The sequence below is a fragment of the Humulus lupulus genome, chromosome 2 (genome assembly GCF_963169125.1).
Source record: "Humulus lupulus chromosome 2, drHumLupu1.1, whole genome shotgun sequence".
NCBI classification, from domain to species: Eukaryota; Viridiplantae; Streptophyta; class Magnoliopsida; order Rosales; family Cannabaceae; genus Humulus; species Humulus lupulus.
The window spans coordinates 91,867,012-91,939,100 of record NC_084794.1 but is presented as its reverse complement, the minus strand read 5'-3'; the positions used below and the strand labels follow the sequence as shown (position 1 = coordinate 91,939,100).

The window sequence follows — 72,089 nt, the reverse complement described above, 5'->3', positions numbered from 1 at the left end:
GTCTTATCCTGATCTTCTAGGGCAATTTCAATTTGGTAATACCATGAGTAACCATCAAGAAATCTATAGAAAAGATGACCCACCACATGTTCCAATATTTGATTGATGAATGGAAGTGGAAAATGGTCTTTGTGGGTGGCTGCATTTAATTTTCTATAATCAATGTGCATGCACCACCTAGTTGTGACCTTGGTAGGCATGAGTGCCCCCTTATCATTTTGCAGCACAGTTATCTCCGATTTCTTGGGAACAACCCGAGTTGGGCTAACCCACTTATTGTCAACAACAGGATAGATCATCCCAGAATCAAGAAGTTTAAAGACTCCGGTCTTTAACACTTCCTTCATTGTTGGGTTAAATCTTCTTTGAGGGTCATGATATGGTATAGCCACATCTTCCATTTGAATGTGATGGGCCAAATCAAAGGACTGATGCCTTTGATGTCACCTATCATCCATCCTAATGCATCTCTTTGTTCTTGCAACACATTGATTAACTGTTGCTCTTCTTTTGCATTTATCTTGGAAGATATTATGACTGGAAAAATGTTATCGGCTCCGAGGAAGACATGTTTTAGGCCTTAGGAATTTTAGCCAACTTTGGTTGATGAGCTTTTTCAATGGAATGTATTGGTTTTTCTCTATCGTGAGGAAGTTCCTCACAGAGTGGGCTCCAAAAATTTGTTACTTTAGCTTGTGAGTGTTTGATGATTTCAGGGTTGATTTTTGACTCATCATGCTCAAAATTTTCAGAAATTTGGAAGAGGTGATTGAGATTTTTGGAATTATATTGTGATTCAACATCTTCTGAAACAAGTGTATCGATTAGAAAGGGTTGGAAACACTCATCGTTATCAGGTGGTTGTTTCCCAATGTGGAAAACATTCACTTCTAGAGTCATGTTCCCAAAAGTGATTTTCATGAGACCACTCCTATAGTTAATGAGAGCATTTGTTGTTTCAAGAAAGGGTTTACCTAGAATCATGGGAATTTTGGATTCCATACTTACATCAGATGGAGTGTATAAGATGAGAAAACCAACGATGTAATAGAATTTTCAATTTGAATCAAGATATCTTTGACTATTCCCCAAGGTTTCTTAACTGATCGATCAGCCAATTGTTGCACCATTGATGTGGGATTGAGTTCTCCTAGACCTAATTGCAAGTATATTGAATATGGCATGAGATTTACACTTGCTCCCAAGTCTAGAAGGGCTTGGCTAAATTCCTGTTTCCTAATTTGGCAAGAAATGGTGGGACAACCAGGATCTTTGTACTTAGGCGGTTTCTTGCAATCAATTACTGCACTAGCCTATTATGTCAAGAATGCAGTTTTCTTGACATGGTGCTTTCTTTTAACAGTGCACAGATCCTTGATAACGTTAGCATAAGCCGATACTTGTTTGATCACATGCAACATAGGCAAGTTGATCTTTACTTGTGTCGAAAGGTTTTTTTTCAAAACAAGTAACCCAACAACAATTTTTTACATTGTTTTCAGAAAACAAATTTTAAAAACAAAGTTACAAAAACATAAAATGTTGAGAACAACAAAAAGTTTTCTATTGTTCTCAAAAAAAAATTGTCTATTTTTTTCTCACATCACTTTTTTAATTATTATTATCTGTAATCATTTATTGTCACATCATTTTTTCTCCCATTAGTTTTTCTCACATTACTTTCTCTTATTAGTTTCTCTCTCCTCACTTTCTCTTATATCAATTTCTCTCTCCTCACTTTCTATCTCCTTATTTTATATCTCTTTATTTTTTTTCTCATCACTTTCTCTCTCGCCATTTTTTCTCTTCTCGTTTTTTATCTCCTCATTTTCTCTCTAATTACTTTTTCTCTCCTCACTTCTCTCTCTTTAGTTTTTTTCTCATCACTTTCTCTCTCATTTTTTCTTGCATCAATTTTTCTCTTCTCAATTTCTCTTTCATCACTTTCTTTTTCCTCCAATTTTCTCTCATTATTTTCTCACTCCTTATTTTTCATCACTTTTTCTTTCACATTATTTTATCTAATCATTTATTACAAACTTTTAAAAGATTTTTCTCTTTGTAAATGTATTTATTAATTTTTTATTTAAGATATTCTTTTAAAAAAAACTAAAACATTGTTTTTGGAAAAATATTAACCAAACAACTCTTCTTTTTATAAAACTACAAAAATTATTTTCTTTTCTCATTTATGAAAACATAACTTTGAGAACAAAAAACATAAAACAATGTCACATAGGCCCAAGACTGCTAACACTGATCTGGAGCTGTCATTGTCATCTCCGAGTTCAGTGATACATGCTCACCTTTGTCACCCTAATATCCTGGCCCCCCAACAACAACATTTTCTAACATTTTTTTTTTAATTTGGGGGGAACATTTCTAACGTTAACTTGTTTGATTTGCTTCATCTTCTATGAGTCAACTTTATAAATCAACAACTTCTAATTTAATTAGTCGAAGTGGTAGTGCTCAAAATATGATCGTTTTTCTATTGAAATATTAAAATTGATTTATTATGGTTAGTTTCTAGAATTTTTATGAATTTAGAGTTTCCATGTGTTTACTAGAGTTTCTAGTGTCTTCATGTGTTTACTAGAGTTTCTAGAATGTTCATGTTTTTACTAGAGGTTTTTGAGTCTTTAGCATTCTAGAACTCTCATTTCTTAGTTAGTAGATGAGAATTATCTAGAATAATCTACTAGCTAATAATTTAATTATGTTTCTAGAAAAGTCCATATCCTATAAATAGAGATGTAGTCCCACCATTTTGTATCAAGCCAAAAACACAAGTTGAGTTCTATAAAAAAAGTCTATTCCATCATAATATTATCTCCCATATTAACATCAGTTTTCGACAAAGTCTTCAAGTTCTCTCCCAAATTCATCTTGATTTTCAACAAAGTGGTACCAGAGCAAGGTTCTTGAAGAAAAATGGCAAGTGGAGGAATGATCCCCTTCGAAGTTCCAATGCTCACCAAGAGCAACTATGACAATTGGAGTATCAAGATGAAGGTGCTACTAGCTAGGAGCTCAAGATGTTTGGGAGATTTTTGAGAAAGTCCATAAGGAGCAAGAAGATGTTGCTCTTTCTCAAGCTCAACAGGAAGCCTTGAGGGATTCAAGAAAGAGAGACAAGAAAGCTCTCTACCTCATCTATCAAGCGATGGATGAAGATGCATTCGAGAAGACCTCAAATGCAACTACGACCAAAGAAGTGTGGGAGAAGCTTTAAACTTGCAACAAAGGACTGGAGCAAGTTAAAAAGATCCGTCTTCAAACTCTTAGAGGTGAGTTTGAACTTTTGTTCATGCACTACAAGAAAAAAGGCTTTTCATAACACCAAAAATGTGTTATCAAAACATACCATAACACTTTTTGATGTGTTAAGACCGACTATGTTATCGTAGGTCAGGGTACATTACATAACACTTTATCATTGTTATACAGATGTGTTATTATACTGTCAATGATAACACACTTTCTGTGTTATTTTAATAAATAGATAAGTGTTTAATTATATTATTTATAGTCGATTATATAACACATTTCAATACTTATAAATTTGTGTTATACTACACTTTAGTATAACACATTATTTGTGTTATATAATGAAGTTTGCATAACAAAATTCTTTACATAAAAAGTATTATTGTAATAGATATTATAACACAATTTTCGTATTATTTTAATATTTAGATAAGTTTAAATTCTCATTATATATTCATTTATATAACACTAATTTATTCTATTCTATTTTAATTTTTTTTATATAATTAAAATTAGCTTTCTAATATATACTAGCATCATCAAATGAACTTGATTTTCAAATAACAACAAGTAAAAACATTCAACATTGTATTAACAATCCACAAATTAGTTTAAAACATTCAACACTGTCATCAACAACAAAATGTTCTTTAAGTATTCAAGTAGTCTTAAATATTCAACATATTGAAAAGTTACTACTTTCAGCACAAAATATTCTACAGCTGCCCAACACAAAGCCTTCAAAATTAAGTATCCTTTTCTCCTCCAATTGATGGAGAAAGAGACATTTTTCTCCTGCAATAACAGATAAAAGGTAAGGTATATGTTTAAAAAAAATCAAATAATAAAACTGTATACAATATAAGACCTAAGCAAGCAATACCAAATGAACATACTTCAAAATTCAAAATATTGCTATCACACAGTGAATAGATACATATTACAGTAAACAAACATTAACATTTTCAGGTTAAAGAGGCCTCAATTTCACCTAAAGACATCTCTGGTTCAGGTGCTTAAATTACTGAGACAACATGTTAAAAGTTTGGGAGATTTGAGTTACAAAAGCATTTAGAATGATACTATTATTTCTAGGGTAGATCCATCGAATCTCATATCTCATTTAAAGGAGAGGTGTAATAGAATATGGAGCTCAAACAGGTACTAAACTCTAGACCTTAAGTTATTTGGACACTAACAAGTAATTACAAAACAGTGATACATATTCGCAGTCAATTACGCTGATATAGTACAGTGTAGTGTTTACAAACGTACAGAAATTACTGTAGAATCCTCAACCCAATGCAAAGAAATATGAAAAGACTTTCAGTTACTACAAACTATGAGTTTCATTCGTATTAAAAGCCATGATTGATACCAAAAAAATAGATACACACTAAAGATATGCCAAGGTCCAATATAAATGTTTTCTGTGGAAGAAATCACTTCATTGTGTCTCTTTGGGTTTCATCAACCAAAGAATTTAGGGACTGCCCCTTCTTTTTGTATCTACCATTACTAGATAGTGTGCTTCAATATATATTGCCTTCCTTTAGCTAGGCGGAGGAAGCCTAGTTCTATTTTCTTCCTCTTAAATAAATAATCTTAGCTTATTTATTAATATATACATATACACATATACAATTTACATGCACAATCCACAAAATGTTGGTGATGAACGAATGTGTGAGTCTAAACTGAGAAAATTAGAAGACCAAAAAGGAAATAGAACACCAACAAAGTAAAAGAATCTTTAAGTGTTGTTGTTGAATGCATAATAGGCAGAGAAGTTCCTCAAATAAGAGGAAACAACAAAATATGAAAAAGGTTTTCAGTTCAAGCATTGAGAGAATCCTTACAGGATTGCAAAAATAAGATAATAAGGAGACAACAGCAAAGAATTGCATTAATTTTTTTATATTTTTTTTAAAGAAACGAAATTTTGTATTACTTGTTGAAATAAAATATAAAGTAGAAGAAAAATGTTATCATTAGTTGGATATGAAATAGAAATATTATGAAATCAAAACCAAAGAGATCGCTAGAAAAAGCTAATAAAGAAACTTACACACATTCTGCTGGCCAAGTTCCTTCAGATAGGGATGATAAGAGGCGAATAAATTCCACAGTCCTGAAGGGAAATTCACCTTCTAGACTACAAAGAAGACAGTGAATAGGACCATCAACAAAACTTTCTCTGTCCCAAAAATGACTGCAAAGTGATTCCTGAAAAATTTAAAGCAATAAATCCAATAAAAAAACTACGAAGGAAAAGTAAAATGTCAACTTTAATAGAACCACCAATGAAAAATCAACAAAATAATCAATAAATAACCCTGAAAGACAATCATTATGCAGCCAAACCTCTCCCCAATAAACTTTGCAAAGAATATCCAATATCAAATTAAGGGTACTGTCTTCCAGCTGCAACATAGACAAAACAGAAAATATTAATATAAATAAAATAAACAACTTAAGGTCATTCAAGATACTTAATCTAATTACCTAAATATTGATCTCATAAGATGCAATAAATGTATAAATAAAAGTTCTCAATACACTTCGATAACCAGCAACAGGACCCTAAGGAAACAAACAAGTTGAAAAAAGATCACGGACTTGAAACTAATATTAAACTAATAAAGTGAGGGAAAAAAAGAATTTGCATATTTGGTAACTAACATAGTTCAACTTTGTTGACCCAGAATTTGGTCAACTGACACGGAGTCAGAATATGCTTGATATGAATGAATGTGTTGAGAAGAACGTAATGACAAAAAGTAATAAGAACACGATATTTTTATAGTGGTTCGGCCCCAGGATCTGGTAATAACCTACGTCCACTTAGACTGTTATTGATATAGGAATCAAAGGAGTGATCAAAGAACAATGGTTCAATGAGTTTCACTAACCTCTCAAGAACAATACAATATTCCAAGGAGAATTACTCTAATCTCAAATAATTCGAAAGCCAAAAGTCCCTTCCTTGAGCTATCTTTTCCTATTTATAGGCTCAAGGGGGATTACATGATTGAGTTGCCAATATTCTCTCCTAAATAATCGGATATTCAGGAGATTGTGTGAGTTAAATTCGGGATCTACAAAGATCTTTACAGTAATATGACATTGCATGCGGAACTATCGACCAGACTGGTCGTAGGTAAGACTGGGCTGCTTACTGCTTCTAGTACGTCCTCTGGTCGATACCCTAGCAGAGCTCTTCCAGGTGTTAGCCACGTGTCCAGGGATCACTTGCCACATCATCAATGCTAATTTTTTGGATAACATTTTCCCCCCAAGTTTATTTATCATGAGCAATAAATAAACTTTTGAGCGAACGATTCTTCGGTAACCCCGCCTTACGTGTCAAAACCCTTCGTGTGTTCTTGGAAAAAGTAACCTACTTCTGTCTAATCATGACTTTTCGGTTCCCCAGTAATAATTCGACGGCCATTCCGCTTCCCCATACTTCAAAAAAGGGAAACTGATGATATCACCTTTTTAATGCCACAGACAAACTTATATAATACCTTCGAAATCTTCCTTTTCTTTTTACGCACGCCATTGTCTTCTCAAGAAACCCTAAAAACCAGAGTTTTAACCTTCTCCAGAGACCATTCTTCTGCATTTTCAAGACTCAATCCGAGAGTTCCCTGACCTCCGAAGACCCTTTTTCCATCTCCACGATCATTTTCTTGGTAAGTTTTCGAATTCTTATGCTTCAAATTTTCATGATGCATGCTCCTGTATGTTGACTGTTTGAGTTCATCTGCTTCTGGTTTAAGACGCTTGTGAGTAGAATGTTTTACGAGTTAGTTTGTTAGTTAGGATCGTACTTTTAGGACGTAAAATCAAAGTAAAATTTTGATCTTTAGGCTAGTTGGAAAATAGGTTTTTCGCGCCCTAAGGGGAGTTGAAAAAGCTTTCTTGAAAAACTTTTTACTTTCACCCTTTAATCCGTCTTTCAAACTGTTCGTGCGGAAAATTTAGCTTTTTGTTAGAATGTTGTTGTATAAAAGCTTGGCTTTTATACTCGACTATCGTTATTCTAAAAAGCCTTTAAAAATTCTTTATCCTCGCCTCCCCATTCTTCTGTTTGCAGACATTGATGCCAGATTTGTGGGGAGGTGAGCGGCCCATTGACGACGATCTTCTCGCCCAGCTGCTCGAAGGCGAAGAACAACCGGCCGCCCGAATCCACGAGATTCCCTTTTCTCGATCCTCATCCAGACCTCGTCCTTCTCCTCCTCTAATGGCCCGTTCCAAATCTGTAGGCAAGAAAAGACCTGAATCTGCCGATAGTCCAAACCTTCCTGCCCAGCCTGATTCGCAGGCTAGGGCTTCCTCGACCAACGGTCGAGACAATCCTGTCCCTGACCCTAACATCCAAGTTAGAGCCCGCCCTCGACATCAGAATATTCCTGATGTCGAGTGGTATATTTCCCCGACCAGCGTAGTGGCCCTTCGGATGGTTGCTAACTATTTCAGGAAGTATCCCCTCACTAGGGTTACTATCAAAATTCCTGCCGCAGATCAAAGGGCTAACGTCCCCGGAGGTATATACAATGCCTGGTCTCGGTATCACATAGAGGCGGGGGCTTTCCTCCCTCTACATCCTTTTTATCAAGGGGTGGCGAATTATTTCGACGTCGTCCCCTTCCAAATTACTCCAAACGGATATAGAATGCTGGCCGCACTCTATATCTTGTACAAACTTAAAAAATGGCCAGAACCTACTCCCCACGAGGTCAATTATCTTTTTTACCTTAAATCCAACCCGCAACAATATGGAACGGGTTTCTTCCACTTCTGTCACCAGGAGACAAACCGGACATTCTTGAGTGACACTACGCACATATCGAACGTGGGGCAGTACAGTAAGGAGTATTTCCTTACACCGGACATAACCAGCAACAACTTGGCCTTCGCTCGAGGAGGTAAGTGCTGTCTTTGACTGGTCGATAATTTTTAATCAAAGAGTCTCCTTTCATTTTTCTCAAACTGTGCTTTTTCTTTCAGGCCCATGGTTACGCCCGACCCCAACACCAGACATGGTGTTGAGGTCCAACACATTGGCCAGGATGACAGACGCAGCAAAAAGCGTCAAGTCCCTGGTTACCGATGAAAACTTGAGGCTGTCTGGCCTCCTGGCTCCTCGCCATGAAACAAGAGGGTCCGTGGTAGACGATGCCACTGCCGAGGGGGTTCCCGAGCAGCAACCTCCCATGTCTCCTCCTCGAAGGAGGCCAACGGGGGTTACAATCAGGGAGCCCACGGGCAATCCTTCCGCAGAAAGGCCTTCTGCTCCCCAAGGCAAGGGGAAACAAAAGGCCAAAGAGCCAGTTGTGGATCTGGGGGAATCCTCTGATGAGAACGGTAAAATTATTTTGCTTTTAAATAGTTTGCCAATTCCCTGTTATTTGTTTGACGGGGAGGGCAACTTTACATATACTCCAAATCTAGGTCCAGACTTCTTCATGCCAGATAGTGAGTGTGTGACTAATAGAGTCAATAGTATAGCGACCAGTAGTTGTAGCTCGGGTACTAACTTTGTGACCTTCTTTTTTGTTTTGATAAAGAGTCTTCATCTGCTTTTATCTTTACCCTTTGCATGTTTTTACTTATGTCCAGATATGGCCACTCCCAACATCTTCGACTTATACCAGGCTGAGGAGGAAGAGGAAGTTCCTTAGCTTCGGAGAAAGTCGTCACAGAGACATACTGGCGAGACGAGCCAGGGACCTGCAAAAAAGAGTCGAATAGAAGACCCTCCTAGGGACGTGCCTACTGGGAAAACTTCTACTCATCCTTCGACCCCTGTTGAGAAGGAGACTCCCCCTGCTCCAATGAACCCTCCTCTGGCCGCACCCAGAAGGGAGCAAGACAAGCGGGAAGAAACTCTTGGGGCCAAACTCTCGAGCCGTGCCGTACGAGCAGCCAAAGACCGTATTGCGCACATCGGAAAAAATGACCGTGTCAAGGATGCAATGGTTGAGGTAGAGAGTATGACGGTCGACCTGATTCTGAACAGGACCCTGAACGAAATAGCCAGCGTAAGTACTTCTTTATCTTTTTGGCTTCAGTCTTTTAGTCTTTGCCATAGGTTCCAACTTCTATCCTCTGTCCTCAAGCATTGCTGTCTGCCACCACTGCTCGTACCCGCACCCAAGCCAGCATCGAACAGGCTAGGGAAAAGGCTATCGAGAGGCACCAGGTGAAGGCAACTGAGGAACTTTCGGCTGCAGAGGCCAGGCACGCAAAGGAGTTGGAGGCGATGGCTCAGCAGAGGGATGCCGCGGTGACAAAACTATCAGAGGCTGAAGCTACAAAGGCAGCTATAATAAAGCAGAGGCAGGATTATCAAGATGCCAGCCGAACCCATCTTCGCGAAGTCAAGAGATTGGAAGAGGTGCTTAAGTCCAAGGACGATGCCGTCGCTACTCTTGAGGGCAAGGTGGAGCAGCTGAAGCTCGACAACTCCAAAAATCTGGACAGGTATAAGAAGACAACGCTTCGGTGTTTTTACAACTTCTGGAAACACAATCAGGCTGCCGACTTCAGCTATCTTTCAGAGGATGTCCGGACTGCTGAGCTGGCTCGCTGCACTACTCAACTGGCTGAAGAGGAGGCAAGAGCGAGGATCCCTGCTTCCCCAAGCTTGGCTGGTGCTGAAGAAGAAGGGGTCGTTGAGGACGCAAGCAATCAGAATGCTGATAAAGACCCTCCTGCTCCCAGTGCCTCTTGAGCTTTTTTATTATTTTCTCTATCTTTTGATTACACGACCCACGGGTCGTGATGCAAAGACAATATTTTTATTTTAAACTTTGCTGCACGGGCAGTAAACTTTTTCTTTTATTTGAACAGTTACATCCAAGCAGTGATGCTTGCGGTGTAAAAGATTGCATGATGCTATAACATTTTCATTTATTATAACATTTGCCCATATGACCGAACTTAGCATAGTACTTTGGCATGATTTAACAAAATATAAATTTTGAAAAATACTCTAAGTACCTTAGCATGCTTTCACTCATTTTGTTCATGTGTTTACATACCTCATGGTATGCTTTGCTATCGATGTGCCTTATATGCCCCCCAAGTGATCGAGGAGCTTTAGGTCCTTGGTCACTTGCCTTGACCATGACCTGTTCAAACATTCCTGTTCGTGTTAAAAAATAATACTTGTGATACAGCAAAACAACACACGTAATGAACAAATACTTGTAAATATAAATTCACAAAGGTTGGCAAGAATGACTGGCTGCGCACAGTCCCTTATAATCTCGTATTAAAAATGGACTAAACATGTCTTTACGAGCGATTCTGAAATAGAATCTTACATATACGAGCGATTAGCCATACAGCGTGGCTAACCCTCTTTGCTAAACTTGTAAAAAGAAAAACTAATACAAGCCAGTCCTTTAAAAAGAACTGTTCACTGATAATACTTGCGTAGGTGTTATCCATTCCAATAACGTGGAACGAGATCTCTGTTTAAGCGTGCAAGTTTGTAGGTGCCCGGATGAAGGACTTCTTCAATCTGATAAGGTCCTTCCAAGTTAGGTCCGAGTACTCCAGCAGTAGGATCGCGGGTATTTAAGAAAACTCGTCGTAGCACCAAGTCTCCGATGTTGAATTTTCTTTCTTTAACTTTGGAGTTAAAGTACCGGGAGAATTTTTGTTGGTATGCAACAACTCGGAGTTGGGCCTTTTCCCGTATCTCGTCAATCGAGTCTAGGGATTCCATCATCAGTTGGCTATTCTGGTCCTGGTCGTATGTTAAGCGTCGATGTGAGGGGGGATCCAATTCGACAGGCAACTTTGCCTCATACCCATAGGCTAAGGAAAATGGGGTATGTCCTGTCGCTGTTCGGTGAGACGTTCTATACGACCAGAGGACTTCAGGCAGTTGCTCTGGCCACGCTCCCTTAGCTTCTTCAAGCCTCTTCTTCAGGGTGTCTTTAAGAGTTTTATTCACGGCTTCGACCTGCCCATTCGCTTGGGGGTGTGCAACTGAAGAAAAGCTTTTAATGACTCCATGTCTTTCGCAGAAATCGGTGAATAAATCGTTGTCAAATTGGGTCTCGTTGTCTGAAACTATCTTTCTAGGCAAACCATATCGACAGACAATGTTCTTGATAACAAAGTCAAGGATTTTCTTGGTCGTGATGGTAGCGAGCGGTTCAGCTTCGACCCATTTGGTGAAGTAATCGACTGCTACGACTGCGTACTTTACTTCGCCTTTCCCTGTAGGTAGGGATCCAATCAAATCTATCCCCCATACTGCAAAAGGCCACGAACTTTGCATCTGTTTTAATTCGTTTGGAGCCGCTCGTGGAATCTTGGAGAATCTTTGACATTTATCGCATCTTCGTACAAACTCCATCGAATCCTCGTTCATAGTTGGCCAGAAGTAGCCTTGCCTTAGAATCTTCTTTGCCAAACTCTGCCCCCCAGCATGATCCCCACAGAAGCCTTCATGCACCTCTTTCATGAGTTCCTTAGCTTTTTCTGGTGTAACGCATCTAAGTAGTGGCAAGGAATATCCTCTTCGGTACATAACGCCATCGACTAGTATGTACCTAGCAGCTCGCCTTTGTAGGGTTCTAGCTTTGTTTTTATCCGCTGGTAGCGCACCTTTTGTCAGATACTCCAAAAAAGGTGTCATCCATGTATCTTCCATTCGAATCTCCATACTGGATTTGACCGCTTGTATGCTTGGCTTACTCAGTCTTTCTACTGGCACAATGTTCAAAGTGTCAGCATCCTTCGCGCTCGCGAGTTTGGCTAAGGCATCTGCATTTGAATTATGATCTCGCGGTATTTGCTGGAGGGTGTACTTAGTGAACTGGGCTAGTAGGTCTTTTGTTTTGTTTAAGTAGGTCACCATTTTTAAGCCTCGTGCTTGATATTCTCCTAGAACTTGATTCACCACCAGCTGTGAATCACTGTAGATATCAAGCGTCTTTATGCTCATATCTTTCGCCATTCTCAACCCAGCGAGGAGTGCTTCGTATTCCGCTTCATTAGTTGACGCGGTGAAGTCGAATCTGATGGCACAATGAAATCGATGCCCTTCCGGCGTTATCAATATCATTCCGGCTCCAGCACGGGATTCGTTGGATGACCCATTCGTGAATAACTTCCATGAAGGATCTTTGTCTTGAGGCTCAGGCGCTTTAGGCTATTCGCACTGTTCGCTGTCTAGGAGTTCGGTGAACTCTGCAATAAGGTCGGCCAAGACTTGTCCCTTGACTGTTGCTCGCGGTGAATAAGTTATATCGAACTGTCCTAATTCGACTGCCCATTTTAATAATCGGCCAGCCGCCTCTGGTTCTTGGAGGACTTGCCGAAGGGGCTGGCTAGTTAGAACTGTAATAGGATGGGCTTGAAAGTAGGGGCGTAACTTTCTAGAGGCCAGGATTAAGCAATATGCTAACCTCTCGATTGGTGGATATCTCAATTCTGCCCCGATCAGTCTCTTGCTAACATAGTAGACTGCTTTTTGTACACCTTCTTCCTCTCGCACTAGTACCGCGCTAGTAGCAAGTTCAGTAATCGCCAGGTAAATAAACAAAGTTTCTCCTTCGATTGACTTTGATAAGATGGGAGGTTGTGCCAGATGGGCTTTCAAGGCTTGGAACGCTTGCTCGCAGTCTTCTGTCCATTCAAACTTCTTATTTCCCCTAAGTAGATTGAAAAAAGGGACACACTTGTCAGTTGATTTCGAAATAAATCTACTTAGGGCTGCAATCCTCCCAGTTAAGCTTTGTACATCTTTGATCCTTTCTGGCGACTTCATGTCGATCAGGGCTTTTATCTTGTCGGGGTTGGCCTCGATTCCTCTTGAATTTACAATAAACCCCAAAAACTTCCCTGATCCAACTCCGAAGGAACATTTGAGGGGATTTAACTTCATTTGGTATTTGTTCAACACATCAAAGCACTTTTGTAAATCCCTCACATGACCTTCTGCCTTCTTAGACTTTACCAGCATGTCATCCACGTATACCTCCATGTTTACTCCGATCAGCTCCTTAAACATGTGGTTGACTAGTTGTTGGTAAGTCGCACCTGCATTTTTCAGTCCGAAGGGCATTACTCTGTAACAGTATAAGCCCGTATCGGTCCGAAAGCTGGTGTGATCCTCGTCGGGGGGATGCGTGCTAATCTGGTTGTAGCCCGAATATGCATCCATGAACGAGAGGATCTTGTGCCCTGCAGTTGCGTCGACCAGCTGGTCGATCCTTGAGAGTGGGAAGCAGTCTTTTGGGCAGGCTTTATTGAGGTCTGTAAAATCCACGCAGGTCCGCCACTTGCCATTATGCTTGGGAACCAGCACTAGATTCGAGACCCATGATGGATAAAATGCCACCCTGATGAACCCATTCTCCTTTAGTCTTTCAACTTCTTCTTTTAAGGCTCTCGATCTATCTTTATCGAGCAGCCTTCTTTTTTGTTGCACGGATGGAAAGGCCTTGTCTATATTCAGGATATGGCTGATAACTGCAGGATCTATCCCAGCCATGTCTTTATGCGACCAAGCGAAAACCTCCTCGTTCTTTCGCAAAAATTCCACCAGTACGTGCTTTGTGGTAGGCTCTAAGTTTTTCCCAACCTTTACGACTCTGGTCGGGTCGTCTTTGTCGATTTGGACCTCCTCCAGGTCCTCGACGAGTCCAACGTTTTCTTCAAAATCCCCAAAGCGAGGATCTAAGTCTCTATCCTCCCTTTGGGAAACACCCTATTTGGTGACTTCATCACCGAATTGGGCTTGCGTATCAACTGCCATTTGCAACCTATCTGAGGTAGTGCTCTTCGACGCTCCATTCTTCGCCTTTGTGATTGAGGCGTTGTAGCACTCCCTGGCTTCCCTCTGGTTTCCCAACACGCAACCTACCCCCGCGTCTGTTGGGAACTTCATGGCCAAGTTCCATATAGAGATGACGGCCCGTAGATCAACCAGTATAGGCCTTCCAATAACGACATTGTACGCCGAGGGAAAATCGACCACTACAAAAGTGGCGAGTAATGTCCTTGTTGCAGGCGCTGTACCCGTCATTACTGGCAGTTTGATCAATCCGGCTGGGGCGAGTCCTTCTCCAGAGAAGCCGTATATCGTTTGGTTGCAGGGCTCCAAGTCCTTAACGGACAATTTCATGCGTTCAAGTGTTGATTTATACAGAATATTCACTGAACTTCCTGTATCGACCAATACTCTCTTCACCATCATGTTAGCCATCTGGATGTCCACGACCAGCGGATCGAAATGTGGGAACCGGACGTGTTGGGCATCGCCATCAGAGAAGGTTATCTCACCTTCCTCTGACCGAGCCTTTTTTGGTGCAGGGTCCTCCACAGTCATCATCTCGATGTCCTGGTCGTGGCGCAGAGTCTGAGCATATTGTTCCCTGGCCTTTCTACTATTTCCCACGAGGTGCGGGCCTCCACAGATGGTTAAGAGTGTGCCAGTCACGGGGGCAGGCTGTAAGGGTGGCGAGCGTTGGCGCGTGGGTGCCTGCTTGTTGCTACCTGGAGCTTCTCGTTGGGAATTTCCCAAGGCCCGTACATATCTTCTCAAGTGTCCTTGTCTAATAAGGAACTCGATTTCTTCTTTTAACTGGTTTCATTCATTAGTGTCATGTCCGTAGTCGTTATGGTAACGACAGAACTTGGTAGTGTCTCTTTTCGAAATATCCTTTCGGATGGGGCCAGGTTTTTTATAAGGCACACTAGAACTTGTGGCCTGATAAACCTCTCCCCAAGACTCAATGAGGGCAGTGTAGTTAGTGAACTGAGGTTCATAACGATTACTCTTGGCTCGTTTATTGTCGGAGGTGGAAGGCTCGTTGTACGGCTGTTTCCCACCATTCTTGCCATTGCCGTTGCCGTTGCTTTTGCCGTTGCCATTAGGTTTGGAACCATTGGCGGCTTTGGCGGGTTCGGAAGCCTTCTTATCCTTGCTTGAGGGCTTTCCATCGTTAGCAATGGCTTCTTCGAGCTTGATGTAGTGATCAGCCCGGTCTAAAAATTCTTGGGTAGTTCTCACTCCTTCCTTTCGGAGACTTTTCCAGAGGGGAGAACGACGTTTAACCCCTGCGGTTATGGCCATCATTTTGCCTTCGTCCCCCACTGTTTTCGCTCCAGCTGCCGCTCGCATAAAGCGTTGGATGTAGTCCTTCACTGATTCTCCATCCTGCTGGCGAATTTCAACCAGCTGGTTTGCTTCGGTCAGATGCACACGCCCTGCATAGAACTGTCCGTAAAACTCCCTTACGAACATTTCCTAGGAAACTATGCTTGCGGGAGGGAACTTAAAAAACCATTCCTGCGCGGCTTCAGAAAGTGTTGCAGGGAAGATTCTGCACCGAGCGTCTTCGGACACTTTCTGAATGTCCATTTGTATTTCAAACTTATTGACATGAGATACTGGGTCTACATACCCGTCAAAGTTTGGAAGTGTAGGCATTTTGAACTTGCTTGTAGTTTCGGCATTAGCTATCCTTTGTACGAAAGGAGTGCCTTTCCTCCTATCGTGGTCGATATAAGATGTCCTTCACCCGACCAGCTGCTGCACTGCTTGGTTGAGGGCATCTATTTGGGCCTGTACAGCGGCAGGAATCGATGTGGCATCTGTTGCTCGGGGGACGTTCTCGCCATGCCGCTCCCAACGATCATTGAGTACATCTCTTAAATCTTCGTCTCTTCTCCGCTGCTCGCTACCCCCGAGCCGGTTGAAGACATTATTTTGCCTGGGCTTCCCCCCAGCATATCGTCTATCAGGTTGGTCATCTTGAGGTACCTGGCTCCTGCCATTACCTCTTTCTTCATTCCTTCAGCCAGCGTTTCCCTTGCCTGAGTCGGCCTCATTATATCCATGGCCATCTCTGAACCTTGATTGGCTATGGTGGGATTGACTGTTCCCTCGATTTCCGTCCCTGGCTGAAACGTTCCGAACGTTAGAGGGCGGCCTGCGCTGGTCGTGGTGTCCCCGTGCATTATCATGCCGTGGGGGACCCCGGATTGCAGAGCCTAACTCTGAGTCCCTCCTGTTACAAGGGGGAATACTAACCTCTGTTCGGTAGGTTTGGCTCATCGCCCCTACGGCGTCTAGGACTACGAGGCTGACGCTCGGCCCTATTCTGCCTTTACGGCGGTGGCTGCGCCTCAGGGTCCAGTGGGACATCGTCATGGGGCACCTGAGGCTGCTCGGGCCTTTGCGGACTCGAAGGATGGATTGGTGGGCTGGGATTAGGACCCCTCTGGGGTGGCCCATTGACAGGTTGGTCAGGATGCGAAACAGGTGCGGCCTGATTCCTTGCCAGTTGTAAGGCCGCCTGAAGGGCTGCCATGGCTTCGCTCTGGTGGCGGTCCATCTTCGCCTGCCTTTCGCTTAATTCCGCGTGCTGCCGTTCAATCTCCTGCTGCTGCCGCGCCACAACTTCGGCAGCAGTCTCTTGACTGGCTTTCAGACTAGCTAGCTCCTCCTGCAACGCCCCCAGGGTACTCTTCAGCGTTGCATCATCCATTTCTTCCTCTTCAAAGTCCAGATGTGACTCATCCTCCGCCACGCTTGCAGGGGGAGGAGGAGGTGGATTTAATGGCGCAGCAGCAGCCGCCTGTCCAGCTTTCCTTCCAGTTTTCGCCATTAGTTTTCTCAGCAATGATAAATCAAGCTCTCAATGAAAGCACCAGAATGTTGACCCAGAATTTGGTCAAATGACACGGAGTCAAAATATGCTTGATATGAATGAATGTGTTGAGAAGAACGTAATGTCAAAAAGTAATAAGAACACAATATTTTTATAGTGGTTCGGCCCCAGGATCTGGTAATGACCTACGTCCACTTAGACTGTTATTGATATGGAATCAAAGGAGTGATCAAAGAACAAGGGTTCAATGAGTTTCACTAACCTCTCAAGAACAATACAATATTCCAAGGAGAATTAATCTAATCTCAAATAATTCGAAAGCCAAAAGTCCCTTCCTTGAGCTATCTTTTCCTATTATAAGGCTCAAGGGGGATTACATGATTTAGTTGCCAATATTCTCTCCTAAATAATCGGATATTCAGGAGATTGTGTGAGTTAAATTCGGGATCTACAAAGATCTTTACAGTAATATGACATTGCATGCGGAACTATCGACCAGACTGGTCGCAGGTAAGACTGGGCTGCTTACTGCTTCTAGTACGTCCTCTGGTCGATACCCTAGCAGAGCTCTTCTAGGTGTCAGCCACGTGTCCAGGGATCACTTGCCACGTCTTCAATGCTAATTTTTTGGATAACAAACTTATTACATAGGAACCTAGATAAACTAAAATAACTTACATCTGACTCATTTAATAAGTCACTCTCGAGGATCTCAAGAAAAAATCTCAAAGATGCAGCTTCAAAATCTTGATGAACATAGCTAATATGACTAGACCCTAGCTCCTAAGATGGATTTGGCACAGTTGTTTTGTATTAAAAATCAGTCTTTTTGACCCTATATAGGATAGACCAGACCCTGGCTCCTTAAAATTTGTTCTAATCAAGTTTACAAATTTATAAGTGATGATCTCCAATGAAGAACATCTCATTTAGTCAAAGACATGCCTAAGATACAAGTTTGAACCTTGTCTTTTTAAAGTATAGGAGATAAATGAAGCTAGAATAGTTTTATTCTCTAATACCATATTATGAAAGAAAATGAAATTGTATTGAATTGAATGAATACAGAATACAAGGGGCACCAATATATACATGCCACAAAGAAGAATCAAGAAAAGTAAGAAACAGCTCTATACTTAAATAAACTATCTATTTCAACTAATTTAGGCATATAAGGTCCAGTACTAAGCTAAAAATTACTCTCAATAACTTAACTAAACTAACTGATTTAACTAAATTATATACATATATATATATATATAAGGTCTAGTGCTAAGATTAAAGCATGTGCTATACTTACTAATGGTGACTTTGTACTGTACATGCATTACAGTCTTAGACCACAAATGAAACTCTAAAAGCTCCAAGCCAAGGTATAAACAATCAACTAGAAAAAATTGAAGAAAGACATTTTCCCAAGTTAACAGTTAGAAAAAGAATATTATTATATACCAACCAGTTATCCATGAAGCAAATGGTGACCATTTTGGGCCAGCAAGCTTGGTACTCCAATAGTAGAGACCCCCAGAAGTAAGGTAAGAAGAACAAATCTCAGCCAAGGACAAAGCAACCAACATGGAGAAAGAAAGCACACCAGAAAGCATTGATATGATAGAGAATGAAAATGCAAAGGAAAGACAATATTTGAGTGGGTCTATTAATAGTTTCTGAAATCCCTTAGCATCTGGGTTAATGATTCCAGCAACTGATGGTGTCTCCCTCAGCATCTGAGTTTCTGAAATCCCAACTCTTTTATGTTTTCACCATGGTTTTTTAAGATGTCTACGTTCGAGAAATATAGCTTGAAATCATAGTCAGTGTACCTAGTATAAGAGTATGATATTGAAAGTGATTGAACCCTTTCATAACCTGCCAAGAACACCAACAAAACGAACTAGAAAAAAGAACAAACACAAACAAGAAATAATGCCAGAAACAGAAACAAATCCCAAACTTTAATGAATGATAGAAACAGTAGTCAAAAGAACACCACAATATACATGGTTCAGTGGAATTGGCCTATGTGAGTTTTCACTATGATCAATCTAGAATAATTACAAGGCTTCCGTACAAAGAGAGAAGTTCTCAGTTTTAGCTTTCTTTACCAAAAAAGAGTTTCTGAAATCCCTCAGCATCTGGGTTAATGATTCCAGCAACTGATGGTGTCTCCCTCCCTACGTATACAAGAATATAAAAAATATATATTACTACTAGAGCTAAAACATAATTAATTCTAAGAAAACAAACTAGCACAATTATCGTGTACATGTTATTTTCAAAACTGGGTTGTCAATTTTCATGGCTAGCAAAGCAAGTTCTATTCGCTAAAAATCTCGCTAACAAATACAAACCCTATTAAAAAATTTGTTAAAGTAACAAATAATACACAATAATAATAGAATCCAAAACAAAAATAACAATCTTTATTCATTTTTATCAAAAGTGTGCAAATCCAATAAATATTAAAAACTAAATGAGTGATCCTTTGGTCAGAAATTACCATAAACCAATTTTAGTTTTCTAGATCCATTAATAATTGTATAAGTGGCTTAGTATTGATCACCAAAGGAATGCCTTCCAATGCATGTTGGTTTGTTCTGCAACCAATTCAACAAACCCAAATTTGAGACTAAGTGGCATGGAAGAGAAGATGTAGAAAGATCATGTAAAATCTTGCTATAGAACCAGTGAAGTTCTTTTATTTTCTGAGTTCAATATAAGGCAAGCATTTATAATCAATTAATAAAACTAAACACAATAAATGAGGGAAAATATTGCCTAATATAAGACAAGCACTTTCAACTTACAAGCATCTTAAATCTAGGCTTCCTTGGCAATATTTTTATCATATAAAGTGTAGACGCTCAAATTTCACCTAAGGTCTGGCCTGGCCTTGAGTGGGTACCGCCTAAGCCTCAAGGGTCTCATGACGCGCAGCCATCAGTGACCCGCATCCAAGTGCCCACGTGAGGCTCCACCTCGCGCCCTTATGCGCGCACCCATCTGCCCACGTAAGGCCCCACCTCGCGTCCTTATGCGCGCACCCGAGTGCCCCCGTGAGCCCTCGCCTCGCCATAGGCCAAAGTGACCAAGTGGCCTCGCCTCGCCATAGGCCGAAGTGACCAAGTGGCCCCGCCTCGCCATAGGCCCAGGTGGCCTCGCCTCGTAGGCCGAAATGGCCTCGCCTTGCCATAGGCCGAAGTGATCAAGTGGCCTCCCTGGAACCTCTCGGCGTCGCGCCCATGGCCTCGCCCAAGTAATATGGCCTCGCGTAGCCTCGCCAAGTAGGGCCTCGCATGGCCTCGCCATGTAGGGCCTCGCCTGGCCTCGCCGAGTATGGCCTCGCACGGCCTCTCCACGCATGGCCTCGCCAAGTAGGGCCTCACATGGCCTCGTCACGCATGGCCTCGCCAAGTAGGGCCTCGCGTAGCCTCGCCCAGTATGGCCTCGCATGGCCTCGCCAAGTATGGCCGAGCACGACCTCGCCACGCATGGCCTCGCCAAGTAGGGCCTCGCGTAGCCTCCCCAAGTATGGCCTCGCACGGCCTCGCCACGCATGGCCTCGCCAAGTAGCGCCTCGCCTGGCCTCGCCGAGTATGGCCTCGCACGGCCTCACCAAGTAGGGCCTTGCATGGCCTCGCCAAGTAGGGCCTCGCATGGCCTCGCCAAGTAGGGCCTCGGGTAGCCTCGCCCAGTATGGCCTCGCAAGGCCTCGCCAAGTATGGCCCCGCACGACCTCGCCAAGTAGGGCCTCGCATGGCCTCGCCAAGTAGAGCCTCGCATGGCCTCGTCACGCATGGCCTCGTCCAAGCATGGCCTCGCGTGGCCTCATAAGAGGAGAAGGGCCTCGTGAGCAGCTAGGGAGCCGAGTCACCAAGGAGGTCGCAAGGAGGGCGTCTCGTCACGCATCCTTAGACGTCCGCCAAGGCCACATGCCTATCAACCGGACTCATGAGTGACCTCGGGAGGCTTCAGGCATCTCGTGCCAAGGATCCAAGATCTCCACCTCACGCCGGGACCATAACACATACCCAAGGCCCCATTCCTTACACCTTGAGACCCCTATGCTTAGAGGCTCCAGTACGAGTCGAATGGGACACATTTGTATGACCTAGTACTGAGTACGGATACCAGTGCCAGTGAGACTGCTGGGGTAAGAGTCATGGTCCGTACGTCTACGGCCATAGGTCAGAGCCGACACCACTACCTCCTGCGCCACTACGCCTGCCACCACTCATCAGACATGGGTACAGACAAGTAGTGGAGGCATTCTCCTGACACCTGCTCCTATGCTGGATGTACGACCACAACCTCTGAAGCCACTCCCCTGACATAGTACTTATGTACCCTATGGTCTCCTGGACCACTATGTACCTAAGACCATTAGAGCCTACTATAAAATGGACTATAAGACCACCTGAAAAAGGGTTGGAAATTTTACTGTAGCAGAGGCTTGAGTGTGAATGAAAGACTGAATTCTTCATTATTGTTCTATCATTGTTCTTGAATAATTGTTCAAGTTTTTACAGCTTTCCGATTAGTGATCTAGATTTGATAATTTTTCCAACTCAACTTAGTTGACGAGTTCTCATCGTCAACAGTTTGGCGCCGTCTGTGGGAACGTTAGTTTCAAGCTACTGTTCCACCATTGTTTCTGGCAAGAAGAAGATGCCAAGACGCTCAAAGCGACTGAGGGAGCCACAGGAGGTAGAGGTTCACCTGAACGGAGTCCAGCTGAAGGCCTCCATGAAGGACGCTCCTCCACCCAAAGACGTGGAGCCCCCGAAAGACCTTGAGGTTCACGGAGGTGATAGGGTGGTCTCGTCACCAGCCGCTCCACCTGGAGGAAGTCCTCCAAGAGCACCACCGGTAAACGCTGACGAGTTCCCTCCTCCAAAACCACCGCAGGCACCGAACTCTGGCCGGCAAGACCCGGGCCCTTCTGCCCGTAGGCATGATAAGCACCCCCGGGTCCACTCTGTGAGCTCGAGTTCGAAATCCCGGTTTTACGAAGAGGAAATACGTGAGCTCCACCGTAAGAACCAAAGGTTGGAAACCACCTTGGAAAACATGCAAGAGGTCCTGAACGGCCTGCTGCAGGGTAAGTCAAGCGTAACCTTGCCTAAGAGGAAAGAGAAGAGCAAGGATGGGGTGGAGACCACTGTACCAGTAGATGATGGGAGAACCCGACATTCAACCAGTAACACCCCCTGAATGAAGCAACGTGATCACCCCGAACCGCCTAAGCAGGCCCAGAAGCCAGCGCCGAGGACCAACGCTGCCCCTCGCAATGAGGACGAGGTCACCTCTAAAAGAGCACCCTCAGACTTGCGGGAGGAGCTCAATAAGAAGAGGGCGAGCAAAGGGACCGCGCCCCCTGTGGCGCCTCAAGGAGGCAAGGGAAAGGCGGATCTTAGCCCATCCGCTTTGAGGGACACTCTCAGCAAGAGGAGGCAGGACCTAGACACGGAGATGAGGAGCCTGCGGAGCAAGATCGTCACCGCGTCAGGCGACCAGGCCTTTGAGGAGGACTTCGAACATGAGTCGCCCTTTGTGAGAGAAATTCAGGCAATCCGACTCCCTGCCAATTTTAAGGAGCCCAATATGACCCCTTACGAAGGGAACACGGATTTGAAATACCACCTGGATGCATTTAATGATCTGATGAAACTGAGGGGGATCGGAAGTGGTGCCGGGTGCCATTTCTTCGCTGTTACTCTGAAAGGAACCGCTTACAAATGGTTCAAAAGACTAAGGCTGGGGTCCATCAGGTCCTGGCAACAGTTTTCTGACGAATTCCTCCAACAACACCATCCGTGCGGGACTACACGATGCCAGGTACCAGCCTGGCCAACGTGAAGCAAGGGGAGAATGAGAGCCTGAAGAGCTACATTCACCAATTCAATATAGAGGCCACAAAAGTGGGGAGCCTAACGCGCCGAGAGTTAAAAATGGCCATTACCGCTGGAGTGCTCCCAGGAAGCAAGTTATGGGACAACATGTTGAAGAGGGAAGTCACCGACTTAGATGACTTCTATGAGAGAGCGCAGAAGTACATCCATGTGGAGGATGGCCACGCAAACCTAAAGGCGGGGAAGGAGGAGCCCCACGCGAAGCCCCCAACTAACGACGGATCGAATGTAGCGAAGAAGAAAAGGACGTACGATGGGTCAAGAGATGACCAGCAAAGAAAAAACAAACGAGGGGGTGATCATAGGCAAGCGGCTTATACTTACTATACGAACCTCACAGATACCAGGGAGCATATTTACATCACCAACGAAGATCGAGTGCCCTTCAAAAAGCCCCCACCAATGAGAAAGGATCGGTCCAAAAGGGACCCCAGTAGATACTGCCAATACCACAAGGACATCGGACACACCACGGCAGAGTGTATCCATCTGAAGGAGGAAATTGAGGAGCTCATCCGCCGGGGACACCTGGGCCGCTATGTCAGGAGAGATAGGCAAAGGCCAGAGGACGATCCCGTGGCACCCCAGGCACAAGAGCGAGCCCCAGAAATATAGGGGGAGGTCCGAACCATTTTTGGAGGCCCAGGATTTGGGGGAGACTCTAGGAAGGGGCGAGATAGATATGCAAGAGAGGCTCGGCGAAGTCCGCCTCCCTGCATCAGTTTCAAGGGTGAAAACGAATCGATAACGTTCACTGAGGAGGACGCACAGGGGGTACACTTTCCCTACAATGATCTGCTGGTGCTGACAGTTCAATTGGCAAATATGCGTGTGCATCGAGTCCTAGTGGACAACGGGAGCTCGGTAGACATCCTATATCGCCCTGCTTTGGAAAAGATGGGACTGAGCATTCGTCATCAGAAGCCCTGCCAGTCGTCCCTATACGGATTCACAGGGGACTCAGTGCAACCCCTTGGAATGATCGAATTGACACTTACCATGGGGGAGCAACCCCGACAGACCACGGTTATGTCTAACTTTGTTGTAGTAGATTGTGCATCAGCTTTCAACGCGGTATTGGGGAGACCCTCCCTAAGAGAATTGGAAGCCATAACTTCAATATATCACTTGGTTGTCAAGTTCCCTACTCCAGGAGAGGTCGCTACTATGAAGGGGGAACAGAAGGAGGCGAGGGAGTGCTACAACACCTCACTCCGCGCGCCTGCGAAACCGCGGGAGCCAATGGCCATGGTGATACATGAGGCGCTATGTATGCCCACCGGGGGTCCGCAGGAGCTGGACCCTCGAGTCGTGGATGAGTCAAGAGCAGAACCAGTAGAAGAAGTAGAGGAGGTTACGGTGACGGAGGAACCCCTAAAGAAATTGAAGATAGGGAGAAGCCTGCAAGGTGACGTGAAGGAGGAGTTGATGAAATTTTTGAAAGATAATCTAGACGTGTTTGCATGGAGTCATGAGGACATGGTGGGCATAGACCCCAGTGTGATATGCGACCACCTGAATATCTCCCCAAAAGCAAGGCCCGTCAGGCAAAAGAGGCGGGCGCTAGACCCAACAAGATACGCAACATTAAAGGAGGAGGTTGACAAGCTGAAGGCCAACGGGTTCATCCGTGAGTCTTTCTACCCTGTGTGGGTATCGAACCCAGTACTCGTGCCGAAGCCGAATGGGAAATGGAGAACTTGCGTTGATTTCACGAACTTGAATAAAGCTTGTCCTAAGGACAGCTTCCCACTTCCCAGGATAGATCAGCTAGTAGATGCGACGGCAAGACATGAGTTACTGAGTTTCATGGATGCCTACTCAGGATACAACCAAATCCCAATGAACCTGGCAGATGAAGAGCACACGTCATTCATCACAGAAAAAGGGCTCTACTGTTACAAGGTGATGCCCTTCGGGCTCAAAAACGCGGGAGCCACCTATCAGAGGTTGGTGAATAAAATGTTCGCCAACTAGATAGGAAGGAATATGGAGGTGTATGTGGATGACATGTTAGTGAAGACCAAAGAAGCAGCAGAGCTCAACAAAGACCTTGGTGAGATGTTTGACACGCTCAGGAAATACCAGATGAAGTTGAATCCAGTCAAGTGCACCTTCGGGGTATCCTCAGGAAAATTCTTGGGCTTCATGGTCAATTCCAGAGGCATCGAGGCCAATCCTGACAAGATAAGGGCACTAATAGAGATGAGCCCACCAAAGAATAAGAATGAGGTGCAGTGCCTAACGGGAAGGGTGGCGGCCCTTAATAGGTTTATCTCAAGGTCCACCGACAAGTGCCTCCCATTCTTTGACATCCTCAAATGGATCAAAAAGTTCGCTTGGGATGAAAAATGTGAGGAAGCATTTGTCAAGCTGAAAGAGCATCTGGGGAAGCCACCCCTGTTGGCAAAGCCAGAGAAGGGCGAGAAGTTGTACCTATACTTGGCGGTGTCTGAGCATGCCATCAGCGCAGCCTTGGTTAAAGGAGAGAAGAAGCAGCAACAACCCGTATACTATATCAGCAAGCGTTTGGTAGATGCGGAGAACCGGTATCCGGAGATCAAGAAATTGGCCAATGCATTAGTAGTGGCTTCGAGGAAGTTGAGGCCTTACTTTCATGCACATACAATTGAAGTCCTGACAGATAGTCCTTTGAGGCAGGTCTTGCATAAACCTGAGACCTCAGGAAGGTTGATGAAATGGTCGATCGAGCTGAGTCAATTTGACATTGTATACACCCCAAGGGCTTCCATCAATGGACAGGTGCTGGCAGATTTTATAGTAGAGCTCACCCATCAGCCGAATGAAGGAAGGAATGAAGAAGGGGAGCAGCCTGTTATGGAGGAAGAGCTAGGAGGTTTAGAGGAGTGGAGTTTGCATGTTGATGGGGCCTCGAATGAAGGAGGATCAGAAGCGGGCATCATGATGACTGGGCCCGAGGGACACAGAATGTATTGCGCAATCCGATTTGGGTTTGAGGACTCCAATAATGAGGCAGAGTACGAAGCGCTCCTAGCTGGCCTGCATTTAGCCCAGGAACTGAGAGTGGTGCGCCTTCATATCTTCAGTGACTCTCAATTGGTAGTATGCCAAGTAAAGGGGGAGTACCAGGCGAGGGGACCCAAGATGGCAGCCTACTTGGAGAAGGTGAATGTAATGCCCTGGTTACCCCAGAACAGTTACGATGAACGGTGAACCGGAAATTTGACCCGCTACCCGAGTCCTTTGGTTAAAAACGTGATCTAAGTGTTATTATCAGGTTAAGGTAGAAAACCAGTAAAAAGGAAAGGGTACATTTCATTAAGTAAATAAACTGCTCATGAGCCTTTCAAAATGTTTACAAGTAGTTCGTAATACAAAAGAGTCGCTACAGTTCCAAATTTACAATCCCCGTCGGCCTAAGTGGCAAAAATAGGGTAAACCCCTAGTCCCTCTGAGAACTCCTTGACCGTGGCGGTCAAGCGGCCCTGTATGTACACAACATCGCCCAAGCTCTCCACTCAAGGCTGCTTAAGCTTTTCCTTCCCTTTACCTGCACCACATAGCACCCATGAGCCAAGGCCCAGCAAGAAAACACAATAAGACATGATATAATATCAACAACGATCATAACAACCCTTCAGGACTCTCAGTCCAAACAAATAGATGACAATAGCCAAAAGCCACGATAATGAGCATTGGTCCCTCTAGCCATGTGACGGTAGGGTCACCAGGGCTTAACGGTAAAGTGATTCTTTCGTATGTTCGACAAGGACAGGTGCATGGTGATTAGTCACCAACATAACCTTCCTCACGACTATAGAGTCGAAGCTATGGACAACGTCCTTTAGCCACGTGACTAACAGTCACCGGGGTCGTATACCTTGTCTATAGACATCTGGTCGTAGACCAGGCAAGCGCTTATAAGTTCATCGACCTTAGGGCCGGTCTCGCAGTAATGCCATAGAGCCATTCAATGCGTGATCATCGACTTTAGAGTCGTCCCTGACTAGTCAGTGTCTTAAACAGATAATCAGCATTCATTAGCATTTAATGTGCAATCCACGTTCACATATATCAACCAACATGCCTCAATATCAAACCATGCATGTCATATACCTGTACAGGGTGCAACTGTATCCATACACTATTTTCTTACCTCAGGTTCGAGCGGGAAGTACGATAAAGACGACTCCTGAGAACGATCGATCTTTTAGTTCCTTAGCGGTTACCTAATCACAACCAATTATAACCTCCATTAATGAGAATCCATAATAATAGGGTCTTAACCTAAGCACCACCCTCGGGACCTCGAAACATGCTCACACTGTGAGTAGATTCGATCCCGGGCCTTAAGGATTGAAACCCCAAGTCAAAAACCCTTAAAAACACTCAAAACGGGGTTTGGAAGGAACAAGGTAGCGCTACAGCGCTCAACCCCTAGCACCACAATGCTATACTCAGAACCGCCCAAGTGCCAGAAAGCCTCCTGAGGAGCACTATAGCGCCCTAGGGTGGGCGCTGTAGCGCTACCTCCAGGCCCAAACTCCCCTGAACCGACCTTCTTCAACTCCTTCGATTCTAACTCGATTTCGAAGCTTCCAAATCCTATTCTTGATGCCAAATAAACCCAAAAACCATCCCAACACACCCCAAACATCACAAGCATGGGAACCCTAGAAAAAACTCCCAACAAAACCATGAATTCACCCTAGTAATCACAGCTGCAAAACAAAGCCAAAACAGGGCAAACCAGAGAAAACCATGGTTAGAAACTTACCCAAAGCTTGGCTTATGATGGTCTTCAATGGTGGAACACACTCCTAAACTCCCAAGGCTTGCTTCCTAAGCTTGAATCCTCAAAATTGGTTCAGAAACCACAAAGAACGGTGAGGAGAAGAAGGTACGGGAGAACTCTTTGCATACTCTGTTTTTCCACTACTTTCTTCAGCCATCAAGAGTTATATCTATCCTAGGGGTGAAATGACCATTTTACCCCTAGGTCAATTAATAGTTTCTAAAGGCTCCCAAGGGCATATTTGGTACTTCCCTCCTAACTCGTTAATCATAATTAACGCTCTCCAATTCCCGCTAGTCTCAATGTCCTCAAATGCCAATAATCACAACCCATTACCCTTTATCTCCCGGTAACACTCTAACCATCAAAATCACCCCGAGACTCAACCCAAGTCCCGACACTTAAACCTATTGTGACTAAACCGCTAATCAATATTCTGCGATCGTCTCATGTCGAAAAGCTCGAACAAACCCACATCATAATGTAGTCTCAACATATATCACTGACATGCGTACAATTAACATTATACTATAATATAATTCTCATAAACATGCATAAACACATTAAATGGCATAATTAAACAATTATGGCCCTCCCGGCCTACTAATCCAGCCATTAACCATAATAGGGAATCTGGGGCATTACAACTATCCCCTCCTTACAGAAATTTCGTCCTCAAAATTTACCTGAACAGCTCGGGATACTGACTCCGCATATCAGACTCCAGCTCCCAGGTCGCCTCCTCGACCTTGCTGTTCCTCCACAACACCTTAACCAAAGGTATTGTCTTGTTCTTGAGGACTTTATCTTTCTGATCAAGTATCTGAACAGGCTACTCCTCAAAGGAGAGATCTGGCTCAAGTTCCAGATCCTCATAACTCAAAACATGACTCTCATCAGATACATACCTCCGAAGAGCGGAAACATGAAATACATTATGCACAGCCGACAATGCCTGAGGCAAAGCTACCCTGTAAGCCACTTGACCAATCCTCTCCAGGATCTCAAATGGACCTACAAACCTGGGACTCAGCTTGCCCTTCTTCCCAAACCTTCTCACCCCTTTCCATGGCAAGACTCTGAGGAAGACATAGTCTCCTGCCTGAAACTCCACGTTCCTGCGTTTGGGATCTGCATAGCTCTTCTGTCTACTCTGAGAAGTAAGAATCTGAGCTCTAATCTTGTCAATAGCCTCATTGGTCCTCTAAACTGCTTCAGGACCTAAGTATCTCCTTTCACCTGTCTCATCCCAATGAATGGGAGATCTACACTTCCTACCATACAGCATCTCATAAGGTGCAACACCAATGGTAGACTGATAACTGTTATTATAGGAGAACTCTATCAAAGGAAGATACTTACTCCATGATCCACCAAAGTCCAGTACACATGCCCGCAGCATGTCCTCCAATATCTGGATCGTCCTCTTAGATTGCCCATCTGTCTGAGGATGATAAGCTGTACTGAACTTCAATCGTGTACCCATGGCTGTTTGTAAACTCTTCCAAAACTTGGAAGTGAATGTAGGGTCTCGATCCGACACGATCGACCTAGAAGCTCCATGGAGGCGCACGATCTCTCTCACATAGAGATCTGCATACTGGTCAACAGTATAAGTAGTCCTCACTGGTAGAAAGTGAGCTGACTTGGTATAACAATCCACTATCACCCAAATGGAATCATGCTGACCAACAGTCCTGGGCAAGCCCACCACAAAGTCCATTGTGATGTCTTCCCACTTCCACTCCGGGATATCCAGAGGCTGCAATAACCCTGCCGGCCTCTGATGCTCAGCCTTGACCTGCTGACAAGTCAAGCACTTAGCCACATACTCTACTACATCTCTCTTCATCCCTGGCCACCAGTACAACGATCTCACATCCTGATACATCTTTGCGGTGCCTGGATGCAAAGAGTAAGGTGTAGTATGAGATTCATCCAGAATCTCCCGCCTCAATGCAGTGTCTAATGGAACACATATCCGTCCCTTATATCTCAACAACCCCAAATCAGACACTGTATAGTCTCTGGATGCTCTTGCCAAGACATCCTCTCTAATCTTGATCAGTTGTGGATCACTCAACTGACCCTCTTTAATTCTCTCTAGCAGCGTAGACTGTAGCGTAACATTGGCCAACTGGCCCACCAGCAACTCTATACCAGCTCTGGTCATATCATCAGCTAACTCCCTGGCTATCAGCCTAATACCATGAATCTGTCCCGGACCCTTCCAGCTTAAAGCATCAGCTACCACGTTGGCTTTTCCTGGGTGATACAGAATCTCACAATCATAATCTTTTACTAACTTTAGCCAACATCTTTGCCTCATGTTCAAGTCTTTCTGAGTAAAGAAATACTTCAAGCTCTTGTGGTCTGTATAAATCTTACACTTCTCTCCATAGAGATAGTGCCTCCATATCTTTAAAGCAAAAATCATCGCTGCCAACTCTAAATCATGGGTAGGATACCTCTTCTCGTACTCCTTTAGCTGACGAGAAGCATAAGCTATAACTCTCTCTGATTGCATCAAAACACAGCCCAAACCCTGATGAGAAGCATCACAATATATCACAAACTTCTCCTGGTCTGTAGGAAGACTCAGAACTGGAGCTGTAACCAACCTCTGTTTCAACTCTTGGAAGTTGTTCTCACACTTGTCTGACCACACAAACCTCTGACCCTTGCGTGTCAGCTCAGTCAACGAAGTAGTAATCTTTGAGAACCCCTCCACAAAACGCCTGTAATACCCTGCCAATCCAAGGAAACTTCTAACCTCAGAAGCATTCTTTGGCCTTGGCCAATCTCTGACCGCTTCAATCTTTGTTGGATCTACTTTAATCCCCTCCTTACTGACTATATGCCCAAGAAAGGACACTTGAGACAACCAGAATTCACACTTCTTAAACTTTGCAAACAACCTGTGTTCCCTCAATCTCTGTAGAACCAACCTCAGATGTTGCTCATGCTCTGACTCAGTCTGAGAATATACCAGAATATCATCGATGAAGACGATCACAAACTGGTCTAAATAATCCTTGAACACCCTGTTCATCATATCCATGAAAGCGGCAGGGGCATTAGTCAATCCAAATAACATAACTAGAAACTCATAATGCCTATACCTAGTGCGAAAAGCGGTCTTCGGTATGTCTCCCTCCTTAACCCTCAACTGATGATAACCAGAACGAAGGTCGATCTTAGAGAATACCGTCTTACCCTGCAATTGATCAAACAGATCATCTATCCTTGGCAAAGGATACCGGTTCTTAATTGTCAACTTATTCAGTTCTCTGTAATCTATACACATCCTCAAAGATCCATCTTTCTTCTTCACAAACAGAACTGGCGCACCCCAAGGTGAAAAGCTAGGTCTGATAAAACCCAAATCCAACAGCTCTTGCAACTGTACCTTTAATTCTTTCAACTCAGCTGGGGCCATTCTGTATGGTGCTCTAGACACTGGCTCCGTCCCTGGGGCCAGTTCTATAACGAACTCAATCTCTCTGTGTGGTGGAAACCCTGGCAAATCTTCCGAAAACACATCCAGAAACTCACACACAAGTCTAGTATCCTCTGGTCTCACTGGCACGACCTGGGTGGTATCAACCACACTGGCTAAGAATCCAATGCAACCCCCTTGCAGTAAATCCCTAGCCCTCAATGCAGAAATCATAGGAATACGGGGTCCATGCACAGCACCAACAAATACAAAAGGATCCTCACCTTCAGGCTCAAAGGTGACCATCTTCCTTCTGCAGTCAATGGTTGCCCCATACTTGGCCAACCAGTCCATACCCAGTATCATATCAAAGTCAGTCATAACCAACTCTATAAGATCCACTGACAACTCTCTGCCCTCCACTATCACCGGCAAAGATCTTACCCATCTCCTGGATTCAACTAATTCCCCAGTGGGTAACAGAGTACCAAACCCCACAGCATAGAAATCACAAGGTCTACACAATCTATCAATAACACTACTAGCAACAAAAGAATGTGTAGCACCAAAGTCAATCAATACATTATAAGCAGTTCTTTCACTAAGAAGCTGACCTATAACAACTGAGGGGGAAGCCTCAGCTTCTTCTTAAGTCAATGCAAACACTCGCGTTGGGGCCGAGCTGTCTGCCTTCCTGGGCTCTTCCCTTCTTGCCTTAGGGCAATCCTTTTTCAGATGACCCACTGCTCCACAAGAGAAGCAGGCCCTTGCCTTACACTCTCCCAAGTGATGCCTCTTGCATCTAGGACACTCGGGAAAGGACCACCAGGCTTCACTGCCACCTGGACGACCCACAGAAACACCGCGGGGCCGTCTGTCAGGACCTGAAACTGGGAAGGTGTCAGGAACCTTCCTCTTCTGATCACTGGGGCCAACACCCCTACCAGAACCCACAAATGGAGGACCTGGCCTCCTGAAATCCCTTCTAGCTGCATTGCCACGCCAGATCTTAATTTCTGTAGTTTCAGCTGTAAGTGCCTTCTCCACCACCTATGCATAAGTAGTCACTCCTGCCACAGTGGTGATGCGTACATCTCGGGCTAACCTGGGCTGTAGCCCCTGTAAGAAACGCTCTCTCCTGGTCCCATCAGTGGGTACCAACTCCTTGGCAAACTTTGCCAAACGGTCAAACCTTAAGGCATACTCGGTTACTGATAAGCTTCCCTGAAGTAGCCTCATGAATTCATCAGCCTTCGCTGCTCTAATGGCGTCATTGTAATACTTTTCATTGAACAAGGTCTGAAATTCCTCCCAGGCTCAGGAGATTAACATCATTGGTCTGGCCAACCACTTCCCACCAAATCCGGGCATCTTCCCGAAACATATAGGCAGCACAGGCCACCCTCTCAGTACCAACTACCTTCATAAAGTCCAGAACAGTGGTAATCATGCTCATCCATTGTTCAGCTTTGGTAGGATCGGCACTGCCTTCAAACACAGGAGGTTGTTGTTTCCTGAATCGCTCATAAAGAGGTTCCAATCTATTTGCAACCTCAGGCAGTTGCCCAGTGATAACTCTATGGTATAGAGTTATTTTTATTAACTTTGAACTTGATTTTTAGTGAAAAGAGTAATGAATGTGATGTTGTTTGTAAGTTTGATTAGTTTTTATCTTTCTTTTCTAGTTAGTGTACTAATTTAGGAGTCTTTTAAGTTGTTAGTATTAAATGTAATTAATTAATTAATTCTGTTTGTTTTGTTGTTTAGGAAAGGAATTTTTGAATCGCTAAGGGAAAGAAAGGAATCCGAGGCTAAAGAGAACACTAAGCTGGAAATGCTGCTGAATTGCTTGAGAAATGCTATAGCATTTCTAGGTACTGGGAAATAACGTGGACAAAATTCCAGCAGGCTTTTCTTCATCTAACTCAGCGCTTATGTGGCAGTCACTTAAAAGTTAGGTCAGCTGGCTGATGTGGATTGGACTAGTGGACCAAAGAGAAGAAAGTGGGCTTTTTTAATTAGGGTAAAATGAAAATTGTACCCTAGAGAGGAGGCAACTAAGTACCAGCCACCATCACATTGATTAAAAAAAAAAAAGAGGAGCTGCCATTAACGTGGGAGAAAAGTTGCAGAGAAAAAAAAGAGCATGAAGAAGAAGTAGAAAAAGAAGGAAACACAAGGAATTGAATGAGGAAGATAAGGACAAGAAGATCCAACCTACAACACCATCAATCTAGGCTTTGTTCTCATTTCTTCCTTTCTTCTCTATTTTGTATTTTCTTATTTTGCATAGCTATTCTAGCACTCATGGATATTAATTTTCTGTTTTGGTTTATGTTTGCTACTTTAGTTATGAGCTAAAATTTTGAGACTTGAATGGTTAAAAACCCCTTTTGTCATGTATTTTAAATTTGAATGCATTACTTAAGCTAAATTGTCATTGTTCATTCAAGTGAGCTTCATGTTTATTTACTGTTGTTGTTTGGAAATTAATGGCAGGTTATTAAGCTAGATTTAATACTGGAAAGGTTAAATCTAGTAGTTGGTACTTGAATGATGCAAGAGAACACCCATTTTCTAGGTTGTTCTTAGTAAGTAGAATAGGAATATTTTACTACCTTGCATAACTTTGAGAATTGATGCTTAAATTATGTTCTTGAATCTGATTTAATATAGGAATATATTGGGTTAGATGATAGAACTTATTTCATGAGTTTTGGAAAAATCTCATGGGCTTGTAAGGAATTCTAGTTAACTCTGTGCGTTTTGCTGAAGTAATGCTGTAACAACTGGGCAGATAAAACATAGGGGGGATTTAGCTATTCAAGTCTATCATTCCATAGATACTTTTTCTTGCAGTTAATTTTCCAGCGTTTGTAGCAATATTTTAATCTTGATTCCAGTTTAATCATTTTATTTTAGTTCACAACATCCAATCAATTTATTTTCTTAAAATCCAAATTGTTAAATAATTGATTTTGCATTAAATTTCACTTGCAATCCCTGTGGAGACGATCTTACTTATCACTTTATTACTTGTTTGACGATTGCGTATACTTGCGTATATTAATTTTCACAACAAGTTTTTGGCGCCGTTGCCGGGGATTGTTTTTAGTGAAATTTTTCTTGTTAAAATCAATTTCTTTTCAATTTGGTTTTTATTTTTTCATCTTTATTTTTCTTGTTCCTTTTTACGTTTTGTTTGTTTGATTGTCTTGCAAGGAGCTTGAGATGTCTCATCGGCAAGTTCTCATGAATTTTGTTCAACACGACTTGGAGCCCTTGTATGAAGCATGGTGGAGATACAAGGCATTTCTAATGAGGTTTCCATATCATGGGCTGTCCAAAGAGTGTCAATTAGAAGTATTCCTCAATGGGCTGAATTCCACAACAAGGGAATGGGTAGAAAAAGGAAATGGTACCACCAATTTCTACCAATTATCATTGGAGGAAGCCTATTGGATGTTGGAAGATATGGCAACATACAATGAATGGTGTTGTAATTTTCCAAACAATGACCATGTTTGGGAGGGCAACTACAACTATTTGGAGCAAAATTTTGACACTTATACTCAAGGACCAAATGATGAGATTTTGGAAGATTTTCAAGAGTTCAACATAGAAGAAGAGACTCATCAAATGGCTCAACCAAGCTCACTTGAGGTGTTGATGATGGAGTTCATGGCTAAAAATGATGCCTTAATTCAAATCCAAGCTTCATCCTTGAGGAAATTGGAGAACCAATTTGAGCTTTTGGTCAATGAGTTGTGTGATAAACCCTATGAAACTTTGGGTAGTGATATGGAAAATTCAAAGGAGGGAGAAGAAAGTGAAAATGTCATTTTGAGGAGTGGTGATGAGTTGCAAATGATTGGGGAAAGTTTTGAGCAATTACAAGAGCCCACTTCAATCCAAAGTAGTGAAGAAAAGGATGAGGAAGCAAGCTTTTCAAGTTTGTCAGCATTTGTTGCTGCTCATAATGTTGCAGCATTTTTACAGCAAAATCACCCAGATTTTGACAAAATTCAGCAACAAAAGGTTTCCATTCCTCAACCTAGTGAGTCATTAGTCATGGAAGCCTACACCTATAAAGATCCTTTTTGGCCACTACCTCCTCCTCCACCATTGGCATGGTACCTTGGCATCCATCATGTGCATTCATCGAAATCAAGTCAAGTTAAGCATTTGGCCTATTCAATTCAACATCTCGCCAATCTTGAGGGCGTCCACAACAAAGACCCATTTGTGAGGGCATATGCCACTCTCTATGGGCGGAAGCCGATCTTTGACGAGTGCTTCTCAAAAATTCAAGCCGACGACTTTAAATCAAGCGCTTCTTGGGAGGCAACCCAAGCTTTTTAAACTTTGTCTTTGTTTTGTTTTAAATCCAATAAATATGCAATGTAAAATAGTTTTGACAATTGCCTTGTAGTTTTTTCTTCCTTTCCTTTCTTTTTCTCTCTTGTAGGTGCAAGTATTAACGCAAATGGAGTTGGGTGCACTTAGGAAGGGTAGCACTAGCAAGCTTTCACATCATTGATAAGCATTTAACAGGTTCGCAGGAGGAAAAATGCTATGCTATAGCATTGCTATATCAACTGGGAGCATTTTTTCTGAGAAATTTTGAGGCTCTTTATAAAAAAAAAAAAGGGGGGGGGGGGGGGGGGGGGGGAGCTGAAGGAGCATTTTTTTGGAGCCTTGGAATGACGTTATTGTAGAAGCAGAGGAGTCCCATGGCGACGAGTCCGAGTAAAGAGGGAGTTTTTCTTTCCTTAGTTTAGTTTTATTTTATTTTACTTTTGTTTGTGGCTGTTTGTGTTTGTTTAATTCTGTGTTGTTAGTTTGTGTGTTTAGGACATGTTACTTGTAGTTGTGTGACCTGTGTGTGTTTGTTTTGTAACTGAGAGGTATTATTTTGTTTAGGCTAGTTTAGCGTAGTGCTCGATGATGAAAGCATCCATTCTCATCAATATGTGATATGCCTTGAATTTGTGTGTTAAAATTGCGAGTCTAAGTGCTATTATTGTCCAAATGCTAGTCTAGGAGTAATTCTTTCAATAGAAGTGTGCTTTTGCTATCCCACTGTGCTTTGAGTTTCTAGAATAACTAACACCTTGAGAGAGTTTAAGCTTCTAGAATTGGTTGGTGTAACCCTTGAGGCGAAATCCTAGCTAGCTTTACACCTTAGAAATGATCTAGGCCATCCTTGGATGATCGAGCCTTTCAAGCTAACCCGATAAATATTAATTGTCTTTTAGTCACCCTTATTTGAGCCGATTTGCCTAATTTTTCTTAACACCCAGTAATGTTTAATATACCCCCATGCCCATAATTTTCATTCTTCATTACCCGAACTTAATTGCTGAAATTTATCAAGGACAAGTTCTATACGAATGGTTAGGAGATTGGGTTAGCCTTTGACAATGTGGTGAGCTATTCCTCGTTTTATTTGTATAGCCACATTGGGGACAATGATGGGATTTAAGTTTGGGGTGTGTGGGAATGAGCTCACATAAAAACATTCATATTTCTCTTGCTATATATATATCTCTTTACTATTACAATATTTTGTTCAAAAAAAAAAAACAAAACAAAAAAAAAAAGGAGAGAAAGAGGCAATTTTGAACCTAAGTTTGGGGTGTACCACCCCCTATACAAGAAAATATATTGGCCTTCTTTCTCATTATCTAGTCAGTTTTGGAAATGAAAATAGCAAGAGAATTGAGCTGTATCAAATTCATTATTGTGGGTTAAGAGTGAAATCTTGGGTGAGAGCTTGAGAGAGAAAGAAAAGTCCTTGATAAATTGAGGTGGTTAGGTTGTAAGCCTTAGAGATATTACTTTTCATCCTACCCTAACCGAAGCCTCACATTACAAGCCTAATGAAGTCCTTTTGATCTAGGTTGTAAAGCTAGACTACATTAGTGGAGAGGGTTGCACTAATTCAACTTATGGAAGCAAACTTTTTAAACTCGAGGATCGAGGGTAGTTATTATAGGAATTCAAGGTGTTGGTGGGAAGCATTTGCACACTCTAGTGATTGAGTTACTCTTGGTAAGCATTAAGGACAAAAAATAGCATGCAAAACTTGATTGAAACACATAGGTTCAAGGCATATTCACTACCATCATTGCAATTTCCATTCCATATAATTCTGAGAACATTTTCTTCGCTAAACTAAGTCTGAATGAGTAGTATCCTCTCTGTTGCAAGTGTTGTGTTGTTGCTGTCTTGTTTGTTTTTACTGTCTTTGTTAGTTCTGTTTTTCATTACTCGGGGACGAGCAATATGCTAAGTTTGGGGTGTGATAACTCTATGGTATAGAGTTATTTTTATTAACTTTGAACTTGATTTTTAGTGAAAAGAGTAATGAATGTGATGTTGTTTGTAAGTTTGATTAGTTTTTATCTTTCTTTTCTAGTTAGTGTACTAATTTAAGAGTCTTTTAAGTTGTTAGTATTAAATGTAATTAATTAATTAATTCTGTTTGTTTTGTTGTTTAGGAAAGGAATTTTTGAATCGCTAAGGGAAAGAAAGGAATCCGAGGCTAAAGAGAACACTAAGCTGGAAATGCTGCTGAATTGCTTGAGAAATGCTATAGCATTTCTGGGTACTGGGAAATGACGTGGACAAAATTCCAGCAGGCTTTTCTTCATCTAACTCAGTGCTTATGTGGCAGTCACTTAAAAGTTAGGTCAGCTGGCTGATGTGGATTGGACTAGTGGACCAAAGAGAAGAAAGTGGGCTTTTTTAATTAGGGTAAAATGAAAATTGTACCCTAGAGAGGGGGCAACTAAGTACCAGCCACCATCACATTGATTCAAAAAAAAGAGAGGAGCTGCCATTAACGTGGGAGAAAAGTTGCAGAGAAAAAAAAGAGCATGAAGAAGAAGTAGAAAAAGAAGGAAACACAAAGAATTGAATGAGGAAGATAAGGACAAGAAGATCCAACCTACAACACCATCAATCTAGGCTTTGTTCTCATTTCTTCCTTTCTTCTCTATTTTGTATTTTCTTATTTTGCATAGCTATTCTAGCACTCATGGATATTAATTTTCTGTTTTGGTTTATGTTTGCTACTTTAGTTATGAGCTAAACTTTTGAGACTTGAATGGTTAAAAACCCCTTTTGTCATGTATTTTAAATTTGAATGCATTACTTAAGCTAAATTGTCATTGTTCATTCAAGTGAGCTTCATGTTTATTTACTGTTGTTGTTTGGAAATTAATGGCAGGTTATTAAGCTAGATTTAATACTGGAAAGGTTAAATCTAGTAGTTGGTACTTGAATGATGCAAGAGAACACCCATTTTCTAGGTTGTTCTTAGTAAGTAGAATAGGAATATTTTACTACCTTGCATAACTTTGAGAATTGATGCTTAAATTATGTTCTTGAATCTGATTTAATATAGGAATATATTGGGTTAGATGATAGAACTTATTTCATGAGTTTTGGAAAAATCTCATGGGCTTGTAAGGAATTCTAGTTAACTCTGTGCGTTTTGCTGAAGTAATGCTGTAACAACTGGGCAGATAAAACATAGGGGGGATTTAGCTATTCAAGTCTATCATTCCATAGATACTTTTTCTTGCAATTAATTTTCCAGCGTTTGTAGCAATATTTCAATATTGATTCCAGTTTAATCATTTTATTTTAGTTCACAACATCCAATCAATTTATTTTCTTAAAATCCAAATTGTTAAATAATTGATTTTGCATTAAATTTCACTTGCAATCCCTGTGGAGACGATCTTACTTATCACTTTATTACTTGTTTGACAATTGCGTATACTTGCGTATATTAATTTTCACAACACCCAGTAACTGGCACCGACACAGAAGGTGCCTCTGCAACATTGGCAACTACAGGCACTTGCTGCTGTCTTAGTAGACGAAGCTCCTCTCCCTGTTTTAACACTGTATCCTGCAACTCCTCAAACAACTGTTGCCAGTTTGCAGGTGCTGGCTGTGGAATCTGGGATTGGTCATTCTCTTGACCCTGACTGTTATTATTCTGGCCTGGATCACTCTGGCCAGCTGACATGTTTGTCTGTCCTGAGTTCATTCTGTCACTGATACCTTACTGAAACAACAATCAATACGGACAGTCAGGTAGTAATAACTAAACCCCTTGCCGCCTCACGGTCCAAGAACAGCAGACAACTATCACATTCCACAGTCACTCAGTATTCGCAAGCAGATACATGTTTATGGCACTCAGCATTCAGCATGTATCACATAATAACTTATAAACAACCATACTAATAAGCAGGCGCGAGCAATCTCAGTACTAATCAGTACACATTTGCTAAAGATATAATATCTCAGGGCACAAGCTCAACATAATATCTCATGCACATAGGTAAAGCATATATATCACATTTAAGCAATTATGCATGTAACCACTCAGATAGCCACCAAACCATGAGTCGAGCTTGACTTCGATAATGTGTGTACATACCCAGCCAGTCTACAGGAACCCTAACCTTGGCATTGCTCTGATACCAAGTTGTAACGCCCTGGTTACCCCAGAACAGTTACGGTGAACGGTGAACTGGAAATTTGACCCGCTACCCGCGTCCTTTGGTTAAAAACGTGATCTAAGTGTTATTATTAGGTTAAGGTAGAAAACCAGTAAAAAGGAAAGGGTACATTTCATTAAGTAAATAAACTACTCATGAGCCTTTCAAAATGTTTACAAGTAGTTCGTAATACAAAAGAGTCGCTACAGTTCCAAATTTACAATCCCCGCCGGCCTAAGCGGCAAAAATAGGGTAAACCCCTAGTCCCTCTGAGAACTCCTTGACCGTGGCGGTCAAGCGGCCCTGTATGTACACAACATCGCCCAAGCTCTCCACTCAGGGCTGCTTAAGCTTTTCCTTCCCTTTACCTGCACCACATAGCACCCATGAGCCAAGGCCCAGCAAGAAAACACAATAAGACATGATATAATATCAACAATGATCATAACAACCCTTCTGGACTCTCAGTCCAAACAAATAGATGACAATAGCCAAAAGCCACGATAATGAGCATTGGTCCCTCTAGCCATGTGACGGTAGGGTCACCAGGGCTTAATGGTAAAGTGATTCTTTCGTATGTTCGACCAGGATAGGTGCATGGTGATTAGTCACCAACATAACCTTCCTCACGACTCTAGAGTCGAAGCTATGGACAACGTCCTTTAGCCACGTGACTAACAGTCACCGAGGTCGTATACCTTGTTTATAGACATCTGGTCGTAGACCAGGCAAGCGCTTATAAGTTCATCGACCTTAGGGCCGGTCCCGCATTAATGCCATAGAGCCATTCAATGCGTGATCATCAACTTTAGAGTCGTCCCTGACTAGTCAGTGTCTTAAACAGATAATCAGCATTCATTAGCATTTAATGTGCAATCCACGTTCACATATATCAACCAACATGCCTCAATATCAAACCATGCATGTCATATACTTGTACAGGGTGCAACTGTATCCATACACTGTTTTCTTACCTCAGGTTCGAGCGGGAAGTACGATAAAGACGACTCCTGAGAACGATCGATGTTTTAGTTCCTTAGCGGTTACCTAATCACAACCAATTATAACCTCCATTAATGAGAATCCATAATAATAGGTTCTTAACCTAAGCACCACCCTCGGGACCTCGAAACATGCCCACACGGTGAGTAGATTTGATCTCGGGCCTTAAGGATTGAAACCCCAAGTCAAAAACCCTTAAAAACACTCAAAACGGGGTTGGGAAGGAACAGGGTAGCGCTACAGCGCTCAACCCCTAGCGCCACAGCGCTATACTCAGAACCGCCCAAGTGCCAGAAAGCCTCCTGAGGAGCGCTATAGCGCCCTAGGGTGGGCGCTGTAGCGCTACCTCCAAGCCCAAACTCCCCTGAACCGACCTTCTTCAACTCCTTCGATTATAACTCGATTTCCAAGCTTCCAAATCCTATTCTTGATGCCAAATAAACCCAAAAACCATCCCAACACACCCCAAACATCACAAGCATGGGAACCCTAGCCAAAACTCCCAACAAAACCATGAATTCAACCTAGTAATCACAGCTGCAAAACAAAGCCAAAACAGGGCAAACCAGAGAAAACCATGGTTAGAAACTTACCCAAAGCTTGGCTTATGATGGTCTTCAATGGTGGAACACACTCCTAAACTCCCAAGGCTTGCTTCCTAAGCTTGAATCCTCAAAATTGGTTCAAAAACCACAAAGAACAGTGAGGAGAAGAAGGTACGGGAGAACTCTTTGCATACTCTGTTTTTCCACTACTTTCTTCAGCCATCAAGAGTTATATTTATCCTAAGGGTGAAATGACCATTTTACCCCTAGGTCAATTAATAGTTTCTAAAGGCTCCCAAGGGCATATTTGGTACTTCCCTCCTAACTCGTTAATCATAATTAACGCTCTCCAATTCCCGCTAGTCTCAATGTCCTCAAATGCCAATAATTCACAACCCGTTACCCTTTATCTCCCGGTAACACTCTAACCATCAAAATCACCCTGAGACTCAACCCAAGTCCCGACACTTAAACCAGTTGTGACTAAACTGCTAATCAATATTCTACGATCGTCTCATGTCGAAAAGCTTGAACAAACCCACATCATAATGTAGTCTCAACATACATCACTGACATGCGTACAATTAACATTATACTATAATATAATTCTCATAAACATGCATAAACACATTAAATGGCATAATTAAACAATTATGGCCCTCCCGGCCTACTAATCCAGCCATCAACCATAATAGGGAATCCGGGGCATTACAGTGAAGGGCTATCTGGGACGGTTGGTGGCATATAACATAGAGCAAATCCCCAGAGAAAAGAATACCCATGCCGATGAATTCGCAAAGCTGGCGTCTACCAAGGATGGTGATATCTTGGAGTCAATACCCGTGGAGTACTTACCCAAGACTAGCATCGAAGGCGTCGACGTGCACATGATTAGTGTCCCAAGGGAGTCATGGACCGAGCCAATCAAGAGGTACCTGGAAGAAGGAACCTTGCCTGCAGACAAAAATGAGTCCCAGAGGTTGGTGTACAGAGCCGCAAGACACACCCTGGTAGATGGGGTCCTTTACAAAAGAGGATTCTCAATGCCACTCCTGCGGTGTGTAGAAGAAGACGAAGCGCTGAAAGTGTTACAAGAGATACATGAGGGAGAGTGGGGCAACCACGAGAGTAGACCCTCCACAGCCAGGAAGGCCATGAGACAAGGATACTACTGGCCCTCCATGGAGAGAGATGCGCATGACTTTGCCACGAAATGCGACAAATGCCAGAGGCACGCCAACTACCCTCGGAGACCCCCAAATGAACTGACCAGCTTGACCAGCCCCTGGCCCTTCGCCATCTGGGGGATAGACTTGATCGGAGCTCTTCCTACAGACAGGGGTGGAGCGAAATACGCGGTGGTGGCAGTGGACTATTTCACTAAGTGGGTAGAAGCAGAACCCCTTGTGAAGATAACCGCCAAGCACATCACCTCTTTCGTCAACAAATCCATTGTTTGTAGATATGGAGTTCCCTACAAAATTATTTCTGACAATGGTACCCAGTTCGAGGGGGGAGCTTTCGATGAATATTGTAGGGAAAGGGGCATAAGGAGGAGTTTCTCCGCGGTTGTGCACCCCCAGGCCAATGGACAAGTGGAGGCCATAAACAGGGTCCTTAAGAAGAACTTGAAGACAAAGCTAGAGAAAATGAAGGGAGCCTGGGTAGATGAGCTGCCAAATGTACTGTGGGCTTACAGAACCACCCCACGCACAACTACTAGGGAGTCCCCATTGTCCTTGGCCTATGGGTGCGAGGCCGTGGTCCCAGTTGAGGTGCGAGTTGAGTCCCACAGGGTACAGGCATATGGAGACGAGGCCAACCGTGTAGCCTTGGCCGAAAGCTTAGACATGCTTGAAGAGAAGAGAGAAAAACCACAAATGAGGGTGGCGGTATACCAGCAGCGCGCCGCAAGATACTACAATTCGAGGGTGCGAGAGAGAACTTTCAGAGTTGGCGACTTGGTGCTAAGGAAGGTACTCCCTAACACACGAGACCCAGGCGCAGGAGTGCTGGGGGCGAATTGGGAGGGGCCCTACCAGGTTGCTCAGTGCGTACCCCCGAACACTTACAAGCTGGCACGCATGGATGACACCATCATACCCCGAGCATGGAACGCGGAGCACCTGAGGAAGTACTACCAATAAGACGCCCACGTCCGATGGTAAAAGAACAAGTGTTGCACACTGTCTTGATGTGATAGGGAGAAATCAAAGAGGTTACTTAGATAGCCTCCTGAGTAGGTGTGAGTCTTTTTATTTTTGTTTTCTATAAAAACCTTATATGTACCGTTGCAACTATTTGTATTAGACTGTTTATTATGAATGTGATGATTGAAACTGCATGTTATGGGAGAAACTGCTGGCAACCTCTTGTGTTATTTTCCTTCGCTACGTGGGCATCAGTCAAAGTGTCTGCCGAAATAAATTTCACCAGACACTTGGGGGGCAGGATAGGAGCCGATAGCATGCGCCTAGCAAAGGGAACCTAAAAAGGGCCCTCTAACGAAGGGTCCTAAAAAGGACCCTTAGCCCTTCTAAAAGCCCTTCTAAAAAGGAGGCCCCTAAAAGGGACCCTCTACCAAGAGGACCCCTAGCCCTTCTAAAAAGGAGGCCCCTAAAAAAAAAAAGGGACCCTCTACCAAGAGGATCCTAAAAAGGGCCCTCCATCAGGAGGAAGTGACCCAAAAACAAAGGGACCCCCTATACTAGGGCCTTAAACGAAGTCCTCACAAGGCATCCCTTGGGATCACAAGGATTAGCTACCCTTGTGAACACCAAGGGAGGCCATAGGGACTTACAAAAAAAATATATGGTGACGATAATAATAATAAGCCTAGAGCGGCCACCAAGCCGCCTAGCCAAAAAGGGTCCCAAAGGAGACCCTTGCAAAAATAATACTATGAATAACGACGAGAAGGACGCTTCTCGCAAAGAAATAATAAGCTCGCGCAAGAAAAACATAAAAGGATAACTAGGACCCAAGGGGTCAAAATATCCTTGTAGAAGCAACCAAGAGGCACCAAAAGAGGTCTCAGTGAACCCTCTCGTATGGGCTCCAAAGGACCTCCAGCCTGGTAAGTAAATGAGGGGAACCAACCAAACCCCATCATGCAGGCTTAAAAGGGCCTCAAATGCAGTAGAACAAGAAATAAACAGCAACACATGTATTTATACATTAGAAAAAAGAGTTCTTAAGATAGTACAAGAGTTACCAAAAGAAAAGTAGCAGTGATAATGATATTACAAAGTTAAAAGTAAAAAAAAAAAAAAAAAGCAAGACTACTTCAAGGCCTCCTATGGTGGGCACTCCACAAGGCCGCTCGGGCAACGGCCTGCCTCCACACATTGAAAAGAGCACGATCTATAGACCTGCGCTCGGTGGTGATCCTCTCCGCCTCCAAGGAAGCCCTCTCCGCCTCCCAGGAAGCCCTCGCCGCCTCCAAGGAAGCCCTCTCCGCCTCTAAGGAAGCGTTCCTCTCCTGCACTGACTGTAGTTCGGCCCTAAGGGCCTCGACTTCGGTCTCCAGTTGAATAACCCTCTCCTGCGACGCAGCCGCAGTGGCCTTGGCCCCCTGGAGCTCGCGCTCCAAGCGTCTAGCCTTGCCCTTTAGCTCCTTGATCTCAGCCTTCGCTTTCTCCCTCTTTGAGAGCAAGTTGGCAGACTTAGTCCGGGCCTTGGACAACTTGACCTTGGTCTCGTTAAGCTCATTTTCGAGCTCCTGGGCCCGAGCTATAAGACAGTCCCTCTCAACAGTAGATGCGGAGAGGGTGCTAGACGTGTCGGCATACCGAAGAGACACAGTGTAGATCTGCACAAAAAAGTCAATGGCATCAGCAATAAGTAACAAAAAGAAAAACACATGTACATCTATACATAATACTAATCGACGCAAGGTGCAAGAACTCACCCAGGCCGCGGCGCTCCTTAGGGTGTCCCCAAGGTCTGGTTGAGTCACATTCCCTAGACCCCTCCAGTCGGAGACAGGGAGGCCCGAGGCAATTTGAATGTAACGCTGCGCATAAGATGAGGCCATCCTAGTCACCCAAGGCTCTGCCTCCATACTAGGAGCATCTTGTTGGACAGGGACGGATGACCCGCTCGCCGAAGCAGGAGGGGGCGCAGGGAAGGAGAAAAACTGAGACCCTGGTAGATTAGAGGGGGCCTCCGCAAGGTCGATGAAATCAGCCCCCGGTGAGCCAATATCACGAGGGACCTGAAGGAAGGTGTCACAGCCATCAAGGCCAGGGGGAGCATAACATCCCGCTGCGGCCTGCGGGTCCAGAGATTGAAAGGCCATGTCCTGGTCATGGGAGCCATAGGGGGGGCATCCCCCGGGGGACAGGGGGCGCTGATGAGATCCACCACATTCGAGGGGGGCATCCTCCATCTCCTCCTCGGCCTCACCGTCGTGTAATGACGGCTCAGCCGGCATAGCCATAGCCTTCTTAGACCCAATAACTGACCACAGGATCTTGGGGTCAGAGACCGGGGACAGCTGGTGGCGGTTGAGGTTCACCACAGTAAATAGGACTGCCGCCTTCTTCAGGGCGGAGTCTGCATTAATGAGGTTTTTTATGGCCTCCGCCTCCGGCCCAATGACCGAAGGATCAGCAAATTTCCCTGTATGATCCACGCCAATGTCAGTACAAGCAAGAGTACGAAACAATAAGTTCTAATAAGAAGAAAAGAAAGACCAGGGTACTTACTAGGGCCGGCGCGAAAGTCTTCACAAACAGAGAGAGGACCCTCTACCCAGAAAAAGTCTTGTTTCCAAGGCCCTGTGTTGGACACTGAGCCCTCTATCAAGGGGATCTCGTTGTTGGCCTTCTGCAGGTAGTAAAAGCCCTTGGACTTGTGCACTTCCATGAGGTCATACAAGGAATGCACCTCTTGCGCCATCGGGGCGCGTTTGACGTTTCCCTTGAACCAAATGAAAAGTCAACTTAAAGTCAACCAACTGTTGGGTGACAGTTGAAGAGGGGCCAAGTCGAAGTAGTTGAGAATCGCCACGAAAAACGGGTGCAAAGGAATGGTGCCACCCACCTTCAAAATCTGCTCACTCAAAGCCACAAAACCCTTCTCAGGGCGGTCGGCCCGGCAGGCCTCCTGAGGAGCATACAGGGCGTATTCTGGAGCAACACGGTAGTGCTTCACGATCTCCTTCAATTTGTTTGGAGACACATGTGACACTAGACTGGACGCCAGTAGAGGGGCATATCTGCAAAATCAAAAGAAAGATGTGAGGAAGAGGCAGAACACTTAACCCTCCATTTCTTCTTCCAAGCAAGAGTTTTCCATCGAGGGAGCGATGGCGGAAGCACTAAGCTAGGATAAACTGAGACTAGGGGCTGGGGAGGGGAGCTAGCAGCCCCATGACCGTCATCAGGCGAGAAGGGAGTGGGAGCTTCTAGCGGAAGGTGTCCCTCCATAAATTCTAACTCCCACCGCAATTCAAAAAGGGTCGTCCTAAGACGCGCTATATGGTTACTAAGGTCTGGGGGTGAAAGTCCTCCATCTCCTCTCGACACCGAGTCAATTTCGCTCTCCACCACCCAAATTTTACGCCTAAGTTCGGCCATGCACTCAAGGTGGCGGATGCGAGCTTGCCTTAAGGAGTCATAGTCCTGGTGAGGGTTGTCCTCAGGGGACTCTGAGTCTGAGGACAGGTCAATAAACTCAGCCCTTGGGGGTATATCGGACGGGCCGTCACTGGCCATGAAACCACGTCCCAACAGCAAAAAGGGGCTCACGTATGAACGAGGGGAAGGCTACAAAACACAAAAGAATAGGCTTAATACCTCTAGATGCAAATGCCCTAAATGGCCTGCTACAGGATATAAAAAAAAAAACAAACAAAGAGGAGGGGCGTGCATATGGTCAAACTCACTACAAGCTCAAACTAATGTACCCCATCCCAAGTACTGCTAGTTTGGACCCGATAAAAATATATATATATATATATAAAAGGGAGAAGGAAAGAAAATATACCTCAAGCGATTAAGAGAGCGAAGTTGTGGTCCAAAGGAGGTCGGGGAGCGAAAAGCACCAAAGAGTCGAAAATGCGCGTCTGCAAGAATGAACCAGAAAGATGTGTTAGTCATAAAATAGACACACCATAAAACTAGCTCATATAAAAAAAAAAATGAATGAAATGAAGTGAAAAAATAAAAAAAAATGAAACTGTGGAAAAAATTGGGTTGTGGAGGATTGAACCTCTTGCCTCTTGAAAAAAGAAGGGTTCTCCAAAGCACTAAGCCAAGGAAGTAAGGTGAAAATATTAGGCCATGCATGAAGGCCTATTTATAAGAATCAAGGTGAATAGTCTACAAGAGTACCTAAAGGTCCTCTCCTAGACTGGGGGGCAAGTGTAGACGCTCAAATTTCACCTAAGGTCTGGCCTGGCCTTGAGTGGGTACCGCCTAAGCCTCAAGGGTCTCATGGCGCGCAGCCATCAGTGACCCGCATCCAAGTGCCCAGGCGAGGCTCCGCCTCGCGCCCTTATGCGCGCACCCATCTGCCCACGCGAGGCCCCGCCTCGCGTCCTTATGCGCGCACCCGAGTGCCCCTGTGAGCCCTCACCTCGCCATAGGCCGAAGTGACCAAGTGGCCTTGCCTCGCCATAGGCCGAAGTGACCAAGTGGCCCCGCCTCGCCATAGGCCCAGGTGGCCTCGCCTCGTAGGCCGAAATGGCCTCGCCTTGCCATAGGCCGAAGTGATCAAGTGGCCTCGCTAGAACCTCTCGACGTCGCGCCCATGGCCTCGCCCAAGTAATATGGCCTCGCGTAGCCTCGCCAAGTAGGGCCTCACATGGCCTCGCCAAGTTGGGCCTCGCCTGGCCTCGCCGAGTATGGCCTCGCACGGCCTCGCCAAGTAGGGCCTCGCATGGCCTCACCAAGTAGGGCCTCGAATGGCCTCGTCACGCATGGCCTCGCCAAGTAGGGCCTTGCGTAGCCTCGCCCAGTATGGCCTCGCATGGCCTCGCCAAGTATGACCTCGCACGGCCTCGCCATGCATGGCCTCGCCAAGTACGGCCTCGCCGAGTATGGCCTCGCCACGCATGGCCTCGTCAAGTAGAGCCTTGCATGGCCTCGCCAAGTAGGGCCTCACATGGCCTCGTCACGCATGGCCTCGCCAAGTAGGGCCTCGCAAGGCCTCGCCAAGTAAGGCTCCGCACGGCCTCGCCAAGTAGAGCCTCGCATGGCCTCGCCCAAGCATGGCCTCGCGTGGCCTCATAAGAGGAGAGGGGCCTCGTGAGCAGCTAGGGAGCCGAGTCACCAAGGAGGTCGCAAGGAGGGCGTCTCGCCGCGCATCCTTAGACGTCCGCCAAGGCCACATGCCTATCAACCGGACTCATGAGTGACCTCGGGAGGCTTCAGGCATCTCGTGCCAAGGATCCAAGATCTCCACCTCACGCCGGGACCATAACACATACCCAAGGTCCCATTCCTTACACCTTGAGACCCCTATGCTTAGAGGCTCCAGCACGAGTCGAATGGGACACATTTGTACGACCTAGTACTGAGTACGGATACCAGTGCCAATGAGACTGCTGGGGTAAGAGTCATGGTCTGTACGTCTATGGCCATAGGTCAGAGCCGACACCATTACCTCCTGCGCCACTACGCCTGCCACCACTCATCAGACATGGGTACAGACAAGTAGTGGAGGCATTCTCCTGACACCTGCTCCTGTGCTGGATGTACGACCACAACCTCTGAAGCCACTCCCCTAACATAGTACTTATGTACCCTATGGTCTCCTGGACCACTATGTACCTAAGGCCATTAGAGCCTACTATAAAATGGACTATAAGACCACCTGAAAGGGGGTTGGAAATTTTACTGTAGCAGAGGCTTGAGTGTGAATGAAAGACTGAATTCTTCATTATTGTTCTATCATTGTTCTTGAGTTATTGTTCAAGTTTTTACAGCTTTCCGATTAGTGATCTAGATTTGATAATTTTTCCAACTCAACTTAGTTGACGAGTTCTCACCGTCAACATAAAGTATATTTCAGCCACTAGTTAAACCTCTATTTCGAAAACAAAAATATTGAGCATAACAATACATTTTGGATATTTTGATTAACAAATAATCACTTTTTCACAGAATAGTTGCAGCTGTGAAATTTGAAATTTTTTTGCATGAACTCAACAAATGTAACCAGTCCAGGACAGAGAAAAAACCAGTCCAGGACAGAGAAAAAAGAGCTAAACTGAGTGTAATGGGATGAGACAAAAACACACTAAAACAAAAACTATTGCATGATCATAATTATTATGGTAACCTAATAAATTTCATTCATATATCATAGCTACAAATAAAAATATATCTGATTTATTAAAAATAATTAATTCAACAACACAGTTATATATGCAACTAGCTACACAAAGAACATTGGACAAAAGATACAATAAGAAAGTGGAGATAAAAAGGCTAATGAAAGCAAAAGACAGATTCAAGCCTTATCATATTAAACCATTCACAACCCCTTAATGAAATTTTATAGTCCCTAAACATAGATTAAAACTATATAAAACGCCCCACAAATTCATAGCCATCCTAAGAAATGAAAATGAAAATGAAAAACCGTAAACTACTAAGGAAATCTATGAATTTGTACGTCTTACTGTGGCTAGTTCTTGGTGGTTCCTTCTTCTCCTCAACTTAGTCCACAAGGCTATGAAGAAACACTTTTTCCTTACAAACATAAAGAAACCAAATTAAACTTGAAGAAAAACAAGATAATATAAATATTTTTTATTAGTTTCATGAATAGAATTACAATAATTAGTCTTTTTATCTTAAAAATTATGATACTAAATACATTCCGCTCATGTAGAATTCTAGTATCACTGAATATGTAACAAGTGTACAAAGTTAGAGAAATAAATTATATAATTCTTTTTTATAATGGCTAGCTATTGGGTTTTTTCATTTTTGTTGGTTTATGTATACACACACACACACACACACACATATATATATATGCATACACATTTATGTTAATACATATTTATATGATAGTTTTATTACTTGATCTGAAATGATCGACTATTACTGAGAATGAAAAATGCTGAAGGATGAAAAATGCAGAAGGTTGACAAATATATTGAAGATACAGGTTTAAACATAAGATATAATTTATATTATGTTTTAACCAATAAGCTTTGGCCTCATAATTTACTTCATAAAACGTTAATCTAGGCCACTTATATTGAAAACACGAACCACTGCTCATAATGATCAACCCAAACCTTCAATTATATTGAAACATACTATACAGGGCATTAATCAATATTATTCATCGACAATAAAACTGACAATAATAACATATTAATTCTTATGAATGCTTTGAGCAACCTGTAGTGATCTAATCTCATCTAGTTGGAGAGCATTGATAATAAACAAATGTTGATAATTAAAGAGTATCTGAAACTAAAGAATAAAAAACTTAAAAGTAAATAATAACACTAATCAATATCCTTATAAGAATGTGAAATAAAATCTCACCTATAATGGTAGAACCTTTAAGGTTGGCCACACTTTAAAATTGCAACACCGTTTCTTTTAGTAATTTAATCCAGTCCTGAAACCACATCAATTTATCATAAAACAATGATAAATAAAATGAGAACTTTTGATATTGAAAAACACAAATAAAATTTTACAGCTTTACAAGACTTACTGATCATTTCATGACAATCTGTTTTAATACTTATCTATATATATACACATGTAAGACATGAATTATACTAAGGAAAAAATAAAGATAAAGGTAATAACCACTCAATGATGATAAGGCAACCACTATACCACATCTGCCTATTCACCATAGAAACAAAACATTATGCAAGGAACAAGAAGTGCATAAACAACTTACAAAACTGAGGTAAAGCAATTGCACTCACATGCATAGTCACATTGTGAAGCTGACAAATTAACTGTGGTGGCAAGTTGGGGTAATTGTGTATATGAGCATCGACTTCCTTGTTAGTAAAGCAGCAACCTGCAACCTGTCTAGAAGACTTGAATTAATAACAGTTACTCACAACATCAAGGAATAGGGAGAAGAAAAGTACAATACACCCAAGGAAAATAAGCACCACCTTTTTAAGAAACTAAAACGGGAGATCTTATATACAACAAAAGAAGGCATCAATAATTTTTGAAGAAACTAATTAGAAAAGATAGTTTAATTTTAATTAATTAGTTAGAAGATATAATTAGGTATACAAGTAACAAAGAGAAATAGAGAATAAATACATAATTATTTAATGATCATTAGGATATGCATTTTTCCTAACTTGTGAAGATGAAAGAAATAACAAGAATGCATATTCTTCATCTTGATTATGTATTATACAGGTAGGGCAGGGCAGGGCATACACGTATATAATTTATATATCTTACACCTCTATTGCTACATAAATGGCTAGTAACGGTAATGCATAGAGGCAAAGGTGCATGATTAGAGTGGGCAGAAGGGATCATACATCATCTTGATAATCTATACACACCCCATAAAAAAAACTGATTAAAAAAAAAGCTATAATAATAACTCAATTTACTCATATGTCTCACTGAAGCATTCCATCAAACAGTTATTATGCATAGGTTAAGCAAAGCTTAGTTTTATTTAATAAAACCAGTTTAAGCAGTCAAACAAAACAAAACTTACAGAGAAATTGACTCAAACATCAATTAACACAAATACACTCTATACATACGAGTTTAGCCTACATCACTGTGTTCTTTGACCGAACTTCGGTGGAGCTCCACCTTTCTGGGGCAAGACATTCACAGCCTGCAAAAGAGAATTTCAAAGTCAGCAAAATTACTAATAGTATCGATCTGTATTTTTGCCAAACTTTACAATATTATTCACTAATCAACTGAAGTCAAACAAGGACAGACCTTCAAGTCACTGAATGTATTAGTAGCAGAGAAGTTCACAGATATCAGGAAAAATACAGATGAGTCTGTTGGGGGAACAATAAACTCCATTGATCCACTGCAAACGATTCATCATACAAGATAACTATCACTTAAATTGAAATCAAATAAATTATTATGTTTCAAAAGGAAAACAGCAGTAACAATTTCAGACCTTCGGTTCGAGTTGTCAATTAGTAGAATGGACCACTCCAACAAAGAATTCCTTGGGTCGAACCTGCAACCAATAAAAAAAGCAAATTGATACGGAACTCAAATAAAATATAGTGCAACTCATAAACAATGCAAATGGATACTGACCTTCAACAGCATAGAGCTAGTACAGTTTAGCAAAAATGCTAGTCATGATATGATAAATATCCTAAAATTTCATTGACAATGTATGATACCTCAATATGTGCTACGGACACGTCATTGAGAAAAAAGAGGACCCTAGAACATGGTTTGCTATTTTGTGTAAATAACAGTAATACTAATGCAATTGTTTTTTTTTGTAAAGCTTAAAAAGAAAACCAAAAATCCAACATAAATATTAAGTGAATTTAATTTAATAAAATTATTAATTTCTCATTAAATCACAGTTGTCAGACTTGAGAAGTACTGAAGATCTTCGTTTAATCACACCAAGATGACAAAGATGAAATCATTTACTACAGTATGATGTCAACATCACCCATTTGATTTCACAAAGGAACCCACTTGCAAAGTTTAAAACCCAAGGTAACAAGATGCACATGGCGGTGACTCAAGGAACAAGATATATACCATTACACGAATAATAGAGGAACCAAACCCAAAACACCCACATGTAGAGTTTTTAATATTTCAGACAAGAACACCAGTTACATGTCCTGTTTTCATTTACTACTGATTGCTCGAAAGCAAAAGATAAAAGAAAATTAATTTCTCACCTCCATTCACCGTCAACTTGTCTGACATTTGGAGCCTCACGAAGAGCAGGGAGAGGTACAAAGATCACAACATTCCACAAATCAAACATTGATGAAGCTTCATATTCGATGCTAACATATGTTTCATTACCAGAAACAGAGGGCCAATAGTTAACTGCAACAAAACAATGGCATGTAAACGACCTGAACATGCAACACTTTGTAAAGAAAAATATTAAAAATATTTTACCCTACTTGTTAAAGGCACCATTGATTCATCAGTGCTTTGCATCCGCCACTTCAAAAGACCAACACCCGCAGCATCACCGATACCAGCAGGAAAAGGCCGATTAGGATCCTTCAGGCCTAGAACACACCACATTTGAACATAGAAATAGAGATCACTATTATCATGGTTGCAATAATAAAATTAACAAAGAGAACATTAATGATGAATCATTGATCAGTGATGAAAAAGCAGCAGTGTTCTTCTTCCTCAAACTGATAATAAAAATTTATCAGTTTTTGGCTATTGGATAAAATCCTCACATGTTTCAAGAACCCAATAAACAACCTAGTAACTCAACCACCCAAAATTTCCATTAAATTAAGCCAAAAATTTAAATAAATAAAGGAAAGGAATAGCCAGATGAAAGAAAAGAAAGAAAAAGTAAAAAATTGACCTTCTCAATTTGCTCCTTGAGTGAAAGCAGAGGCCCATGAACAAACCCTGAAAGTAGTACTCACACTTGATCTTCTTCTTCTAGTTCAAGCTAACAACCACGCTTGGTTTTTCACTCATTTCCTTCTAAATTTATTTGTTTCTAGTAGCTTGAGTTGAAGAGCTCCTTGATGATGGGGTGTGGCCGTGGAAGTCGAAGATCGAGCACAGACGAAGGAGAATGTCACCCTCTCAAAGGTTAGGTTTGGGTGTTTCAGAGTTGAGGAAGAAGAACTGGGTTTGGAATGAGATTGGAAATGAGGAGGTTTTTTCACTTTTGGAAAAGTGACTGAAACTATTCTAAAGTTAGATAAAAAAAAAATAATGTGTTTTACTTTGAGCGGACTTTCCCTGAAAAGATGCCGCCTTTTTATTTCATTTCACTCTTTTTCATTACCCATTTTTTTTACTTTACTTATTAGTTATTATAATAATTTTTCAATAAATTTATATTCTTGTGTTGTAGAAAGGGTTATTTGTTGTAGTGATGGAAGAATCTGAATCAATTTTTGATTATTTTGCTAGAGTATTGGCAATTATCAATCAATTAAGAAGAAATGGTGAAAACATTAGTGAAGTGAAGGTTATAGAGAAAATTCTTCGCACTGTAACTCCAACCTTCGAATACATTGCTACAAACATTGATGAAAATAAAGATTTAGAAATTATGACTGTTGAGCAACTCATGAGTTCTTTACAAACCTATGAGGAGAAACAAAAGAGGAAAAAGAAGCAAAAGGAGATGGTGGAGCAATTAATACAACTCAACTTGAAGGAAGAAAATTTCAGCAATAATAGAGATCAAAGAATAAGAGGACATGACCAAGGAAGCGGACGTGGACGTGGTCGTGGACAAGGAAGAGAAGAAAGGGGTGGCTTCAACAACTTCAATTATGGAGAAAGAAGTCAAAATTCACAAGCAACAAGAGGACGCGGAAGAGGTAACTCATGGTCAAGGAATGATAAATCCCACATCAAATGCTACAATTGCAATAAGTTCGGCCACTATGCCTCCGAGTTTAGATCAAGGAAGGTTGAAGAAAAGGTCAATTTCGTCGAAGACAAAGGTGGAGAAGAAGGAACATTGCTACTAGCTTGCAAAGACAAAGATGAAGGCCAAGAAAATAGATGGTATCTTGACACCGGTGCTAGCAATCACATGTGTGGACAAAGAGAATGTTCGTGGAGCTCAATGAAGTGGTAAAATTCTTAGACGCTTGAAAAATTCTTAGACAAGGTAAAATTCTTAGACGCTTGAAAAATGGAGGCCATCAATTCATCTCAAACGTTTACTTTGTGCCCAACATGAAGAACAATATTTTGAGTTTGGGACAATTGCTAGAGAAAGGTTATGATATTCACTTAAAAGAAAATAACCTTTTCTTAAGAGATGATAAAATTAAATTGATTTCCAAGGTGCCCATGTCAAAGAATAGAATTTTCCTCTTGAATATTCAATATGATGTTCCAAAATGCCTAAAGGCCTGCTATAATGACTCATCATGGCTTTGGCATCTACACTTTGCACACCTTAATTTTGGCGAGCTCAAACTTTTGGAGAAGAAGGAGATGGTGAGAGGCCTTGCATGCATCAACCAACCAGATCAAATTTGTGAAGGATGTTTTCTTGGAATGCAATCTCGGACGAGCTTCCCGAAGGGATCATCTTCAAGAGCCACCAAGCCGCTCGCGCTCGAACATACTAATGTCTGTGGACCAATAAAACCAAACTCTTTTGGTAAGAGCAAATACTTTCTCCTTTTCATGGATGACTTTTCAAGAAAAACATGGGCTTATTGCATAAAGGAGAAGTCAGAAGTGTTTGAGAATTTTAAGAAGTTCAAAGCTCTTGTTGAGAAAGAAAGTGGTATTCCTATTAAGGCCATGATATCTGTCCGAGGAGGAGAATTCACATCAAACGAGTTCCAAAAGTATTGTGAAGAGAATGGAATTCGTCGCCCCTTAACGGTGCCGAGATCCCCCCAACAAAACGGAGTGGCAGAGAGGAAGAATCGAAGCATACTCAACATGGCTCGTAGCATGCTCAAAAGCAAAAGAATGCCCAAGGAGTCTTGGGCTGAAGCAGTGGCTTGTGCAGTCTACTTGGCAAATCGCTCTCCAATAAGAAGTGTGTATGAGAAGACACCTCAAGAAGCATGGAGTGGAAGAAAGCCCGTAATTTCTCACCTCAAAGTCTTTGGAAGTATTTCTTATGCTCATGTGCCTGATGAGATGAGAACCAAGCTTGATGACAAAAGTGAGAAGTATGTATTCATCGGCTATGACTCAAGATCCAAAGGCTAAAAGTTGTACAACCCAATTACCGGCAAGATTCTCATTAGTCGTGATGTAGAGTTCGATGAAGAAGATTATTGGGATTGGAACACACAAGAAGACAAGTATGATTTTCTTCCTTACTTTGAGGAGGAAGAAGAAGTGGAACAACCAAGGATGGAAGAAGAACCTCAAGAGCCTACTACTCCACTGATCTCACCAACCGGAAACTTACATGAAGATTCATCAGGAGAAAATTTGAATGAGAAGACGCCACACTTCAGAAGCCTACAAGAGCTTAATGAGGTAACTGAAAACCAAAATGACATCTATCTTATGTGTCTATTTGGTGGCTATGAACCTCTAAGCTACCAAGAAACGACATAAAGCAAGAAGTGGAGAGACATCATGGATGAAGAAATCAATTCAATCATGAAGAACAACACATGGGAGCTAGCTACGCTTCCACAAGGACACAAGACGATTGGAGTAAAATTGGTCTACAAGTCAAAAATGAACGCCAATGGAGACGTGGAAAGATACAAAGCAAGATTGGTTGCAAAAGGCTATAGTCAAAGAGAAGGAATTGACTATGATGAGGTATTTGCTCCTGTTGCTCATCTTGAAATTGTTAGATTAATTATTTCCTTGGCAGCCCAAAATAGATGGAAGATATACCAAATGGATGTAAAGTCTGCTTTCTTGAATTGTTTCCTCGAAGAAGAAGTCTACATTGAGCAACCATTGGGCTATGAAGTAAAAGGACATGAAGATAAAGTATTGAAGTTAAAGAAATCTTTGTATGGACTAAAGCAAGCACCGAGAGCCTGAAATACACAAATTGACAAGTACTTTCAAGACAAGAATTTTTCAAAGTGTCCATATGAGCATGCACTTTATATCAAAGTTACAAATGAAGATATTTTGATTGTATGCTTGTATGTAGATGACTTGATCTTTATAGGTAGCAACCCAATTATGTTTGAGGAGTTCAGGAAAGACATGGCGAAAGAGTTTAAGATGATAGGCAATGGGCTAATGTCTTATTACCTCGTCATTGAATTGAAGCAAGAAGACAAAGATATTTTCATCACTCAAGAAGGCTATGCTAGAGAAGTGCTTAAGAAGTTCAAGATGGATGACTCTAATCCAGTTGGCACACCGATGGAATGTGGAATCAAGTTGTCAAAGCATGACGAAGGAGAAAAGGTGGATCCAACTCTCTACAAAAGCCCTTGTTGGAAGTTTGCGCTACCTAACTTGTACGAGGCCATATATTCTCTATGTTGTTGGAATCATTAGTCGCTATATGGAAGCTCCAACAACAACTCATTTTAAGACTGCAAAGAGAATACTTCGGTACATCATGAGGTACAACCAACTATGACTTGTTTTATTCATCTTTTAACAATTATGAGATAGTTGGGTATAGTGATAGTTATTAGAGTGGAGACTTGGATGATAGAAAGAGCACCACCGAGTTTTTGTTTTCATGGGAAACACTGCTTTTACTTGGATGTTAAAGAAGCAACCAGTCAGCACGCTATCAACTTGTGAAGCTGAATATGTTGCTGCAACTTCATGTGTTTGCCATGCTATTTGGCTAAGAAACTTGCTGAAAGATTTGAATGTGCCACAAAAGGAGCCTATCGAGATTCGTGTTGACAGCAAATCAGCACTTGCACTAGCAAAGAATCCTGTCTTTCACAAAAGAAACAAGCACATCAACACACGTTATCATTACATACGAGAATACATTGGAAGAAAAGAAGTGAGGTTGGAGTATGTGAAGTCTCAAGATCAAGCAGCAAACATCTTCACCAAGCCACTCAAGGGAGAAATGTTCGCCAAGTTACGAAGCATTCTTTGAGTCACAAATCAAGTTTAAGGAAGGGTGTAGAAATATTAAACTTGATTTATTTTTGTTAGTTTCTAGAATTTGTATGAATTTAGAGTTTCTAGAGTTTCCATGTATTTACTAAAGTTTCTAGTGTCTTTAAGTATTTACTAGAGTTTCTAGAATGTTCATGTATTTATTAGAGGTTGTTGAGTTTTCGACATTCTAGAACTCTTACTTCTTAGTTAGTAGATGAGAATTATCTAGAATAATTTAATAACTAATAATTTAATTGTGTTTCTAAAAAAATTCATAGTCTTATAAATAAAGATATAGTCCTATCATTTTGTATCAAGCCAAAAATACAAGTTGAGTTCTATAAAAAAAAGTCTCTTCCATCATAATATTATCTCTCATATTAACATTAGTGTTCAACAAAGTCTTCAATTTCTCTCCTAAATTCATCTTAATTTTCAACATTTGGAATAAAAATAATCTCTTACCAAAGAAAATCAGATAAATATTATCAAAAACGATAACTGCCCTCTTGCAATGCTGTGTATGACATCGGATGACGTGTACGGGGAGATTAGGGGCCACTGTAGTGTGTACATAGCCGCCTGAATAGTACTATACTATTATGAATGACGAATAAAATAATGCACGAGTGCTTTCGGTATTAGTTTATTATGTAAAATAATGATGTGAATCACAATTATTATTATTTACTAAATAACCACGTTTACCAATTAATCAGTAGCTTTAATACAGAACAGAAGTACTCTATCACGCAATATATATTGCCATGTTTTAACTTTTAATAAGTCACACACTAGGCTCCTTTCTCAACTTTCGAAAACCATTACACGCGGTGATATCGGAAGTGATGAAGCTATTACTTGCTACCCTTATAACTTGCCTGGCCATCAATATCTCCCATACGCAAGCAAATCACAACACTCAAAAAGCAACGATCAACCCCTCTCCCAACTGTCCGATGTACTGCGGCAATGTGAACATCCCATTCCCCTTCGGAATTGGCCCCGATTGTTGCTTAAACAAATGGTTCGAAATCCTGTGCAAAAACGTCTCTGGTTCTCAAAACCTTTTGTCAAACAAATAACAGAGTTGAAGGTTCTAATGATTTCCATCAACCACACGACGCTACTGACAGAAAACCCCATCAATTTCTTCAACTGCTCAGACAATAAGAAAAGCCCAAATCAAACTAATCGCCGCCCGGCAAATCTGACGCTGAGCCCGTTTTCCTACTCGGAGAGCCGGAACAGACTGACGGTGGTGGGTTGTGATGTCTTCGGCTACATAGATTCCAGCCCTGACGACGTGAGATTCCAGGCAGTTGGATGTTCAGCTGACTGTATTCCTATGAATAAAATTTCCTTAATAGATGGTCATAACAATAATTCCTATGGCAGCTGTTATGGAAGGAACTGTTGCCAGACAATTCTTCCCTCTTACCTGGAAAGCTACGAAATAAATATCGGTCCGACCAACCATTGTAGTTACGCGTTCGTGGTAGACAATGATTGGTTATCTAATGCGAGTTCCACTGTCGTCCGAGAGTTGTTGGATTATGTTCCAGTGACTCTAGACTGGGACTTCTTAGAATACATTAATGATTATACCAATATGACGTCACCTTTGAAACCAAAGTACTCCCACTGCTATTTGGAAGGAGCCAAGTCTTCTATTGAAAAAATGAGGCTTCAATGTATGTGCAAGGAGGGATATCGTGGAAATCCTTATCTTTTAACCGGTTGCCAAGGTATGTATTCTGTAATATTAAAGCTTCAAAACGCAACATTAATTATATATAAATAATCCATATTATCTATACATTGTTTAAAATATATATTTAATTTTATGTACCCAGATATAGATGAATGCGTTGAGAATTCAAGGCTATGTCCGGATGATCAAATTTGTGAAAACACTATTGGAAGTCATCGTTGTAAATACAAGACGGTACACAAAATTCGTCCCATTCTTGTAGGTATGTTCTCGCGCCATATGTTTATAAGATCAGTGTTTCAGATTTTATATATACATACAAGTTAATTTCTATAGTTTCAATTTAAATACAACTACTAGTATAGTCTCTATCTATTCATAGACATAATCTAATCGTGATATACGTACCTTCAAATTCTGTTTTCCCCCAAGCAAAATAACATAAAGGAAATATATATTATAGTAAGAAATTGTACCTTTCATCAATTTCAGTACTTCTGAATGAAAAAAAAATTATAAATATTTTTTAAATAGATTCAATTCTAAAAAGAATTTGAAATAAATTATTAAATTTTTATCAAATTTTTTTATACCAAAAACAAGGTATTAAAATAGAATTAATTGAACAATAAAATTATTAAATTGGTTTCAAGGCAAACAAGAGCACTATAAATTAAGAATTATAAATTAAGAGTTGCTATTTGACATTTTAAGCTGTTCAACACTACATGAGGTGACACTTATAATTGGTTAGCGATATCTCATAATATTTATTAAATTCAAATGTGTGGGACCCGATATTGAATTGCACCAATAACAGTATGCTACCTCTTTGTGGTATTGAGCACTAGTAGTGCCCCTTATTAATTCTTATAAATTAAATGACATATCCTCTAAAATCAAAATTGCTAGTCTCTCTCAATAAATTATTTAATATTTAATATATATATACTAGATAAATATTTTAAAAAATGTATTAAGTTTTTTTATGTTTTTCTAGTTGTCATATAAATTTTAATTAAATAAATAAACAATATCATATATTATAAAAAAATATTTAATTATAATATATGACATGAACATATTAAAAAAATATCCAAAATATTATGCATAGTTTTAAGAAAAAGTTGTTTCATATCCGTCTAAATTGGATGTTTAAACTCTAAAATATGCATAATATATACTCATATACTTCTTTAAAAATACTTATTATATATTTAAAAATTATATTTTATCTATTAACATTTGTTAATCACTTAATTCAACTAGAATCAAAATTTTACAAAATAATCAATTTTTTTTTATAAAATATCTAATTTTTTGTTGGATAAGAATATTAAGTTTTTTTTTTCTTTTTAAAATATTAGTAGCAATCAACTCTAATTTTTTTTAAAATATATATATTTAAAAATTTAGAAAATATCAAATTTAAATATTTCTAAGTACTTATATATATTGAATTTAAAATTTAAATTTAACTTGTAGAAACTAACAAAAATAATGAAATTAGGATTATGTATTGAATATTATTATAATATTTGAATTTATTTTAATATAATTATTAAATATCTCATTTTGTATTAAATATTATGATAATAATGATATTTTATAATGTTTAAATTAATATAATTATTAAAAATTTAGTCTACTGTATTTTTTTTTAATTGATTTTAAAGATAATTTTGTAATATTTTGTTAAAGTTTATAAAAAAAAAAATTGTTAAAGCAAGAATATGTTACATACACATTTTTTTTATATCTATTCTATATAAAAGTGTATAGATAACATAAATTTTTGAGTTTAACCGTTTAACAGAGTATTCTAAATATTTAACAGAATATATTTTTAAAATCAATTAAAAATAAATATGTATTAATTATATTAATATAAGACTAGATGTTTAATAATTATATTAATATAAATTTAAATGTTATAAAATAATATCGTTATTATAATAATATATAATACAAGATTATATATTTAATAATTATATTAATATAACTTCAAATGTTATAAAATATCATTATTATAATAATATATAATATGAAATCTTAATTTGTATTAAAATTTTTATTATTTATATTTAAAAAATAAATATAGTATTTTTTTATTATTTAATCTAACTTTAATAAAATATATATTCATATTAATCAATAATGTTTATGTAATTCTCTTATATATAGTTGTTATACCCAGATTTCGAGCCATGATAAATGTGACCTCGAAAGCTGGATTCGCAGCGAATGAACTCGTAAAGTCTGAAGTGTGTTTCAAGATTAGACATCGAGCCTGCAAAGCTGGGACGACTTCGAATATGGTAGCCTCGAAATCCACACAATCTCGAAGGGGAGCTCCCGAGATGCATCTACCCTCAGGGATGACCTCGGATCAGGGGTTCCGAGCCTGACGCGCGTACAATCTCGAAAGCCATGTGACCTCGGGAGATGTCATTAGCTCAAACGTTGATGAGAGACCTGGGAGAATAAGGCCTTGGAGATATATGATAATAATCTTGAACATCTACAAGTGTTTTCCATAAGAGACGTGGTCTACATTTGTTACTGTAAATCCCCTAAAATCATGGGATATTATTTGATTAGTTATACGCCCCTTGGTCTTCAGGGGACGTTTCCTTTTATATCGGATTACAGGCATTTAAAGCCATTTGATTTATTTGCACAAAAAGAGTAACTACCCAAAATATGTGGGATAGTATTCGGCAATCTTCTCTATAAATAGAGAGATCATGCACCATTGTAAAGGAGAGAATTTATGAATCTTGAGAGAAAACTCTGAAGAATTCATCCTTGAAGAATTTTCAGAGATCATCTTGAGCTTAATAAAAAAGACTCGTGGACTAGGCAGATTTAACTGCTGAACTACGTAAAAAATCGTGTTTTGTATTATCATATTTTTATTGGCCATTACTAGTTATTGTTTACGTGCTCTTCTTTCACTGTTGACGAAAAACGGCGTCAACAGTTTGGTGCTTTCATTGAGAGCCTTAAGCATTCATTCCTGAAAAAGTCATGGCCACTAATAATCAGAACACACTTGAAGAGAATTATCCAAGACGTCCCGGGAAACAGCCAATGGAAAACCCGGATGTTGAAGAAAGAAGTGGATCTTCCGATTCCCGGGGACCACCTGCTCCACCAAGGGATGAGGATATGTATTACAATCCTGAGCGGTATGTTCCCATTGTGGAACTTGAAAACCGGCAATTGAAGCAGCAGTTGGCAGAGGCCAACAAACGGAATGAGGAGTTGGCAACGATAGCCGCAAAGGCGCAGGTGGCTCATCCCCCGCCTCCGCGCGAAAACCAAGTCCCTCCTCCAAGGGACGTACACGTTCCTCCCCGTAGACCTCATGGGCGTCCACGAAAAGATGCTGCCACAAGGAGGCCGGCTCAACCTCCGGCACCAGCAGAGCCATCCGCTCCACCTAGGCCTCAGAGGAGTACTCGGGCTCGGGCCCCGGCTAACCCGCCTGTGGAAGTACCTGCAGGAACTGAGAACAACCGAACCCCTACAGAGGCTCGGACTCAGATACCTGGGAGCGCACCAAATGCGACCGACCCATCTCGGGAAAATTCTGGACCGTCAAGGCTGCGACATGGATGGCAGCCACCGTCGCCTATACGGTTCCCTCCATCACCTATAAGATATCCTTCGCCCCCCCGCAGGAATGCTCAACCAGTTCGAGATCAGGGCGAAAGGCGTGCGGGAGGAAGACAAGGAAACGGGGAGGCTTTCCAGGAGCGGAGAGGCGCTCCATCTGAAAAAAGTCAAACATCTCGGTCTCGCACGGGGGAGACAAGGCGACATGGAAAGAATCCATCACGAAATAACCAGGCGACGAGTTTTACCAGTGATGAATCTGGAGATACCAGGTCGGTCAGCAAGCATGACCGAGGTCGTAAGAATACTGGAAACCGCAGAAATCGTCCCGACCTACGAGAACGCCTAAATCAAAGTCGGGGTAATGGTGACCCAATAAATTCGGACCTGAGGGATCGCTTGAATAGGCGTAGAGATCCCTTGCGGAGACGCGAGCCTGGGATTATGATAGATGAAAACCGATTCCAGACAGTGCCTCTTGCGGACCCAGTCTAAGAAAGAATTGACCAGCTTGAAAAGGCTTTTAGGCTTTTGAAAAACGAGCAAGAGAATGATCGATATGAAGACTCTGACGAGGAGCTCGAACCGTTTTGCTCCCCATATTTCCAATACTCCATTTCCTCAAGGGTTTCGGATCCCTCACGTCCCAACATTCGAAGGAAATACCGACCCGTATAGTCATCTGAGCACGTTCAACACCATAATGAGAGCCGGTAACGTGGGTTACGAGCTAAGATGCATGTTGTTTCCAGCATCATTGACAGGACCTGCCAAAAGCTGGTTCGAAAAATATAAGAGACACTCAATAACTTCTTGGGAGCAGTTGTCTAAAGACATTAAGAAGCAGTTCAGAGCAATGATGGGGGTCAGACCAGAGGCATCAACCTTAACTAATGTTCGACAACAGCCGGGCGAAACACTAAAAAGTTACTTAACAAGGTTTAATCTGGAAGTCGCCCGAGCTCGGAACGTGGATGACAGTGGGCACCTAATGGCTGTCCAGGCCGGAGTAATGCCAGGAAGCGCCCTCTGGGACGATATGCAAAGAATACCGGTGAGGTCCATAACCGAGTTTAACAGACGAGCGCAGAGGTTTGTCAATGTAGAGGAAGCGAGGTCGACACTTAATGTGACTTCCCAGCCCGAAACTACAACGATAAACATCAACTCTGCCTCAACCTCGGCGGACCCAATAGCATCAAAGCCTGCTGTGGGAAACCCTTCCAAGAGAAAAAAGAACGAAGGAAGTAATCCCAAGGCCGAAGGAGCAAAGAAAAAGAAAGGGGAGAGATATTTCTCCGTGTATAGGGTATACACCGAGCTCAATGAGTCTCGGGAGAACATATACCTGGCTAATGAAAACCAGGTCCCCTTTAGGCGTCCGGACCCGATGAGGAATCAAAAATCCAAGAGGGACTCCAGTAAGTATTGCCGATTTCACAGAGACACCGGGCATACAACCGATGAATGTCGACAACTGAAGGACGAGATCGAAGGATTGATCTCGAGAGGTTACTTCCGGAAATATGTCAAAAACCAGAGTACTAGTCAGGCGGCCGCGAGCCAGAGAGTAGCTGCGCCTCCGATGGAACAAAACAATAATTCCCGAGCTCGGGAAGAAGATATGCCCCCGCCGATAGATGGAGAGGATGTAATAACCATCTCGGGAGGACCTCATCCCGCAGGAGTGGGCAGGAATTCCCAAAAGAGATACGTTAACGAGCTAAAGACTGGGGATGAGTCTCCTTATGAACCCGAACCTAGGGCTCCAAAAAGCCAGAGGATTGAAACACAACCAATAACCTTCACTGAGGATGACGCGTCCCATGTCCAGTTTCCTCACCATGATCCTCTGGTCATCACTCTCCAGCTGGCCAATAAAAGGGTCCCGACCTGAAAGCGTGTGCAACTACTTTATACGGCTTTTCAGGAGAAGGGACCGCCTGCATGGGATCCATCGAGCTCCCCGTGACCTTGGGAGACTACCCAGTCTCGGCAGCCAAGATGATGGAGTTCGTGGTAGTAGACTTACCATCAGCCTACAATGTGCTACTCAGGAGACCCGCCCTGGTCGGGCTGGGGGCAGTTTCATCAGTAAGGCATCTGGCCCTTAAGTTCCCAACCCCTAGCGGAGTCGGAACATTGAAGGGAGATCAATTAGCAGGGAGGGAATGCTACAACATCTCCTTGAGAGGAAAGAAACAGACGAGCGCACAAGCACTCGCCATCATTCAAAACAAAGACGGAACGGTCTTAGAGATTGACGAAGAGATTGATCCAAGGATTGAGGAGAAAGTTGACCTCGAACCCTTAGAGGAGCTCGAAGAAATTTAGCTCGAGGAAACCGATCCCTCGAAAAAGGTGAAGGTCGGAAAACACCTCCAAGATGAGACAAAATAGCAATTAATTAGCTTTCTGAAGAAAAACCAGGATGTCTTCGCATGGTCGCACTCGGACATGGTGGGAATAAGTCCGAGTATAGCAAGCCACGCACTGAATATAGACAAAAGCTTCCCCCCGAAGCAACAAAAGCGAAGACAGCTGGACGAAGATAGAAAGAAAGCACTAAAGGAGGAGGTTGACAGGTTAAAGGCAAACCGATTCATTAGGGATGCCTTTTACCCTGACTGGGTAGCCAATCCGGTATTGGTCCCAAAACCCAATGGGACGTGGCAGACCTATATTGACTATTCAGACCTCAACAAAGCTTGCCTGAAAGACTGTTTTCTGTTGCCAAGGATTGACCAGCTCGTGGATGCCACGGCGGGGCATGGCCTGATGTCCTTCATGGATGCCTATTCTGGATATAACCAGATTCCCATGCATGCCCCTGACCAAGAACATACGAGCTTCATCACGGATAAGGGGCTATACTGCTATAATGTCATGCCATTCGAGCTCAAGAATGCTGGGGCCACATACCAGCGGCTCGTGAACATGATGTTTTCAGAACAAATAGGGAACAATATGGAGGTTTATGTTGATGACATGCTTGTCAAGTCTCAACTCAACAAGAACCATGTTGATGACCTCGAAGAGTGCTTCGACGTGCTCCGAAAGTATAACATGAAGCTAAATCCTCAGAAGTGCACTTTTGGGGTATCTTCAGGAAAATTTCTGGCCTTTATTGTGAACTCTCGTGGAATCGAGGCTAACCCCGACAAGATCAAGGCCCTAATTGACATGCCCTCACCTCGAAGGCATAAAGATGTCCAAAGTTTGACTGGCAGGATGGCAGCCCTAAGCAGATTCATCTCGAAATCTACGGACCGTGGTCTTCCATTTTTCAACTTATTGAGAGGAGGTAAGAAATTTGAATGGACGAAGGGATGCGAGATGGCCTTTCAGGAGCTCAAAAAGCACCTTGCGAAACCACCCGTCCTTTCAAAACCTGAAACGGGAGAAATACTGTACCTATACCTTTCAACCACCGAACACGCAATAAGCGCAGTGCTCGTTCGAGAAGAAGAGAAGATGCAAAGACCCGTTTACTACATCAGTAAAATATTACTGGGGGCAGAGTCAAGATACCCATTGATGGAGAAACTCGCGCTCAGTTTAATTCATTCATCTCGTAAACTCCGCCCCTACTTTCAGGCGCACCCCATCCATGTGCTGACTGATCAACCACTTAGGCAAGTCTTATCTAAACCAGAAGCTTCAGGTCGACTTCTTAAATGGGATGTTGAGCTCGGAAAGTTCGAGATCACCTACCACCCGAGAACGACCATTAAGGCACAGGCGTTGGCGGACTTTATAGTGGAATGTACTGGCATAGCCGACGACGAGGTAATAACCCTGGCCCACGAGCTGTGGAAACTTTACGTCGACGGCTCATCAAATGAAAATGGAGCGGGGCCAGGGGTCATTTTGGTTACCCCCGCAGGGAGCAGATTTCATTCTGCCTTAAGATTTGGTTTCAGAGCATCGAATAATGAGGCTGAATACGAGGCTTTACTCGCAGGACTTCGTATAGCAAAGGAGCTCAAGGCTAGAGCTACACATTGCTACAGTGATTCCCAGCTCGTGGTAAATCAAATCTTGGGAGAATACCAGGCTCGCGGCACAAGAATGGCAGCTTATTTGGAAAAGGAAAAATCTACATTGGAGTGTTTCAAATTTTATACAATCGAACAGGTTCCCCGTGAGCGGAACTCAAATGCAGATGCCTTAGCTTGGCTCGCCACATCCGCTGAAAATGAAGAACTGAACATTGTGCCCATAGAACACCTATCGGCACCTAGCATTAATGATCCAGAGGAGGAAGATGTGTGTATGATCGAAACAGAACCTACCTAGATGACCCCAATAGTTGAATATCTCGAGAACGGAGTCCTTCCAAGAGACCAGAACCAGGCTCGAAAGTTGATGTATCAACTTCCCCGTTACACCATTTTGGACGGAAAGCTATACCGAAGGGGATATTCCATGCCGTTACTTCGGTGCGTAACCCCGCCCGAAGCTAAGAAGATCATTGAAGAAATTCATGAAGGGTTCTGCGGAGATCACACCGGGGGGCATAGCCTGTCCAAGAAGATCATACGCCAAGGATATTTCTGGCCAACTATTAAAACGGATTCTTTCGAGTACGTGAAGAAATGCGACAAATGTCAGAGATTCGCCACAGTTCCCCGAGCTCCATCATCCGAGCTGACCATGTTGACTTCCCCATGGCCTTTCGCGGTATGGGGCATCGACCTCATAGGCTCTCTCCCAACTGGCAAAGGTGGTGTAAAATATGTCGTGGTCGCGGTGGATTACTTCACAAAGTGGACGGAAGCTAAACCGTTGGCAAAAATAACTTCCAAAAAAGTCCTTGACTTCGTGGTAAAGAACATTGTATGCCGATATGGGGTGTCGAGGAAGATTGTGTCTGACAACGGGACCCAGTTCGAAAGCGATTTGTTTACCAACTTTTGTGAAAAGAATGGAATAATAAAGAGTTTTTCGTCTGTAGCTCATCCTCAGGCAAATGGCCAGGTCGAGGCTGTTAACAAAACTCTCAAGAGTTCATTAAAGAAAAAGTTGGAGGAAGCAAAGGGACGTTGGCCCGAAGAATTGCCCCAAGTCCTATGGGGTTATAGAACCACGGCTCGAACATCAACGGGCCACACCCCGTTCTCTCTAGCTTACGGATGTGAGGCTATGTTGCCTATTGAGGTCGAAATCCCAACGATCCGAACTCAAATTTACGACCAAGACTCAAACCACACTCATCTCGAAGAAACCTTAGACTTGATTGAAGAAAAGAGAAACGAGGCTCAGCTAAGGAACGCTGCCTACCAGCAATGAGCTACTAGATATTTCAACAAAAGGGTTCGAGATCGAAGATTCGGTGTGGGAGATCTGGTGTTAAGACGCGTATTTTTGGCAACACGAGATCCAGCAGCTGGTGTGCTCGGACCGAATTGGGAAGGACCATACCAGATAGAGTCAGTCATCCGGACCGGTGTTTATAAGCTGGCGAGATTGGATGGGAGCCTGGTACCGCGAACATGGAATGGCGAACACCTTAGACCTTACTATCAGTAGTGTAGGAAGTGTGTTGCTTGTAACCATGATTGATTATCTGTAGTAGTTTGTCTGCTTTTGAATTCCATCAAATAAAGATCTATTTCATTCAATATGTTATCTCTTTTTATTTTTTGTAATCTTTCTTAATTTAATAACCTATGGTCACACTCATAGGATATTAAGGGGGCATTATTGGTATATATACCATTGAAATAAAAAATTAAAAAAAAAACATAAAAGTATTTGGATATAACCAGATACGCGAGCTTAGATAGTTTGGACATAACCGAATTATCAAAAACATAAAAGTATTTGGATGTAACCAGATACGCGAGCTTAGATAGTTTGGACAACCGAATTATCAAAAACATAAAAGTATTTGGACATAACCAGATACGCGAGCTTAGATAGTTTGGACAACCGAATTATCAAAAACATAAAATATTTGGATGTAACCAGTTTTGCGAGCTTAGATAGTTTGGACAACCAAATTATCAAAAGATAATAACGTTTGGATTTAACCAAATGTGCAAACTTAATAGGTCTGGAACAAACCAGCTAAAACTAATCGACGAGTTGGAATTTAAACCTACTTCGATATAAGTCGAGATCGAGGATGGAATATCTTAAAGAAAAATAGTTTCGAACTCATAACCTCGGGGAGATAACCGAGGATGAGAAAAAGTAACTAAGCAATAAGATATAACTAAACCATTCACATTACATACCATAGAAGTACTTTCGAGTTCATGGTTAAAGTAATATCCGACCTTGATGAATAACGAGTTCGGAAGCGGATAATTCGAACAAACTATGCGTAAATGCATCGAGTTTCGAGTCTAAATCCAAACTATGTTTGTATGAAGAAATAAACATAAACTGCTCATTCATATAAAATATGCAAAATATTTCGAGCCAAGAAGTGTAAAGCATATAAAGGTCAATATATATATAAAAAAAAAAAAAAACAATTGTATCAGTCCTACGGGCATAAATAAAAATAGTTACAAAAATAGATGGACGCAGCCCCGAGGTAAGAGTCAGGAAGGAGCAGTTCCCTTGGCTTTGCCAGCGTCAACTAGACCCCCCAGGATGAATAGCATGACTATCCTTCTAAGCAGCCTCTCGAACGGCTTCACTCGCCTCAAGACGGGCACTCCACTGCTCTACATACTTGGCCTCGAGAGGACCCAGGAAGCTGGTATCGAGGTCGGCATTGTCAACCCAAATTTTGTACATGGCCTGGTCGACCGCCTTCTCCTTCTGCTCTTTGAACTCGTTCAGGAGGCGGGCCTTCTCACCTTCCATGATGTCGAAAGTAGCAGCTTTCTCCTCTTCGAGCTTAGTGTTAGCCTTCTCCAGCTCGGCAAGACGAGTCTTCGCCTGTTCAAGCTCGGCTTTTGTCTTCTCCAGCTCCGCGAGACGGGTCTTCACTTTCTCAAGTTCGGACTTCGAGTCTTTGAGTTCATCAGCCATCTTAAGCTGGAGATCCTTCGACTCTTGGGCTAGAGACATACTGGTGTGCACCTCGTTGGTCAGCTTATAATTAAGCTGTGCTGAAACGACAAGGGCCTGAAATACAAAGAACGAATTAGACCGCGAGCTGAGACACAAACAGTTAAAGGAGAGTTGTGAAGGCTACCGCGGCAGTGAGTTCGATACTCTTATCATAAAGAGTATTACAGTCCGAGGCCTTGTGCACAAGGTCCCAATGGTCGGCGCCGAAGCCTGAAAAACTCTGACCCACTCGAGAGAGGAGGTCCGAGCTAAGCACAGCCCCTTGGGTCTCAGCGACGCCGTCAAGCACGAACTCCTCAATATGAGGTCGGGCCGTCGGCAGTCGAACCTTGGTGACGGAAGGTTTCTTCGGGGGCTGGCCGACTGTTATTTGAGTGTCGGTCGGAGGAAGCGAGACGGGCGCAGTTGAACTAGACGCATCAACCTGGACAATCGGTTCCTCGGTTGTGCTCGCAGTAACCTGAGCCGTTGGGGTATTCTCGAGGCGTCTGGGGACCTTGGATGGTCGGTCGGACCTCCGCGAGGCTCTCGGGCGTTTACTCTTCTGAGATCCAATTCCCTCATCACTAAAAAGCACAGCGTCGAGATCGGGATCCATGGCACCTGCACAGTTCCAATCGAAGTTAGACATAATGATAATGAGCTTGGAAAATAAAAAAGAAAAAACCAAGTAAAGAAAAGACCTAACTGGAACTCTCCCCCGAACTAGAGCTCGGGGACCATGAAATTCCCCCATCTTCAGAAGAGGCAGGGGGAGTACCTTCCCTATAGGTGGACGTCAACCTCGAAAGGTCCCTATAATCGTTGGTCCCATATTGGACAACTATCCCGTTCCACACCTCGTTTGAAGTATACGTGGTGTCATACTTCCTGAGCCAACTATCAAATCTATGAACACAATCGTCTACCCAACTCCATATGTAGAAGTGGTATCTATCATACGGGCATGAAACTAACCTATCGGGTTTATGCTTTAGTAAGGTGGGGGACCACATTCTCGAGGTAAGGATGGATTTACCTTCATCCGAGTCTGAACTCGAGGCTTCGTCATTAGCCTCATTCCCCGATGGCAGACTCCTTCTGCGAACTGGAAGCGGGGGCCTCACCTCTCTCCTCGGAGGAAGGACGCCTGTGGGCAAAGGCACCTGCTCCCAATGTTCATACTTTTTATTGGACCAGTCAAAGGTGGACTGGCCCTCTCCCAAAAGTCTGCAATCTCGGAGCTTATCCTCATGTAAAAGGTGCAAGAGAGACCTCCTACCATGAGGGATTTGGAGCAGGGTCTCTCTATGCCCCTTCATTGCCTCGTCAGGAGTAGGACGCTGAAAATTGGCTAAAAAGCATGACACATTTCAACTAAGTACGGGTCTTACAGCTAAAACCTCGAGCACAGAGATAAAGAAAACTGGATTACTTACGAATCCACCTGAATGAGTAGTATCGAGACGGGGACAGGCCATCTGTCCCGAAGAAGGCTTTTTTGAAATCAGGTGGATGATTGGGGAGATCTTCAAAGACCTTTTTCTCTTTGGGATAGCTCGAAAGATAGTAAAAGCCATCTCCTCCCCGAGCTCGGGAGGGGTTGCTTTTCAGACAAAAGAGATATAAAATCTCCTGAGGTGAAGGCCCTTCCCACTCCAACTTGTGGTATAGCGACCTCAGGGCAGACAGAACCCTGTAAGAATTGGTGTAGAGCTGGAACGGAGCCAACCCAACAAAATCCGTGAAGTCCTTGAAAAAAGACTTCAAAGGCAACAGCGCCCCCGCCTTCATGTGTTCCTGGCTCCATGCCGCGTATCTCAGCCTGTTGTCACGATCCCCGGGGGCGTAACAGCTTCGTTCGTGAGCAGCCGGAGCTCGACACTTCAAAGAACTTGACAACCTG

At 42.4% G+C, this 72,089-nt stretch overlaps 3 protein-coding genes and 1 long non-coding RNA gene across 4 annotated transcripts; 2 read left to right on the top strand and 2 right to left on the bottom strand.

Moving 5' to 3' along the window:
• Positions 1 to 49,751: 49,751 nt before the first annotated feature.
• On the bottom strand, positions 49,752 to 51,141 carry LOC133818221 (uncharacterized). The gene is made up of 3 exons (XR_009885831.1): positions 51,033 to 51,141; positions 50,635 to 50,710; positions 49,752 to 49,821 (listed from the first exon to the last, which is right to left on the bottom strand). It is a non-coding gene; the product is annotated as an uncharacterized LOC133818221 (long non-coding RNA).
• A 706-nt stretch (positions 51,142 to 51,847) lies between these two features.
• LOC133814516 (coatomer subunit delta-like) lies at positions 51,848 to 54,089 on the bottom strand. The gene is made up of 6 exons (XM_062247464.1): positions 54,086 to 54,089; positions 53,223 to 53,333; positions 52,989 to 53,142; positions 52,232 to 52,294; positions 52,039 to 52,135; positions 51,848 to 51,928 (listed from the first exon to the last, which is right to left on the bottom strand). The coding sequence occupies exons 1-6, from the start codon at positions 54,087 to 54,089 to the stop codon at positions 51,866 to 51,868; spliced, it is 492 nt and encodes a 163-aa protein (XP_062103448.1). The 3' UTR covers positions 51,848 to 51,865.
• Positions 54,090 to 54,175: 86 nt separating this feature from the next.
• On the top strand, positions 54,176 to 54,892 carry LOC133814515 (uncharacterized). The gene has a single exon (XM_062247463.1). It carries the CDS (start codon positions 54,176 to 54,178, stop codon positions 54,890 to 54,892), a length of 717 nt encoding a protein of 238 aa, XP_062103447.1.
• A 3,565-nt stretch (positions 54,893 to 58,457) lies between these two features.
• LOC133816176 (wall-associated receptor kinase 2-like) lies at positions 58,458 to 62,421 on the top strand. Its single transcript, XM_062248814.1, has 3 exons — positions 58,458 to 59,585; positions 59,694 to 59,813; positions 61,736 to 62,421. The coding sequence occupies exons 1-3, from the start codon at positions 58,862 to 58,864 to the stop codon at positions 61,957 to 61,959; spliced, it is 1,068 nt and encodes a 355-aa protein (XP_062104798.1). The 5' UTR covers positions 58,458 to 58,861; the 3' UTR covers positions 61,960 to 62,421.
• The last annotated feature ends 9,668 nt before the right edge of the window (positions 62,422 to 72,089 follow it).

What these genes read in the sequence shown, in the direction of transcription:
- LOC133814516 (XM_062247464.1), bottom strand. An exon ending in ATTGACAACTCGAACCGAAG is followed by an intron (nt 52,136 to 52,231) that starts GTCTGAAATTGT and finishes AATCGTTTGCAG; the next exon opens with TGGATCAATGGAGTTTATTG. An exon ending in ATACATTCAGTGACTTGAAG is followed by an intron (nt 51,929 to 52,038) that starts GTCTGTCCTTGT and finishes TCTCTTTTGCAG; the next exon opens with GCTGTGAATGTCTTGCCCCA.
- LOC133814515 (XM_062247463.1), top strand. Translation starts at nt 54,176, where the DNA reads ATGGAAGAATCTGAATCAATTTTTGATTATTTTGCTAGAGTATTGGCA.
- LOC133816176 (XM_062248814.1), top strand. Translation starts at nt 58,862, where the DNA reads ATGGTTCGAAATCCTGTGCAAAAACGTCTCTGGTTCTCAAAACCTTTT. An exon ending in TCTTTTAACCGGTTGCCAAG is followed by an intron (nt 59,586 to 59,693) that starts GTATGTATTCTG and finishes TTATGTACCCAG; the next exon opens with ATATAGATGAATGCGTTGAG. An exon ending in AATTCGTCCCATTCTTGTAG is followed by an intron (nt 59,814 to 61,735) that starts GTATGTTCTCGC and finishes TCTTATATATAG; the next exon opens with TTGTTATACCCAGATTTCGA.